The sequence below is a fragment of the Cinclus cinclus genome, chromosome 19, assembly GCF_963662255.1.
Source record: "Cinclus cinclus chromosome 19, bCinCin1.1, whole genome shotgun sequence".
Lineage (NCBI taxonomy): Eukaryota > Metazoa > Chordata > Aves > Passeriformes > Cinclidae > Cinclus > Cinclus cinclus.
Window position 1 is genome coordinate 2,460,256 of NC_085064.1, and position 71,540 is coordinate 2,531,795.

The 71,540-nt window shown below is 48.3% G+C and overlaps 1 protein-coding gene across 1 annotated transcript; it reads right to left on the reverse strand.

The window, feature by feature from the left end:
- Positions 1-10,341: 10,341 nt before the first annotated feature.
- Positions 10,342-25,289, reverse strand: NACC2 (NACC family member 2). The gene is made up of 5 exons (XM_062505784.1): positions 24,428-25,289; positions 15,962-16,129; positions 13,316-13,421; positions 12,921-13,018; positions 10,342-11,473 (listed from the first exon to the last, which is right to left on the reverse strand). Exons 1-5 carry the CDS (start codon positions 25,287-25,289, stop codon positions 10,974-10,976), a joined length of 1,734 nt encoding a protein of 577 aa, XP_062361768.1. The 3' UTR covers positions 10,342-10,973.
- Positions 25,290-71,540: the final 46,251 nt, after the last annotated feature.

Genomic DNA, 71,540 nt, shown 5'->3' on the forward strand with positions numbered 1-71,540 from the left:
TTACAGAGAAAACAACAAATCACACGGCTGACAATAATGAGGATGAACAGGCATTTAATTATCCTTGTTCTAGACAGAACAATTATTAATTTTAAATTGCCAAAACTCATTTGAAAAGTTTGGAGTCTGGAGAATTATGGTGGGGAGCGGGATATTGCTGCGGGAGGTCTGCGGTCAGCAGCTTCATTAATACCAGGAACTCCAGGAAATCAATTCCTGCACCAGCCTCTTCCTCCCCCTTGGAAAGAGCAGGAATAAAACCAATAAACTTTTGTGTGTGGGGTTGTTAAAAGAGATTTGGGGTCGCTCTTGTGCTGGATCTGGAAGGGTTTGGGGTCCCTCTACACTCACCAGGACACAGCGAGGAGGATCCCCCTGAATTTGGGACAGCACACATCCCTCCCCTCACATCCTCTGGAGGCTCAAGGAGAAGCAAAACCACCTAATAATAAAAGTTGGGAAGAAACAACTGGAATCTCATCATTTATCCCCGGTGGTCAGTGGCACAGATAACATTTTTCAAAGTGTAATTGCAGTCAATTGTACTTTCCCCCCAGTGCCCGTCAGCTCAGCTGGGGTGATAAATGTTGGCTTTTAAGCAAGAATGGATTGATTATTAATAGCTTAGATACCAGTTACAGGAACTGCAATAAAACTAGATTTTAATTTCCCTCTCTATTAAGGGATCTCATGTTTCATTCAACATAGAGAGAAAATAGGGGGTTTTGCAAAGATATTAGATTTACTGCCACTATAAGAGATCACTGATGCGCCCAACTCTGGGCTATATTTGACTGATTTTTTCAACAAAAGGCAGCTCAGTGGGTCGCTGAGTCTCCCTGTGCCCAGCCCTGAACCTCCCTGGCATCAGAGGGAGGACTTCATGGAAACCCAGAATGGTTTGGATGGGAAGGGACCTTAAAGCTCATCCAGTGCCGTGGCAGGGACAATTTCCACTGTCCCAAATTGCTCCAAACCCCATCCAGCCTGACCTTGGACACTTCCAGGGGCAGCCACAGTTTCTCTGGGCAACATTTCCACATCTCCAGTGTTCCTGATCTCCCAAACTCCCTTCTGTGCACTCCTGCTCCCCATTAAATCCAAAATCCCAGCAGAAAATCACTTAATCAGGGTAGGGATGTTTTGGTTATGATTTGTGTCTAAGTCAGAAGGAAAAGCATAAAAGCTGCCTTGACTGAAGAACAGAGTTGTGCATTTTAATCTCTTATAACTTACTTTTATGATGTAATTCTGAATTATGTTATTGCATTTGTATTTAGAGAGCACACCAGATGGTGCATGCAGTAACACTTTAAATTAGGGTTTCCCAAATACACATTAAATTTAGATTTAATAAGACAGTTATCACATGGGAATTAAATACCAATTGATTATTTAGAAGGTACCACAGCTCAGCAAAGTGTGCAGCTCCTTGCACTGCAGCTGGCACAGGTGAGGGACATGGAGGGAGCACCCAGGGGTCCTGCCCTGGCTCCTGCCAGGCACCCACGGCCTCCCTGGCTCTTTGTCACCTCGGTGGTGACACTTGGCAGCGGAGGGAGGGACACTGCTGTCCTCCCCCAGCCTGGCCAGCACCCCACTGGGATCCCAGTGTCACCCTGATGGGAGCAGTGCCACCCAGACTGGTTCCAGTGGCTTGTCCAGACCAACATCACCCCTGGGTAAATTAAATCACCCCCCTGAGGGCACCTCCAGCCACACAAACCCATTTACAGCCCTTTGGCTGTGCCCAGCCTTGCCCAATTCCTGCAGCCCCATGGCCAATTCCTGTGCCCCATGGCCAATTCCTGTGCCCCATGGCCAATTCCTGCAGCCCCATGGCCAATTCCTGTGCCCCATGGCCAATTCCTGTGCCCCATGGCCAATTCCTGCCGCCCCATGGTCAATTCCTGTGCCCCATGGCCAATTCCTGCAGCCCCATGGCCAATTCCTGTGCCCCATGGCCAATTCCTGTGCCCCATGGCCAATTCCTGCAGCCCCATGGCCAATTCCTGCAGCCCCATGGCCAATTCCTGCCGCCCCATGGTCAATTCCTGTGCCCCATGGCCAATTCCTGCAGCCCCATGGTAAATTCCTGCAGCCCCATGGCCAATTCCTGTGCCCCATGGCCAATTCCTGCAGCCCCATGGCCAATTCCTGCAGCCCCATGGCCACACTGTCACTTTGGGGCACAGGAATGGGCTCATCCCCTCCAGAGGATCCCACTGGCACAGAGGTCCCTGGGGACATGGGACAGCTCTGCCTGCCAGTGTCCCAGCAAGAGGAGTGGGAGATCCAGCCCTGTTTCCATGTGGGAAGTGATCACAGCTCAGTCACTGCCAGGTCTGTAAAAACATTCAAGCTCCTTTGCTGTCACTGATTTATTTTTATTTATATATAAATGTTATTATTATTATTATTATTATTATTATTATTATTATTATTATTATTATTATTATTACTATTCTGAACCACAATGTTCTGCTCACAGACTGCAGGTAATTTACTTTTCTAATCAAATTGATTTCCATTCAAATGAATTCTCTTGTCCGTCTCCATTCCTGTAATGTTATTTTAAGCGTGAGCTCTGTCTTGGTACAAATGTCTAATCAAATGGGGAGATGCAGAGGGCAGCCTGGTGTGTCCTGGTGAATCACTCACAAGTGAAATTAGAGATGCTTTTAGGTGCAATAATTTATGTATTTTAACTTCTAGTGAGGCCTGGTGAGTGAGATTACATTACCCTCCTGGATTTATCTGCCCTGGTTTGTGGCTTGGCATTTCTGCCTTTTTTCCCCGCCTTTTTTTGTCCTGTCACTGAATTGGATTGATTTAATTCCTCTCCTACAGCCCCAGAGGGATGAGGTTTGATCCCACAGGGCCCTGCCCGAACCTGGCAAGGACCAGACCCACCATGAGGGATTTGGGTACCAAAACACCAGCCCTGCCTCATCCCAGCCCCAGCACAGACAGCCAAAAACGAAGTTCCTAGCTCACCTGAGCACCCCCTCATTACCCCCACGCTGGTGGCAGCTTTCCTGTCCCAGTGTCTGAATTGTCACCGTGCCACTGCTGCCACCACCCCAAGGACGTGGCCATCACTCCAACCCATCCCTACCACCTCTTCAACACGGAATTTTCATTCCTATCATTATTACCCTCCAGAAACACCCCAAAGTTCCCCCTGCAGCCCTGCCTGGAGCTGATGGATGTGCTGGTGGCTCCGAGAATCCTCCGGAGCGGCCCCGGAGCGCGGCGGGCACGGCAGGAATGATGCAGTTCCTACTCCTCAGCCTTTATTTGTATTTTGTGTCCTGCACGATCCATCTGAGCCGTCGCTGGCGCTGGAGTGCAGCTCCACAGTCGATTATAAAAAAGCTCGGTGCAAAAGATGCATTTCAATAAGAGCGGCCCTGGGGCTGCCGGCGAGGGGCTGTGATTGATGGCAGCTGCTCCAGGGCCTGGCTGGCATCAATCTCTCACCTCCCTCACATGGATGGGGCAGGAGGGGAGTGGTGGCACCCCCAGCTCACACCCTGCAGGGCAGCAGCCTTGGGAAAGGGGAACGAGCGGGATGGAGCCAGCCCTGCCTGGGGGGGGCTCGGCTCTTGGTGCCTCTGCCGGAGTCCTCAGCTGCAGGGGCAGGACCAGTGGCCAAGTGACTCCTGCAGTGGCCAAGGACTGCAGTGGCCAGCTCCTGAAAGGGCCAAAGCCACCTGTAATGGCCAATATCTGTAATGGCCAATGTCTATAATGGCCAGTGTCTGTAATGGTCAGTGTCTGTAATGGTCAGTGTCTGTAATGGTCAGTGTCTGTAATGGCCAATGTCTATAATGGCCAGTGTCTGTAATGGCCAATGTCTGTAATGGTCAGTGTCTGTAATGGTCAGTGTCTGTAATGGCCAATGTCTATAATGGCCAGTGTCTGTAATGGCCAATGTCTGCAATGGCCAATGTCTGTAATGGTCAGTGTCTGTAATGGCCAGTGTCTGTAATGGCCAGTGTCTGTAATGGCCAGTGTCTGTAATGGTCAGTGTCTGTAATGGCCAGTGTCTGTAATGGCCAGTGTCTGTAATGGTCAATGTCTGTAATGGCCAGTGTCTGTAATGGCCAATGTCTGCAATGGTCAGTGTCTGTAATGGTCAGTGTCTGCAATGGTCAGTGTCTGTAATGGTCAGTGTCTGTAATGGTCAATGTCTGTAATGGTCAGTGTCTGTAATGGTCAGTGTCTGTAATGGTCAGTGTCTGTAATGGCCAATGTCTGTAATGGTCAGTGTCTGCAATGGTCAGTGTCTGTAATGGTCAGTGTCTGTAATGGTCAATGTCTGTAATGGCCAATGTCTGTAATGGTCAGTGTCTGTAATGGTCAGTGTCTGTAATGGCCAATGTCTGTAATGGTCAGTGTCTGTAATGGCCAGCTCCTGAAATGACCAAAGCCACATGCAATGGCCAAAGACACATGAAATGGCCAATGTCTAAAGTGGCCAACATCTGCAATGGCCAACACCTGCAATGGCCAACACCTGCAATGACCAACATCTGCAGTGGCAAACATCTGCAATGGCCAACACCTGCAATGACCAACATCTGCAGTGGCAAACACCTGCAATGGCCAACACCTGCAATGGCCAGAGTCTTCTGTGCCTGGGCTGGTGATCCCTGGTCCCAGTATCCCTCCAGTTTTGTCCCTGGAGGCCCACAGCAGGGACAACCTGCACCTGTAACGTGCAGCTGTGGGGGTGGAAATAAAGAGCTGGATTCAGAGAGTTTGAGCAGGTGCTGTGCTCCGACATCTCTCTCTCTCTCTCTGGAGCAGATCCCAGGAAATTAAGACTGCTTAAGTCCTGAGAACACACCGATAACCAGTCAGCTTTATTCCCCTGGGGAGGAGTGCACCCATGGGTGCCCCATCGCCTCTCTCAGCCACCTCCCTCTCATTTTGGCACTGCTAAAATCACCACCCTACCCCAGGCAGGGGGGAAACTGCCTGTTTAATAGCAACAACATCAATAAAAACAATAAATTCATGTCAAGAAGAACCCCTTTCCACCCCCCCACTCTTGCTCCAGCAGCTCCCCTCGTGTTCCTGCCACAATCCCGGGGCCCAACCAGCCTGAGCCAAACCCCCCCAAGCATTTTCCCTCTGCACATTTCTAAAGCAACGTCATTTACTTGGTTAAATAACTCATTTATCTTTTTATACTCTCTGCAGATCATAATACACCCACTCTGACAATACTGCACACCAAAGACCTAATTTTAGCGCTGGTGTTTAGAAGTAATCAGTTTGAAATATTGGAGCGGGCGTACAATGGGGTTGGGGTTGGTTTTTTTTATTTTTTTTTCTCCCCCTGAAATACTGACGTTTGCAAGAAAGCTGCTCATAAGGAAAATTCTGATTATAACAACTCATTTAGAATAAATCAGTTTGAAATGGTTTATATAACGCGGCGGAATGCGCCGTACGAGAAGCATCCAAGTTTCTGTGTTTTTCCTTTTCAGTGAGATGAGATTAAATGAAACCCCAAATGCAAGTGGTTTTGGGCACTTCTATTTTGCTAAGCTGAGGAAATGCAGCTTCTCAGCAATTTTATGGCCAATTGGGTTGTGGGGGGGTGGAGGGGTTGTGGAAATAAAAGGCAAAAATTACAGAGAGGAGAATTACCAACCTCACAACCAACATCCCCAGCCCTGCCTGGGACCCTGCTCCAGCTCAGCCTCTCTGGCTTTGACACCTTCTCCCCCTCGTGTCCCTCTCTCTCCCTTCGAAACCTCGTCCCACGTGTCCCTGGCTGGGTGGCAGGAGCTCTCCTGGTCTGGGTAAGGTTTTGGTTTTTTTTTTTTTTTTTTGTGGTGAAGAGGTGGGAAGCTCCCAGCAGAGCAGGGCAGGGGAGGATTTCAGCTGCTGCATCCTCCAGTCTCAGCCCCACCGTTTGGCAAAGCCCCAGATTGATTTGGGAGCGCTGCAAATTCGATTTTAAATACTGGTAATAATATTAGATTTTATGAGTAGTAAGTGTGGAGGGAGGAGTGATGCGTCCAAGTAGAAAAGCCAAAAGATGTCCAAACCACATCAGCTGAGGTGGGGGGAGAGCCCAGAGCAGAGCAGGGAACTCCAAAACCTCAAAATTTGGGGAGAACCCTTCAATTGGCCAAATCTGGGTTTTTTTCATACCTTGAAGTGGAGTCTGAGCCATCAGAGCCCCTTCAGCATCTATCAACAACCCCCTGCTTAACACTACCCACCACCCAGAAAGACAGAAAACAGAGCAAAGGAAACCTTTTAATTGTAATTTACTTTATTATTTTGTAAATGTGAATTTTACAAAGCGTTTTACAATTAATGATCACATTGGGTTGGTTTTTTTTTTTATTTTGTTTTTTTTTTTTTAATGGAATTTTTTTCATCATATGAAAACAGCTATGAGCACAGTTCCAGCTCAGGGTGGGGGGGGGGTCTTCATCTTTTCTCTCTCTTTTTTTTTTTTTTTTTAGTTACTGATATATCGTGTCAGCCATGGCTACAAAATAACAGTCTGAACTACACAGAGTAAGAGCACATAAATACTAGTGAATAATGCACGACAAAAAATAAAATAAAATAAAAAATAAAAAATTAAAATAAAAAAGAAGCTAGCATCGTTTGTGGCTGAGACAGTTGAGGAACATAATTCAGTGGTACTGTGAGATTTCCTTACAGCACAGAAAGTATTTTTAACAGTCATGAATTACAGTACTACTTAATACCCTATGAAGACGCTTTAAAAACAACCTTGTACTTTAAGTCCTTTTTTTTCCCCAAACATTCTGTCCAAAGGATTAATGTTCTATTTGAATCAAGTGCCATCCAAATGTTCAAGTCAAAAATATTTATACATTTATACTCCGTTGTTTTTTATTATTTATTAATTATTTTATTTCTCTTTTTTTTTCTTTATTCTTGTCTGCTAAAAATAGTATTGCAAGTTTTGGCTTTTTTATTATTATTATTATTTTTAACGTTGACATAAAAATTACGATTTTTTTAAAATTTTTTTTTTTTTATTTTTTAAATTTTGTGTGTGTGCAAAACGCTTTTAACAGTGGAAGAAACTCAAGGAGGAGTGGAGGGGGTTTCCAATGTTGAGTGTGCCCCACTCACCCCCTCGCTTGCTCCCAGCACGGTTTGGAGAGCAGGAACACTTGGAACAGCAGTTGAATCCCGGGATGGCTGCGGGGACACTTTGGGGACAATTTGGGGACACCCCTGGGGTTCCCCCTGGCATCCCACGCATCCTCCTCCATCCGCAGCGAGCGATTTCCAGAAAAACGAGGGATCTAAGCAAATCCCCTCTGGGGGACACAGGCTGGGGACAGCCCCGGTGACAGCACGGAGGGGTCTCTGCTCCCCCAAAACACCGCGGGCAGTTCCAGTTTTTTGGGGCGCTGGGTGGGCTCGGTTCCCAGCCCGCATCCTCCGGGTAATTCCCAGAGGGAAAAATCCCGGTTGTGAGCACGGAGGAGCCGCTCCCAGCCCCTGCACTCAGCGCCGGGAAAAGTCGGGAATGTCACCGTGTCACACCGGGGGGGTGGCAGAGGGTCATGCAGCCCCTGGCAAAGCGGTGTTTAATTAGCGCTGATTAACGAGGAGGAGAGGAGCTGGTCCTACGCTATGGCAGCTGCGGGGAACTCGGGTGCTTTTACACTCTGCGCTCGTTAAAGGTGCTTGGTATAACTTTAGATATAGAATATACAGGTAATATTGCTAATAGTCAAGCATAAGAATAAAGGTGCAGACATACCATAAATACTGATGCTCTGATTTTACACTGTCAGACCTAGATGAATGCAGTTTTCCTATTCACATTATAAAGCAGCCCCAAAATTCTAGAATTTAAAATAGTGTCGTAAACAAAGAGGAGGAAGGAGTCGGTTATGATCTGATCTTCTTAATCTGTTTTCCTTGGAAAAAAAAATGATCAAAAAATTCTAAGGCACTCAGGAAAGCCGCATACAATCGATGGACTGCTCTGTTCTCACCTTACATTCAGTTTTAAGGGGTTATTTTTTTTTTTTTGCTTTTTTTTGTTGTATTTTTTTTTTCTCGGAAGAATACAATCATTACCATATAACATTTTCAAACATATCATTAATCCTCCACACACAGGAAACATTAGTGCAAAATGCTTGCCCTCATCTACCAGATAAGGAAAAACCCAACGCCCTTCACATTTTAGAAGTTTGCCTTCCTAATAATAATAATAATATTAATAATTAATAAAACAAACCCAAATCAGGAAAAAAAAAATAAAGGAAAGGAAAGGAAAAAAAAAAAAAAAGAAAGAAAAAAACCCCAAAATATACAGGAAGTTGTGCTAGGTATAAAAATATATATTTTCACTGTGCAACTTGACTCTCTCCAGACTCTCTGTCCTAAGCCATTCAAGTACTTTGCTGCTGCCCCCCCGGTGGCCCCGCCGGCTGTTTGGGAAAGGTTTGGTCCAGAATTAATCCCTCCAGCCAAGTGCAGCCCCCAGCCGGGGGGCTCAGCCTGCTCCCCACCCCCAGCAAGTGCCAAAAAGGAGGAGGGGGAATCCTCTGCAATATCTTTTCTCTCTATATTTATATTTATATATATGCACACAGACACACACACAAGGGACGACTTTTGATGTCCGGCACCCGGAGCAGCTCCCAGCTTGCCTCAAACTTTTGGCAAACCCAAAGATTTGGGGATCAGGAGGGTCCTCATTCAAATCTGAGCCCCACCAAGCTGGCTGAGCTGCCCCCAGGGGAACGGGGACACCCCAAGGACAAGGAATTGCTTGGGGTCCCCATGCCTGGGGACAAAGCTCCCCCCAGAGCTCAGCCCGTGGTCCCCGGGGCTTTTAGTGATGTGGGTAAAGTGCAAATAGAGCCGTGCCCATTCCCACTTCTCTAAAGCATCCCACACCTCTGCACCTGCACCAGCCCCCAAAACCTGGTTTGGAGCATGGCAGTCCCCCCCCCAAAAAAAGCTGTGCCAAAACCCAACGTGGGGCAGGACCCCCCCCCATCACTGATGTGTTGTGTCAGGAGCAGTAGCACAGGCTGGGCAGCCTCGTTATTTACGATGCAAAAAACTGCTTCAAGTATCAAAGAAAACAAAACAAATGGCCAAAAGTTGGGTTATCCTCTCCCCGCTCCCCCTTTCCCAATGGAAATACAAAGAAGGAAGAAAACCCTGAGCAAAGCGCTGTCTGGATTAGGGAATCAAAGCAGGAAAGAAAAGAGGAGCACAGCCACAGCAGCCAAAAAGTGACTCTTTGTGCACCTTGTTCCTAGTCCCAAACGTGTTAAAGAACAAGCTGCAAGTGTCATTAAAGCAGGTCGTTAAGTCACAGTAAAAATATTCACCATTAAAAAAGGAAAGGAAAAAAGAAAAAATGAAAAAAGCCAAACTTGGCTTTCAGTGTCCCCATCCCTTGGGGGCATCCCAGCAGTGCCATCCCCGTGGGACCCCCAGCCTGGCCCCAGCATTCTGCAGGACAGATCCTGGTCACTTTGGGGCTTGTAAAGGTGAGGGACAGAGCAGGTACCTGCTGCCCATCAGGCTCCAGGGACACCCACAAGTCCCATTCCGAGGCCACCAAAGCCACCACAGCCTGGGGACATCAGCCTGCAACAACAAAAATGAAGACAAATAACTTCACACTAGGTTTTCTCCAGAAGGGGCTGTGGGAGGGTGAGCAGGAGGCAAAGCACTTCCTCCTCCCCAAAACCTTTTCACAGAAGGGCACAAAGCTCATTTTTTCTTTTAATTTTTGCATCCAATACACTCCAAGGTATTAAAAAGAAAGAGCCTGGTTGGCCTGGGGAGGAGAGAGGGGGCAGAGGGTGAGCTCTGCACACACTGAGCTCTGCCTCCCCTGCGGATGCTGCCAGGAGCCAACAGCAAGAGCTCCCAACTCCGTGCCCTTTGGAGCAAGAACAACGTGCTCTCCATGCTCAGATTGCTCCCTAAATCCCTCCACAGGCTGAGGGGGGGCTCCTCCCCTCCCAGCAGGTGCCCCAGAACCTGCAGGCCCTGGGGTGCAGAGGGGTGACAGAGCCCAGAGTGGGGACGTGAAGGTGCAAACACGGAGAAGCAAAGGAGAAGGAGTCACTGGGAGGGAGGAAGGGAGGGAGGGAGGGAGGGAGGGAGGGAGAAACCAAACCCAAACCCAAACCCAAACCCAAACCCAGCTGTATTGGGCAAAAACCAGACCACAAGCACAACGGTGGCCAGGCTCTCCACCTGCATCCCACGCAGTCCTCCCGACACGTGCCAGCCTGAACTCCCTGCTCCAGGGAGCTGCAGGAAACTCCCCAGGACAGCAGCACCCACCAGGGCTCCCCCCTGACTCCAGAGGGGTCTGGTCACGATCACTGTCACGATTTCCCCCAGCCCATCCCACTTGGCTCGAGCCCTTCCCGAGACAAACACGGCCAGTCACAGCACCTGCACCCGAACACACCTCGCTTTCCTGTTCAGTGACAAAACTCTCCTTAGAGGACAAGGTTAACCATGGCTTTACTTCTGAGCTGAGTGATGGATGGGGTGATGACGGGGTGGTGGTGGGTGGGGGGGTGGCTAGCTTTTCTCCTCCCCTTCTTAAAACAAACAAACAAAGAAATAAAAACAAACAAAAAAAAAAAAAAGGAAAGGAAAGGGAAAAAAAAAAAAAAGAAAAAGCTACAATCTTATAGACTAACCTCAGGAATATCAAAAAAGGAGCCCAATATTTTTTTAAGTAGGTCGCCACAGACCTAGTCGTTTACAGTATAACGAATGCGATTATTTCCTTCATAAATTTTAAATACAAGCAGAATAAAAATCACATTTTTTTCAGGCAACAGTAGCAGTTCAGTAGGTAAGTGGCTTGATCACATTTTTTTTTTTGTTTCGTATTAGTAACGCATGCAAGCAGCTTTAGTATTACAGATCCCTTATAGGTCATGAAATGTTTGCTCTCTTTATAAAGTCCCTCCATAAGTACCATCCTGTCTTCTCACGGGGGTTTCGGGCCGGCTGGAGGAGCCCGAACCTTGTTCGAAAGGTTGGGGAGTGCTTTGGGTTTCTGATGCCATGGCATCTGTGGCAGCTGCCTCCTGGATCACGGAGCCAGCTCCTTCGGCATCCTCGCTCTGCTCGAAGGACTGGCTGGACCCATTGCTCAGCTCTACATTCACTGTGTTAGTTCTCAAGGCTACGATCGTCCCCGAGTCGCTCCTCCTCTCTGCATAGATGCGCTGCTCGAAGACCTGAGCAGTGTTGGGCTGGAAGTCGGGCTCCAGGGGGACAGTGTTTGTGGAGGAGCCCATGACGGTGCGGTACATCTCCATCCCCTCGGGCAGCATGGATTTGATCTTGGGCAGCCAGCGCTTGCGGACGCGCCGCGCGTTGGTGCACATGTCGGCCGCGATCACGTTCATCTCGCTCTCCTTAAAGCTCGGGGCAAAATTCTGACAATACACTGCAAAGACAGGGAGACACGGAGCTGAGGGGTCAGGGGGAGCGGTGCAAAGGTGAGCCCAGACTCCCGGGCGGGAGCGGAGCTTCACCCGTGGAGCTGAGCTCTCCACATATCAGCTGGAGATATAACCAGGAAGGGACAGAAGCAGAAGGTATAAACACCCAAGGTGGCAGAGGGAGGGATATGGAGAAGGGCCCCTCACTCCATGGGGAGCCCCAGATCCAGCACCCACAGCCACAGCACATGGGGGCACAGAAAATATCCCACAAACTCCCCAGCAGCAGCTCCAGGACACAGAAAATATCCCACAAACTCCCCAGCAGCAGCTCCCAGGACACAGAAAATATCCCACAAACTCCCCAGCAGCAGCTCCCAGGACACAGAAAATATCCCACAAACTCCCCAGCAGCAGCTCCAGGACACAGAAAATATCCCACAAACTCCCCAGCAGCAGCTCCCAGGACACAGAAAATATCCCACAAACTCCCCAGCAGCAGGTCCAGCAATGACTCCTAAACCCACAGCGTTGCAGGAAATGTCAGAGCTGAGGGGCTGCCCAAGGCTGTCCTCTGCCTGTCCCTCTCCTGGCAGCCCAGCAGCCTGGCACATCCACTGGTACCCAGCAGGAGCTGGGAGCTGCAGGAGCCCTGCAATCCCTCGTGTCCTGCTCCTCTGCAGGAGCCAAGCAGCTGATGTTACAGAGCAGCATCCAAGGAACTGCCATGGTGAATAAGTGTCAGCTAAAGCTCGTGCACAGGGACAAACACAGGCAGTAGGAACCCATCCTATATCCTGGCACACAACAGCAATGCCCTTCCAGCCCCTCTCAGCAAGGATCATGGCTGGGAAGTCCAGAGTTGGGACTGTGCAGGACAAAACTGCAAACAGGGAGCTGACTCCTCCATGTTCAGCCTCATTACTGAACATCTGCCCTCTTATCCCTTTTCTCCAGATGCCACAGACCTCCCAGGGCTGCTGGAGGGCCCCTGGAATTAACAATTAGGGAGGAGAAAGATTTCTCTTCCAAATCTTAAAAATCTAAATTTAAAAATTTTCTAAGAGTTTTGTTTTCTGGCACGGTAATATTTGTAAAGATGTACTCCCCAGAATTCAGCCAGGGTGAGAGAACACAGTGATTTCCACAGCATATGAAGCCCATGGCAAACAGATTTTCTGCACCCCTCCGGGTTTCCTCCAGTCCTCAGCTCTACCCTCTCCAGCACCTCCTGTCCCAAAACACTCCAGGTATCCACAGGTGACTGGGGGGGGAAGTGGCTGATGGAGAGCAGATCCCACCCACAGCATCAATCAAAAAACAATGCAAACTAAAAAATAAATTGATTTTCCTGCAACCTAATTCCACCATTATCACACAACAGAATGACCTCCCCTGCCCGGGGCTGGGCCCTGCTGTTCCACCCCAGCAGCAGAACATCCCTCTCCTTACATTTGACTGCATTAAGGACTCTGCTGTCCAAGGGCTTCCTGCTGGGATCGCTCGTGGAGGACCGGATTCCAGTTCCACAGCTGTTGGCAAGGGTGTTCCTGTGAGGAAGGCAAAGGGAGATCCTTGGAGAGGGCATCAGGGGCCAGCCACTGCCCTGCCCTCCTTCTCCCTTCTCCCTCCTGCCCTCCCTTCAGCTTCTGGTGCAGGCATCACCGGGATTTTAAGGCGAGGAATGGCAAATGTGCATGGAAATGGAAGGAAGTTTTCAAGCATCATTAAGAAAATGCACAGAGCTGAGCACAGAGGATAAAGCACTCGTGCCACAGGGTTAAACCCTGGGAGATGAAGGGAATGAGTCCCCTGGGAGAGCACGAGGAGCAGTGGGGTGGACGTACCGATCGAAGAAGGTGGCCAGGAGACGTCTCAGCAGGACCTTGTGTTTGACACCAGCACATAAATGGCAATTCATCAGCTGCCCCCTGGTGATGTAAACGCCTGAGCCTGCAAGGTTGGAGAGGGACAACCCAAAATTAACCCCTGACACACCCACCAACAGCTCCTCCTCGCTGCTGGGAACCTGTTCTTCACCTTCTGCAACAAGGACAGTGGGATTTCTGGAAAAACCTGACAAATCCTTGGGGTCTTGGCAAGTCTCAGGCAATAACAACTCCTAATCTTATCTGTACAGACAGGAAGTCTATGGGAACCAAATGAAAGGATTCTTATTTTCTCACCAGTGCACACAGTGCAAGGCTTACACTGTGATTTTATACGTACAGATCAGATTATTTATTCTTTCTGAAGTGAGAAAACCCCAATCCATTTGGTCTTGTCTTTTTTTTTTTTTTTTTCCAGTGCAAGGCTGTAGAACTCAGAGCTGGAAATGAAAGAAAAAAACCCATCTAGCACAGAAAGAGGTACTTGGTTACAGATCTAACTGCTTCCAAAACCCCAGCCCAGCACCTCTTGATACCTCTGGTGAGCAGGGAATTTTCCTTCTAATGCACAGCAACTGCTGCCTTTGAACATGCTGCCTTTAAGGATGTTTTCTGGAAGAAAAAGGAACCCTCTCCAAAGAAGCTGGACACATCCAGAGGTCTGGCAGTGCTTTACAGCAGGTTTTATATCAAATCTTTTTACTCTGCTCACAGACCAAACCCCTCCTGGAGAGCTTATCCCATTTTTCAAGCATTCTGTTACATGAGAAGGCTTTGGTATTCGCTTTTAATTAAGATTAAATAATGGGTCATAGCTGGATCCAGAACACACTCTGATCTCAAGATACAAAACCATCTGCTGGAGAATATCTCCTCCTGGATTTCCAGGGAAGATGATTGTCCCTGACCTTCTGGATGGAGCTGGAGCTCAGGGCAGCCCCTGAGCTTGTCCCTCTGCACCTCCCCTGGCACCAGAGGCACCCCAGGCCACTCATCCTGCCCCAGGATCCAGCATCACTCTGGATCTCTGAGCCACGCCACATCCCACCAGGGATTTTCCTTGTATTCTCTTCCATCTAATGAGTTTTTTTGAGTTTCTTTTGAGTAACAGCTTCAGTCCCTCCCTCACATGTGCTGTGGTGACTGCAAACCTTGTTAAAGACCCCTTTTCAGAGAGGGCTGCTCAAATTTGCTGAATCAATTGTGGCACGAAAAATCAGAAACAAAAGGAAAACACTCCCACTTGGAGAGCTGAGGAAAACTTTCACAGCAGGATCAAGCCCCCCCTCCAGGTCTGAGACAGGAATTAGGGGAGTTTATTTTGTATTTTAAGAGATAAGGCATCAGAGCAAACACCAGCCACCACTGAGGGGAACTTCACTCTAATAAATGAAAAATAACCAGGCAGCCACTATCAGTAGTGATATTAATCTGCTTTTTTTTTCACACTAAAAAATGTAAATCAAGCAGAGTTGCCTCAAGCCAATTTGCAGCTCTCACTGTGAAAATAACCTGCACCACTTGATGGTTTTAAGAAATGGGTACAAAATGAATATTCCAGATACAAAATAAATACTTTTGGCTGTACACTGTGCTTTGCCTTCCATCAAAGCCCTGTCCTCCCTCAGCTGCAAACCTTTGAGGGCATCCCCTGAAATCCTGACTCCTTCTACAGACTGGAAATGAAATTATTTCACCAAGAGAGAAATCACTGGAAGGGAAGAGGAACTGATTTGGATGGACTGTGCTGTCACGTGTCCTTTTTGGACCAAGGGCTTTGCAGGGATTAATTAAACCTCCTCACCTGGGGGCAGGTCTGGGATGTCCTGCCCAGACATCCCCACGCAGCAGAATCCAGGGAAACACTCACAGCCAGGTCACTGCAAAGTAAAGCTGGGGGGGAGCTTCTAAAAGCAGAATATGAATATTTCCACTGGAATTTGACTTGGTCACTCCAGTTAAACCCTTTCTGTGCAGTGCTGGGAGTGCCTGGGCTGGCAGAGCCATCTGGTTTCACTCTTCACCCAGCTCTACACTGTCTAAACAGCACCATCTTCCACCTCACACTGGCCAGAAATCTTTTAGAGAGGAGAAGTAAATTCTCCCAATATTGTAAATTGCCCCCAAAACGAAAATAAAGACAGAAGAAAGGATCAAACCCAATTCCTTCTCCTCTTGCTGCAGCGTTTGACCACTCAGTAAATTTATAAAGAAACTTTTAAAGGGTTTTCAAAGCTTGTTCACTGACACAAATTTTATCTCCTTTGCTTTGTAAATCTTATCATGTGGTAATTTTTGGGGGGTGTTCGTTGGGTTTTTAGATCTGTGATTCTAAATGAAAACACACTCTCTGCAGCCACACCGAGCAGGAAGAACACAAGCTGCAAAATTCAATTAAAATGCTAAATTAATTCAATTGAATAAATCCTGTTAATGACACATTTTTCTATCAGCAAATTAAAGGAACTTTTCAAAAGATGACTGGTGATGAATAATCCAGAAAGACACAGCAAGGGCACACAAGATGCACGACTCCAGCAAGATGGAGAACACAATTCCAGAAGGAAAACAGCAGCGATCCAAAGGTACTCTACAGAAAATTACCTGCAACAAGCTCGAGTTTTTCTCCAGGATCTCCCTCTGAGTAGAGCTTTGGGTGGCAGCGATATCCAATCTGGCTGATGAGACTGGCAGGGAGAGCCACCAGATCCCGTCGGATCAGGACACAGGAGCGGTTCTCCAGCGGGATCTGCTCTGGCTTCTCTTGGGCAACTTCAAAATTGAAAAGAAAAACTGTTAAAATAGCTTTTAAAATCATTTATCATGCAGGCACAATGCTGACAGAAGGTCAGAATTTGACTTCATGCAGTAGTTGGAAATATTCCCCCTTCCAGACATCCAGCCATGGGGCAGGTGTCACCTGAAAGCTTGGAAAAATCCTCTGGTCTCTCCCTCCACGGCTGTCTCAGGTTCTGCAAGAGGGATTCTTAAAATGTAATTATGCTTTAACTTCTCCTGAATTAATAATTTGTGAAAATGGACAACTCTGCACTACTGGCATCGCTCTCCAAGCGCAGCACACGGAGCTGCTGCCCAAAACACCCAGAAGGGTGGCAGGAACTTCACCAGGGGGTTCTGAACAGGCAGGAAATTTTCCCAGTTTGATGAACACCTGCAGCAGTTCCATCATTACTTTTCTTGATGGCTTTTCCTGCTGAAGTTAAAATCCAGGCCCTCCAGACACCTCTGTTCTGAGAAAGGTCACCAGAGCTTCTCCTGAGTGCATCCATCTCCAGCCCACCTTCTCTTCCTCTGCCTTCTGCAGGTCAGCTTTTCCTCTCAGTAACAAGAGCAGGCCCCACCAAGAAGGCAAAATATGTTATTAAGATGTAGCTTCAAAATCAAAATACCAGATTTCCCCAGCTCACCCCAATGCACCATGTCCAGAGCCCACCACTGCCCAGGAGCAACCAGTGACATGGAAGAGCTGGAAATACTGGGCTGTCCTACCTGCACCTCCAAATCTGGGTATTGTGGGCACACAGAGGATTGGTTTCTAAAGCACATTCACAGTCCAAGACCACCAGATTGCTTAAAATGACAATTTCTGACAGCAACGAGGGCTGACCATGCACATCAACTTCAGGACATGGTGGGAACAGCTCCAGGGTTGAACTGCAGCCCAGCTTTACCATGACCCACCTTTCTCCCCCAAAACTGTTTGATAATGTGGCAAGTGCCATGTACAAACCCAAACCCAGCTCTGTGCTTGAATATCTGTGAACACTGAGAGCAGCAGAAACCCCAGCAAGGAGCGTTTCTGAAATCCAAATATCTCCTGCTCCAGAGGTGTCTTTTCCTGCGATTATCCCACAGTTCTGGGGGCCACTTTTCCTCTCTGCAGATAAAATAACAAGTTTTGCAGACTTGTTGCTGCAGTAACCGAGGGTGATGGCTCAGGGACAAAGGGAGCAGTGTTCTAAGTAGGACATGCCAGCGATGCCGTGCTGGGCTGTGGCATCCTATGGCAGGCTCTGGGAGCATCCCCACCCTCAGGGCTCCCTCTGTCCCTGAGGAGAGCCAGGAGGGATTCTGGAAGAGCAGGAGGATGGTCCTGGTTCAGGGAGTCAGGATAAAACAGCAGCAGAACCACTCACAGGGCGTTCTTCAACTGTTTGTGCCACTACAGCCCCATTATCTGTGTAAAATCTGTGCCATTGGCATTCCCAGCTGCAATATTCCCAACATTCCCAAGCATCCAGATGCAAGATCCCATTGGAGATGGGGGTCAACTCCCACTGAGGGAGAATTTCAAAGACCAGCTCTAGTTTGAGGCTTTCAAAGAGTGGTAAGCAAACCATATCCAATTGAATACTGGTAATTTCCAGCTTAAGGAAACCAAAAGAAGAGGGACAGTGGGTGTTGAGGAACCAGTCCTGCTCTGCTGTCCTTCCCTGGCTTTTTGGCTCTGGCAAGGCAGGGCCACCAGGGCAGCTCAAGTGGAGGGAAGGACACCTCAGTCATCTCCCAGAGGCCAAATTTTACTCAGAGGTGAAATTAAATACACACCCCCTAGAAGCTGTGTATGTGACCTACACAATCCCACCCCAGCACAGGGCTCTGCCCAGGTGATTAAAATTGAATTTTTAATAGTTCATTTTTACTTTAACCAATGACTCAGGTCAAAAGCACCCACAGGATCCATGAGCACCCAAAAAACAGTGGAACTGCTGAAGGGAAGCAGAATCCTGTACAGACTCTGGGATTAGAGGCCTCCAGGTGGTTTTTTTTTGTTGGTTTGTTTGTTTGTTTGTTTGTTTGGGGTTTTTTTGTGGTCATTCTCCCTCCCTGAAGAAATTTGGAAGGATTTGTTGTCAAACCACTTTCCTGAAAGAACAGCAACTTTTCAGGACAGGCTGGGGACATCACTGGCTTGAAGAAATTCTTTGATTCTGAAGACATTTCACTTTCTACACAAGAAGACATGGAGAAGTTTCTATTCCTTCCTGTGAAATCAAATACTTCATAAACCAAACTAAAATTCAGCTAAAAAGACCAAGTGCAACTCGAGCCACTGTTGGATTTTGGTTACATCTGCCCTGCTGGCTGTCTATAAATCTCTTATTAAACATGGCCATGAATCATTCTGGGGGACTTTGTCTCCCTTCAAGCATTAGCACAAAATCAACGATACCAAACAAAAAGAGGTTTGGGGCTTTCAGTGGCACCTCAGTTGAGCAGATAGCAATCAGTTATGTAAAGGAGCAGGATACAAGAGCCACTTTGGTCCCATGTATCCAAAGAAAGCCACTCTGTTTGGCCTTTCTGCTCCAGAGAACAGGAGAGTATTTGCTTCTAATTAATTTGTATCTTCAGAGGGCAGCGGCTCCTTCCCTTTGAATGAGAGGGCAAACAATGGGAAGTATTGTTAAATACAGTTTTGTTCCTGAACAAGAAAGGAGCTCCCAGTCAGCAGAGAGGGGCAGGAAATCATTACAGAGGAAGCCACGAGAGCTGCCAGCCAAACACTGGAATATTTTATTTCTTCGGATATATGCTTTTATCCAAAACTTAGCTGGATGCTGCAGCTGCAATAGGTGGTGCAGAATGTGAAATACCCACTTTCCTGCATTTTTCTGGTTGAAGAAACAGCCTCAAACTAACTCACTGGTCCATGCTCCATGGCTCCAGGCTCTGCAGGATGCTGAGGCACGTGTCCTCCTTATCCCTAAAACACACTGTCCCCTCCAGAGGTCCCTTACAGCACCCTGCAGCTGAGCCCATGATGGTTTGGTGACATTGGGATTGCTGCATGTCCCACCTGAGGGGTTTGGGGCCAGATTTGCTGGGGATGGGCTGTTCAGGTGAGTGCCTGGGAATTGCTGGACACACACCTGGCCCCAGCACTCACTTATCTCCTCAATCCAAACAGCAGGGCTTCAAAATGAGTCATGAACCCCCAATTCCCACCACTCTGGGTTCTCCAAACTGCACAAAAACATAAAGGTTCTCCTGTGGGCAAGAAATGACTGTTTCTGGTTTAGGAATGGGATTTGGAGATATAGATCAGAGTGATGGAGCCTCACCCAAAAACTGATGTTTACAGAGTCCCAACATGTAACTACACATCTCAAGCCCTGAAGAAAAGGCTGGAGAACCCATCTTCACTTGAGAACCCATCTCCACCTGCTCCACCACAGATGCAAACACGTGGATGGCTCTCCTCTGCTCCCTACATGGCCAGAAGTCTCTTTTCAAACAGCAATATTTTTACATTTCTCTCCCATCAACCTATTTTCCACTGGCAGTGGGACCACCCCAAAAATATCTTCCCTCCACAGCCTCAGCATCACCAGCATCTGCTGCAGATGTAAACCTGTAGGAGAGGACACACGCAAGCACCACGGGATAGATCCATCACAGAGTCCCAGTGGGGAGAGTTTACATTTCCCAAATAGTACATTTATACCAACGTACTGCAATGTAGCCATTTGATTTGTGACCTATTTATACAGGGAGGTAATCTGGAATTAGTATAGGAAAAATATTACTGGTTTATAAATACCCCTATCTTGCCTTCGCCTCAGATCTCAGCCAGGAGTGAAACATCTGCCAGCCTAAAATTAAACATCTGTGGTTCAGAGTGAGGAAAATGGGGCTGGAAGTTTAATGCCAAAAAAGGCCAGAGGCTGAGTGCCCCCAGTGTGGGGCTCAGCCTTGCCCTGCTCAGCTCCAACTGTGCCAGGGTCAGGATGGGGCAGTGCCACCACAGAGCCACTCAGGCTGGAAAAGACCTCCAAGAGCATCGAGTCCAATCTGTGACCAATCCTCATCTTGGATTAAAGACACACACCTTGGCTTGCAGCACTTTCCAGGTGTTTGAATCCCTGCACAAAAAGCCAAAGTGCTCTCTGGTGGATACCCAGCGCAGCTCGACCGCTTCATTTCCTAAAAATCCACGGGCTCTTTGCTGCTGAGCATCCTCCCTGTGCACAGCCTGGCCACCCCAGGACAAGAGGGACCTTGCAGGATCAGGTTCCTGTCCCTGCAGCCACAGCCAGCTGCAATCACCCAGGCTCACAGGCGTGATTTACGTCGCTGCAGCGCGTCGTGCCCGGGCTCCGCTCGGGATGTCGCACGGGCTGCATCATTTGGGATTCTGGGCTGTTCCTTGCCCTCTTTCCTTACTGTCAGGTATCAGAGGCCAGGAGAGAAAACTATTCTCTCAGCTAATTACCACAACTATTCTATAATGGCTATTTTAGATGAATTTTTAATGAAGTGTGCTCTTGTCAGTTCAGGATTTCATAACTTTCAAGTCCAGCCTTTACATTCCAGCCATTTGCTGCATAAAGATTTTTCCCTTTTCCCTGCAAACCGATGCAGCAGGAGCAGGGGAGGAGGACGGACCCTCGCACAACTTTGCTGGTGCCTGTCAAAATTAAATTAACTGCATCTGCTCAGCAGAGAGCTGACTGACAAGAACGTGGCTCAGTGCAGAAAAGCGCCGAGCATCTGCAAGTCCTGCTGAAACCCACTTCAGCTCAGGCCCACGACGCTGTAATTAACAGGGATAAAAATACTTTGCTTTTGTTTAATATTTTCTGGAGTTGTGCGTTCCTCAGATCAGATGCTGGAAACCTCATTAAGTCTCTCTCGTGTCCTCGAGGCCCACATGTTCTCCACAACCAGACCTAGTTATGGAGTGAGGAGCCATTTTACCGCAGTGCTGCCAGCCTGGCACGGCACCGGTGCCACCGTGGCCACCAAAAGTGGCCACCAAACGTGGCCAGAGGCTGGGGGGAAACTGAGGCACCCTTTCCTACCCCCTTCTGCCTATCTGCCAACACCTAAGCCTGACCCTCCTGTGTTTAATCCTGCTCTCATCCTGCTGCTCGTTTTGCAGGTCCAACATTTGTCCTGGTCCCTCTCACCACTGCAGGTTGGATCAGGCTCTTCTCCCAGGTTTCCTCCAAAAGGAAACAGCTTCAAGCTGTGCCAGAGAAGGTTCAGGTTGGATATCAGGAGGAATTTCTTCATGGAAAAGGTGTTCAGGCATTAGAAAGAGCTATCCAGGGAGGTGCTGGAGTCCCCATCCCTGGAGGCGCCCAAGGAATGACAGGATGTGGTACTCAGTGCTCTTGGTGGTGTTTGGTCAAAGTTTGTTCTTGGAGGCTTTTTCCAACCTGAAGGATCCTATGATTTGGAGATGTGGCCCTGATCCAGCTTTCAAGATTCGGAATGGCTCTGACTACAAAAAGGGGTGAGGAAAATAAATTAAAAACTCCCAGCCTCGGGGCAAGAAGAGGATTGGTGACCCTTCCAAGAGTGGTGGGTGATGCTGAAGGCAGGTGAAGAGCATCAGCCACCAGTGTCCCACCACACCCTCACCAGCACCAACACTTCAGACAGGGAACAAAAAAATCACAGAAAAAGAAGGGAAAAAAAAAATCCAGCAACCCCCACTGAAATTCAGAGCTTCGTCTGCTCTGCTCCTCTTTGGCTTTGTTTTTGTTTTTGCAAACAGGGCTCTTGGAAACCTTGGCAATCCCTACTTTACAGGGCTGCCCCCTCCCCCAGGCCTTTGTGAGGCTGTGGGGATCTCCATGCCAGGAGCAGGATTAGCTGCCTTCTCTCTTCCATCTTACAGTTTCATTATTCCGCACCTTTTGAGAGGGTACAGTTTATCCTGAGTAATTAAAACACAGTTAGCTCTACAAGTCCAAACCATAATGGAACAGCTTAGGTTTTACTTTTTGTAATCTCTTTTTTTGCTTGCTCTCTTTTCCAGGAGACTGATATACCTCTAGCTGGCTTATTTCAAACAGGAAACTGCCTTGAAAGGTGCGGGTGAGGAAGAGGAATTTCAGCAGAAATGTGGGATATTTAGAGCCTTACAACCTGCCTCTTCCCTGCATGGCCTTGGCATCACCACCTGCTTCTCCCTACAGAAAACAAGCAGGAAAACTTGGCTGTGGGATGCCCAGCTCTGGCAAAAGGCTGCAGTGACACCTGAGAAAGCTGCTTGGATTTTCACTTTTCCAACTGGGATGGCTCCTGCCCGACAAGGATTAGGGACAGCCTCAGAGCTGCTGCCTGCACCATCCCAGGGTTGGTCCTGTCCTTGCCTTCTGAATTGGTTTTGTTCTGTTTCTGCAGGAACTGGCCCTGTGACAGGGATGGAAAACACAGTCCAAGGGCATAATCCCACTGCTCTGAGGAATAACACTGAGGGCAAACCCACACTACTCACCACAGGCTCTACAGAGGGGAAAAGCAAAATAAACCCAAAACAAGTGGGCAGCAGCACAACTGCTGTTCAGTCTGGCTCTAAAAGCAGCCATGGAGGAGACCCTGACCTTGTCCCAGCCCTGATCCCACTCCTCTCCTGTCCCATCCCAAACACTGGGACCTGAAGTAGAGCAGGGAGAGCACTCAGGCCTTTGAGGCTCATTTTCTACAACTGCTTGTCCATTTTTACTAGCAAATACTTCTAATACTAAAACAGTAACTTTGTTATGTTTTCCCCCTTTTTCATATGGCTTGGTGGAAAAAAACCCTGGAAAATACTGCTTATCTGCTCTCTGTCTGGAAGGAAAATGTGTCAAGAGGATGCTGAGCCTGGGATGGGATGGGATGGGATGGGATGGGATGGGATGGGATGGGATGGGATGGGATGGGATGGGATGGGATGGGATGGGATGGGATGGGATGGGATGGGATGGGATCATGTGTGCGGGCAAGCCCATTCTCAGTACTAAGGAAGCCTGGATTTAGGTAACAAAAACTGTCCTCTTTGCCAAATCTTGTTCCTTGGTAAAGACTAAAATCAAATGGCTTTGAGGAAAGTTCATCAATGAACCAGAGTTAAAACATTTGCAACATCAGTGCAGCAATTCCAGGAGCCAGAGCAGGGAAAGCAGCTCCAGGTGAGTGGATGCTGCGTGTGGAGGAAAAATGTCCCTCCCTGGGGAGCTCCTGAGGATCAAAGCTGCTGCCACAAACACCTGCAGCTCCCATGGGGAGGCCACTGTGAGGCTGAGCTTCCAGGTGGGATGCTGCCAGCTCCATCTGTGCAGGGTGCTGGGAGCTGTTTCCACATGGACAGTGACCAGCAGGCATCTCCCCTCTGGAACCGAGCCCCTGGATCTGCACCCCACCTGTCCTGGCCCCTCAGCAGGATCTGAGGCCTGCAAGGTTCCCAGGGAAAGGAGCTATGTGTCCAAGGAAGTGGGAGAGAAAGGACCTCTGGTGTCCCTGTGCCCACCTTGGGGCAGCAGCAGCTCCCAGCCAAGCACCACCGAGATGAAGCTGTCTCCTCTCTGAGGCCATCAAGGGATTTGTACTCATTCCTCAGTCCCAAATTCTAGAAGGGCAGGAGAGGCATTTTACTTAGTTCTGGGCACTGTGTTTCTAATGGGGAAATAAAAGAACATCAAGCCCTCAAGCTGGTCTTCCCTTTCTGACAGTGATGTGTGGGACAAGACTGGCAAAGGAGAGAGGGGCACCTCGGGCAGTGGGGAGAAAAGTCCATCTTTCCTTCCTTTTGCAGATATTCCTGGTTAACTTCTATAAAAATTATTTTTAGTTGATGTTCTTCTCTCTTCCTCCAAATACCACACATTCATCACTTTTTTGTAAACTCATTCTAAAAAGCCAGGGCAGAAGACAACTCCCAAAGCGACCACCTCGCCCTGGGCCAAAGGGCTGGTGCTTCCCTTTCTAGGGATGACCCATGGCAGGTGAGCTCAGCCATCGCTTTGGGATGGATGTCACCACCACAGGACTCATGCAACCACTAGGCTCCTCACTGGCAGCCTCAGCCAAAAAGCAAAGGGCTGAGCTGACCCTGGTGGATGACGCAGCCTCTCATAAAGAGTCTCCCAACTGGGGAGTGATGGCACTGGGACATCAGCTCCAAACCTACCACGTGGGCAAAAAAGAAGCAAATGAAACCCCTAAAGACAAAAGACTGGTGAACAGCCCAAAGCTGCCCACGGCGGCTGGACGAGGACCACACAACCACCGAGAGGGAGCAGCAAACCCAAGAAGCAGAGAGACATCCATTACCAGAGTAGCCTCCCGACGACTTGATGTACATCTGCCCGTACTGCTCCTCCACCATGGTGTCGTAAGCCTCATCATCCTCCTCATCCTCCTCGTTGTGGTAGGAGGTGGGGCTGTCGGTGGTGGGGATGCTGCTGGCCCCGGGGCTGGTGCGTTCCCCCTGTGAGTACTGCACCTGCTGCACGTTGGGGATCAGCGTGGCCAGGTTGGGCATCCCGTAGTAGGAAACACGCGACAGCTTCAGGGGCCCCGCGCCGGCGCCGCCGGCACCGCCGGGTCCATCCCGGCCTCCGGGCTCCAGGGGCCGCTTGCCAGGCAGGGCTGGCAGGGCCTGCAGCTCCAGGTTCTCGTGTTTGACGCGCGTGAGGAGCGGGATGGGCATGGAGGGGGACATGACGTAGGGCGCCGAGGCCGACTGCAGCTGGTTGCAGGGGCTCTGCGGCTCCGAGCTGGGGTCTTCGATCATGGTGGTTTGAGAGTCACAGTGGGGAGAGCTGACCTTAAACATCAAGTCCGTGCCTTTCTCCACGATGTGCTGGATCTGCAGGAAGCCCGCCGTGTACATCACCACCAGCTGCTCGCTGGCTGCCATGGTCAGCTTGCCGGTGTAGCAGAAGGACAGGATCTGCTGGAAGCACGCTGGGGGGACGGTCCCCGGCAGCTCAAAAGCGTTTTTGCTGTTCCCACTGAACAAGTCTCGGAAGTAGAGGCTGCTGGCAGCCAGAACTGCTCGGTGAGCCTTGAAGGCTTGGCCCTTCACCACGATGGAGACATCGCAGTAGAGCCCCAGCAGCCGCTGCTCGTTCAGGCAGCCCAGAACGGTGTTCCCAAAGTTGGGAATCTCTATGTGCAACATCTGCGACATGGCTCAGGATCGGCTCGAGCTCCTCAGACATTCAATGCAGGAATATCCAAAGTAGGGCACATCTGAAAAACGGAGAAAACAGGGAAGAGAGGAACAACGTTTTTAGACAGTCCACCAGAGCAGGCAGAAGCACAGGAGCCCACCTCACCCGACATCAAAGGCTCCAAGCCGAGCTCTGAGAGCCAACACAGAAAAGCAATCGCTTATAAAAACTACTTATGGATGGTTTCGAGCAACGTTGGGAATGCTATTGGCAGATGGCAAAGGATATTCCAAAAATGCAAGTATTTCCTTCAAGTTGTGGTCTGTTTAAATAAGCACCACTGATTTATTCCCCCAGGGGTTTTTACTTTATGCAGGAAAATCTGAACGATAATGGGAGAGAACAGTAAAGCAGAGGAAAGGCAGTCAGACAGATCTCGGTAGCATTATATAAGAAACACAACAACCAGCAGCTATGTTGAAACTACAGAAAAGATATTTATAAAACAATGTGCCATTCTGCCCGAAATAAATACAGGATTCTGCCCGAGCGAGAGCTCCCAGGAAAAAGCACTTTGAAAAGCAATCTTCCCATTTGCACCAGAAAGAGAGAGCATTTCAACAGTTAAACCCCTTCTCAACACATTTATCCTCCAACAAAACGAGGCTTATCTCCAAATTAAGCCAGATATTTGAGCCCCAATAAAACAAACCAACGTGCCTGCCTGCCGCAGCGAGCCGCCTACCAAGTTGTCTTCTGATTTTCCTCCCCCAGATCCAGAGTGGGGCAGGGGGAGCCCCAGCCCAGCCCTTGGTGCAGGCAGAGCCCCCCAGCCCCCAGCCCGGTGCCCCCGGTACCGGCAGCGAGGACCCCCTGAGCCACCCCAGGCTGGAGGCTCCAGTTCTGCATCCCTCTCTTCAGGGCCAGCTGTACCTTTTGGCCATGGGCAGAATTCCTGTTTCCACCTCCCAGAAAAAAAAAGAGCCAGACGTTGGGAAGGACCTGAGTAAAAGCGGGAGCAGGTAGTGCTGGTGCAGGCTGGGCGCTGAAACTCCAGCGGAGCAAATCACTGCGGATTCACGGAGCCCAGACTCCCCCGTGCTCCCTCCCCAAAGAGTCCAGGAGATTTAAAATCCTGTCTGCCTATAATACTACTGAAGAAAAACTACGTTTAACTAATACTGAAAGCCCAGAAGAATGGTATTTTTTTTTTTAAGGGGAAAAAAAATAGAAGTTTATCTGAGAAAGATTAAAAAAAAAAATCAGTGGAAAGAAAATAATAACCCACAAAGAGCTGCTCTGTTCCCATTGCCGAGGGGAAAAAAAAAAGGAAAAAAAAAAAGTCCTATCTGCAAGGCCACGGGGTAACAGGAAGAAAAGGGAACACACTCAGAGCCAATTTAATTGTATCTGCATGGTTAAAAAAAAAAAAAATAAAAAATTCTTCCAAGCGAGGAAGTTCGCGGTGCCTTCGCCTGGCCGGGAGCGAACGTACCTTGAGCAGGCTCCTGTCCCCCGACCGCCGAGTGCTCAGGGGAGGGGGAAAATAAAATATAGTATCAAGCCCTGGGTTTGTATCTGCTGGAGCTCAAGCTTTTACCAAGTCAAATCTCCCCGGCAGCGCACAGCATCTAAATGAATAGGCCGGATGCAGATTAACATTCAGGCTGCTCTCTGCAATGAATAGAGCCCTTTGATTAGGGACCTGAAGTAAATGCCAGTTTCAAACCGAAGCTTTAAAAACAGAGAAATATCAGTGCCAGAGGAATGCTCTCAGTGTTGGTACAAGACAGACTTTTGATGAGTCACTGCAATGCAAACAAAGATGGCAGAAATACTGTACTGTATGCTGATGAAATGCTTAGTGGTGCCACGGCAACTGAGACAGGTTTTAAATTTATAGTGCAGTTTTGCATATGAATTACGCTGTAAACTGCCTCCCCTGCCATCTAGTACATCCAGAGTGTCAAAGCATTTAAACTATTCCAAACAGTCTGCAGAGCTGGCACTGCTGCTGGTTAACTCCTGCGGCCAGGGGAAGGCATGGAGCAGGGGTGGTGAGCATCCCCTGCATTCCCCTGTACCCCCAGCATCCCCTGAGCATCCCCTGAGCATCCCCTGTACCCCCTCAGCATCCTGCTGCATCCTGAACATCGTCCTGCATCCCCTCACATCCCCCCAGCATCCTTCAGCATCAGCCCTGCATGCCCCAAACATTCTCCTACATTACCTCCACATGTCCCCTGCATCCTCCTGCATCCCTAGATAGTCCCCAGCATCCTCCTGCATCCCTAGCATGTCCCCAGCATCCTCCTGCATCCCCAGCATGTCCCCTGCATCCTCCTGCATCCCTAGCATGTCCCCTGCATCCTCCTGCATCCCTAGCATGTCCCCTGCATCCTCCTGCATCCTTAGTATGTCCCCTGCATGACCCCCAGCATCCTCTGCATCCACCCCAACAACCCCTGCATCTCCCCCAGCATCCTCCCACCTGGCCCAGCACCCCACCCCACGAGCTCCCCAAAAGCACAGCTTTGGGAATGCCCAAATCTGCCCAAAATAAAGATGCTCCTTGGGCAGCCACAGTCCTGCTTCCTGCCCCCACCCCCCAAGATCCCCCTCCCCCAATACAAGAAAGCCTTTCAAATGCAGGAAAAATGTTTACCCCTTGGGGAAAGCTTCTTTCAGTCTGTGGCTGAATCCACTAAAAGCAAATCCATTTGCTTAAGTAATGAAATCCCAGTCACATTGTCTCCTGGATTCAGATTTTAAATTACCTTCGCATTTATTGAGCATGTTTGGTGCTTTTTTCTGGGAAAGAGGGTGGGGCCTCCCCTTGCTGATTTCTCCCTTGCCCAGAGCGTTTTTCCTTGTGCCATTGGCCTCGGATTTGGTTCAATTGCTGTGCTGGGACGGTCACACACAGTTAAAATTCCAGGGATGAGAGGTGAGGCCATCCCTAGAGCAAGATAACTGCAGGGAGCACAGGGCTGGTGATGCTCCAGCCTGACCCTTCCCTCCTGATCCTGCTCACAGCTCCACTTCCACATCCAAAGGGACGTTTGGTGCATTAAGTTCAAATCCAGGGCAGGGAAGGCTGCACTCCCAGAAAACCCCTCTGACAGCACCTGCCTTGCACACCAGGGCCTCCCTGCCTTGGGAATGCTCAACACATTTAATTTCAATTTAAACCCCTCAGCAGGTCACTGGGGTCTCTGCCTGGTGCTGGTGAAGGGGACCAAGGTGACATCCTGTGAGATGACACCACAACAACCAAGCCTGAGAGCCCAAAACCTCTCCCAACCATGACACCTCTTCTGGAGAAAGGATGGAACCTGCCCTGGCAAACAAAGATCCACTCTGGATCTGTGAAAACTACAGAGAAAAACCTGAGTTACAGAAAAAACATCATTGCTCAGGCACCTAAGGAAGCCTCATCCATGGTGATGGGAAGAATGTGGGTGGAGAAGGATTTCCTCCTCTCTTCTTCCAGGAAAAGCTCCTTCAGAACTGGAGAAGACACCAGGGAGGGCTTGGAGGGACCTCCCTGGACCCAGCAGGGCAGGATGTGTGGGACCAGCCAGGGACAGCTTGGTAGCACAGAACAAGCCAAACTTAAATATCAATTATTAATATTACTTAGAATTTGCTGTAGAAACAAGCAGGCTTGTCAGGAGCAACCCCTGACTCTCCCTAAAAACACCAAATTGTGCTAGTTTAGGGTATGTTTAACCCAGAGAGAAGCAACAAAGTACCCCAGCATCCCAAATCTTTGGCAAATCTCAGATAAAACCTCCCAGGAGAGTTTGAACAAAGATGCTCCACACAACTGGTCCCTCTCAAAATGCAGCTCTAAGGGAGATGGGGTGAGGGGAAGTAACAGTGTTTGGTTTAGAAAGAGCATCAAGGAGCACAAGCAAAGCCACACAAGGAAGCTGCAAAAGCCCAAACCACCCCAATAAAGCATCACCCAGGACTGCTGGAATTTTTTCTTCTTCCTCCCTCTGCCCCTTCCTTTTTATGACCAGAATACATAAAACAAGCCTCCCAGGACTCAACCCAAAACCACCAACAACCCCAAAACACAGAGAAATAAAATAAAACAGCCTTGAAAGCTCAGGAGAACTCGCTCACCACCTAAACACCTCACATTCCCTAAAAACAACAGCAACAAAAAGCTACTGTGATTAGACAGCAAATGTGATAAAGCTTGATAATATCTAACTTTAAAATTCTTCTATTAAATATGACAATTTTTTTTTTTTAATAGAGCACCAAGTGACTTCTGAAGGGCTTGAAATGGCTTCAGCCCATCTGACACAGGAAGAGCTGTGCTGCAGGAGAAATGACCTTTGCAATTACAGATGTAAGCTGCATTTTTCCAGTCTCATCTCCCAAGCTGAGCTGCGTCCCAAGGTGCAGGAGGAGTCCCCAGCACGACCATCACCCCAAAAAATCCAGTCCCCTTAGGGCTGGAGTGCCCTACAGGTGACAGACCATCAACTGGACATCTCCAAATGGGAAAACTTGGATAAAACTGGATTAAAACCAGACAAACATCCCCCACCTTGATCATTTTACGTATGTGACCATTCAAGCAAAACATCACTTTGTTTTCTGATGGCTGTCACTTTTCCTGGCTCTTGGATACAGGAGGATAATCTCTGCCTGATTTTTGTAAAGTCATAGCCTTTGTCACAAGATGTTCATAAAAAATGCAGCTGTTATTTGAGACAACTTCCAGGAGAGTTTGGGAATTCTCAGTTTCTGCATCTGTCTGCTTTGGGGGAAAGAAAAAAGCAGGTTTGCTCTTTTCCAAACCAATTCCCTGCTCCAAGGCCTGAAAGGTCAGGGCGAGGCAACAGCAACAAAGGGAAAAAAGCATCGACCTAGAATAAGATGCTGCCATCAGAACTCCCCCAGGAGTAATCAGAAATAATTAGATAATGTATTTAAATTGTCTTTTTTTTCCTTAGCCAAACAACAGAGAGACTCGGTGGAGAATCATTCCCCCAAAATCCCCCAAATATCCCCCAAGTCCTCCAGTTGCCCAGGAAGGTGAGCTGGGCAGCAGCTGGGACAGGGACAAAGGGAGAGGGACCCTCTGGGGGTGGGAGACAAAGCAGCCAAAGGCTTTCACCCCCCCCAGCCAAAGCCCCTGGAAAGAAAGGAGCTGAAAAGTCCTGCCCTTAAAGGCCCCAAAGGGTCAAAGGAAATTTCCCTTTATTCTGTAAATGGGGGGGGGGGGAATCCCACCCTTGGATTTGAGGTTGGCAGGGAAATGTCACCCAACTGGGCAGGGGGTCCCCAAAGCAAAGCCACCCAATCCCCCAGGCACAGGGGTGGCACCTGTTCTGCTCTCACTGCAGGGTTTGGGGGTTATTTCCCCCTTTTGAAATTGAAAAGGAAACGTATAAGTCCAGGGGAAAATATGCAACAGCTCACTGCAAACTCAGCGTTCAAGTATAATTCCCTGAGCCTGGAGATACTGCAATGCCTCAAATAAAATAAAGAGTTAAATAAAACAGAGTTAAGTACACTAAAGAGTTAAATAAAATTAATAGCTAAATAAAGCCAAATAAAATGCACTTCAGGTCTAGGCTGAGCATATTCCCCCCACCCCTGCATCACAGGCTGTGGCAGGGATTCAAGAAGCCAAAATGCAAAGTCTTTGCACCCCCCCCCCCCAAAAAAAAAAAAGAAAACCTGAGCATCCCCTTTTTGAGGTGAGAAAATCCAGGAGAGGGATTGAGGCACAGGTTTGGATTCCTGCGCAGTGTTTGGCAGGGGAAGAAAACAAGGTTAAGTTCAGTAATCAAATGGCAGTGAGACTCCTCTCCTGCAGCACTGGTATCTGCAGCTCCAAAGTATTTATTTTTGAAATGCTGCAAGTGGCAAGCGGCACGGACGGACCCTATTTTTAGTGTAGCAGCCAGTGGCAATGGGTGAAAGAAGATTATTTCTGCCTTATTAAGAGCAGAAAGTGAATTTGCAAATATTACTCAGTAAGACAGGGGCAGCCCACACGCAGCAGACATGCAGCACGGAGCCACCACTGCTTCAGAATCCTCCAAGTTCACACAGAAAGTACAGACCTGGAGTCTGGGTCAGGGGATGGGGGGAAAAGATGGAAAAGTGAATTGAAATCATGCTGATGGTGCAGCCTGGGGATGGGGTACTGGCTGCTCAGTTTAGGATGCTGGCACTGCCCTGGGGTCTCTCCTTGGGGACCTGGCATAGCTCCAAACATCTCTCCATGGGGACATGGCACGGACTTGAGGGGTCTCTCTGAAGATCCTGCCACAGCCACAAGGATGCCAGCACAGCCTTGAGGGGTCTCTGCCCAGGGACCCCGGCACAGGACTGGCACTGCTTTTTGGGGACCCCCAGCACAGCCCTGGTGTCTCTGCTCAGGGACCCCAGCACAGCCCCGGGGGTCTCTCCCCAGTGCCCTGGCACAGTCCCAAGGAACCAAACACTGCCCCGAGGGTCTCTCCCCAATTCCCTGGCACAGCCCCGAGGGTCTCTCCCTGATCCCTCAGCACAGTTCCGAGGGGTCTCTTTATGGGGATCCAAGGACCCCAGCACTACCCCAGAGGGTCTCTCCCCAATTCCCTGGCACAGCCCCGAGGGTCTCTCCCTGATCCCCCCGCACAGTTCCGAGGGGTCTCTTTATGGGGATCCAAGGACCCCAGCACTACCCCAGAGGGTCTCTCCCCAATTCCCTGGCACAGCCCCGAGGGTCTCTCCCTGATCCCCCCGCACAGTTCCGAGGGGTCTCTTTATGGGGATCCAAGGACCCCAGCACTACCCCAGAGGGTCTCTCCCCAATTCCCTGGCACAGCCCCGAGGGTCTCTCCCTGATCCCCCCGCACAGTTCCGAGGGGTCTCTCTATGGGGACCCCAGCACAGCCCCGGGGGTCTCTCCCCGGTGCCCTGGCACAGCCCCGGGCTCTGTCCTGCTGCAAGGTGAGTCACCGGCAGCCCGGGTGCACCGCGGCTCCTCGAGGTCACCCACCCGGCAGCTCCAAAAAGTGCCGTCATTCAGCCAAGGCAAAGCGTGTTATTGCCATTATTATTTAATTAGGTTTTTTTTTTTTTTTCCTTCCCCCCTTTCCCTAACACCGATCTTAAGAGCTCTCAAAGCAAGGAGAAGCAAAAAATAGAAAATGCAACATTTTAGTTTTTTTTTTTCAGATTGCTGCAAGGGGAAGGGAGAAGGGAGAGACATGGCTAGAAAATACAATTATTCTGCAGAACAGAGTATTTTGCCATCTAATAAAAACTCAAGACCCCGAGTAAGTTACTGCCACAGGAAAGCACAGAGCACCCCATCACCCTGCCTGCAGCATCCCATCACGAGCACTAATTCCCATCCGTAACACATCAAAAAAGACAAGTGCCATGCTGAATCCTATTCTCCTCACTCCTAGTACACAACAGCAGAGCTAGCAATATATAACATGCATGACTCAGTCCTAGCACCGTGCCACTACGGAACAGAAAGCTTTAAAATAAAGTAAATATCTTAAAAGGTCAATTAAAAAAAGCTTACAAAACATCAGACGCTGCTTCTCGCTAGAGCTCATTACCTAGTATGGTGGAGCTGCCTGTGTGTTTTTTTTTCTTGTGCAAGTTAGTCTGTGAGTCAGCATTAACACACATGAGAACATCAGGAATACTGCCTAGTTCTGATGCAATGGAGGTTGTAAAAAAAAAAAAAAAAAAAAAAAAGAAGAAGAAGAAGAAATCGCACTCGGTTTGGATGGGAGCCTGTAATTCAATTGCCTTTACTTTTCAATTACTGCATAGCCTACCCTGACCAACCTGCAGAGGGGAAGGAAACTTTGCTTACATCTCTGTCTTAAAATTAATGACTTTTACTTTTGGCTACAGCTTATTCTCCTTGCTTAAAAAAAAAAAAAAAAAGAAGCCATAATATAATTAACCCTTCAAGAGCAGCTGAGCTCGTGCAGCAATTGGGATCCTCAGGTTTTTGTAGGAAATTCAGGGCTGCCAAAAAGTTCTGGTGAAGGGAGACATTTATACATTAAACTTTTAATACTCTATAAAGCAAAGCTACAATTGCATCTGAGTTTGATCCTTAATGGAAATAGAAGCTTGCAGACAAGGGAAGTTAGAGACTGCAGAAATTTAACTCTGCGCTTCTGGGTTCAGACAGGAAAATACAAGACTGCACAGGAGGTTCTTCAAAAATGAGGGGCTTGCTCGTTCAGCAAAAACCCTGAGAAGCCTAAAATTGGTGACATGAGGTGACCACCCCAGCCTGACACCCACTTTGCCCAGGCAGATGGAGGCAAAGCTGAAAACTTGCATTTTTTTATATACTGCATTTACTGCTTGCACTCCAGCAAAGAATTCCCCGTTTCCCTCTTTCCTCCTGGGGGAAAACCCCTCCAGCCTGATCCCTGCTCCCAGGATCATCGAGTACAGGAGCCTCAACAATGACTTCTCATTTCTGCCTCCTCTCCTCCTTCTACAAAACTCTTCACTGGGGGCAACAAATTGTGCCCAAAGCTTCAGAATGTGACTATTTCTGTATCACACCCTAAAACACCCCCAGACAACGCTGCAGCCCAGAATATTGTATTATATATATACACTGCTGATGACTATATACATGAAATATTATAATACAGATGATGCATGATCAATATATTATTTTTACTATATATGTAATATGTTAAACTGCATTCACCAACATCTGACAAGTTCTGAGCTGCTGGGAGAACCCTGCTGATGACCAGCACAGAAATTCCTTAAATCTGGGGCTTTTTTTAATCTCTGCAGCAGAGAGGGGTCAAAGGTTGGAGTGAGAAAGTCTCCCCAGTGCTCACGACCTGAGCTGCTCCCACACCAACAAACACTGACCAGCCCTCAAAAATATAAAATATAAATAAGTCTATCTAATTCATATGGACTCATAATCCAGTGGATCACAAGCAATGCCAAACCCCAGTTTAGTTTGCTGGTTGTTTTCACAAGCAGACACAAACACTACAAAAACTCTTTCTTTTTTTCCAACTATAAATACTTATTAATGCTGATTAACCAACATGGGATCCCCTAATATTAGAGATCAATTAATTCTGCAGCTTCTCCTGCAGGCAAGGGTCTGTCTCAAACCAGTATGAGCCTGGTGGGGGTTATTTTTTGTTAAGCATGTGGGATACTTGAATACAGATGAATTGAGTTTTAAAGGAAAAAAACCCAAGCAGCAACTTCTGGGCCAAGTTCTTGTGTGCCAAACTTTTCAACTGCCACAGCACAGCTCGACAGTGTTTCAAAAGAATTTAAGCACTGTTTTGAATACTGCTGACAATCTTCCTCATCAAAATTTGTAATTTAAATACCTCAAATCTGAAAAGCACACTCCCTGGGGCATGCTTCATTCTCCCTCCCCACCACCCACCCTCCCCAAGCCCCATTTGGAATAAAATCTCTTGCTTTCCATGTCTGGCTGGGTTTCCCCCCCTTCCTGCAGCCCCCCAGCATCCACTGCATCCCGCAGGGATCCCAGCACTGGATCAGAGCTGGTTCTGCAGGGCAGCCATGGACAGAGCCTCTATGTGCACCCCAAAGCACAGCCACCTTCCTCTTTTGGAGCTCTTGTGGCTGATTCAGAGATAAAGCCAGTCACTGGTTTAGAGATAAAATCACTGATTTAGAGCTAAGTCCAATTAGTGATTTAGGGCTAAAACCAGTTAGTGATTTAGAGTTAAAACCAGTTAATGGTTTAGAATTAAAACCAGTTAGTGATTTAGGGCTAAAACCAGTCGCTGATTTAGAATTAAAACCAGTAACTGATTTAAAGCTAAGACCAGTCTCTGATTTAGAATTAAAACCAGTAACTGATTTAAAGCTAAGACCAGTCTCTGATTTAGAATTAAAACCAGTAACTGATTTAAAGCTAAGACCAGTCTCTGATTTAGAATTAAAACCAGTAACTGATTTAAAGCTAAGACCAGTCGCTGATTTAGAATTAAAACCAGTAACTGATTTAAAGCTAAGACCAGCCAGCACTTCAGACTAAAACCAGGCTGTCCTGACTCCTACACCAAGAAGGGGTTAATCCAAGGAGCCCCATCCCATTCCCAGCGGTTCCTTCAGAAGTGGCAATAATTCCCTTCCACCCAACCTAACCCTCGAGGAGCAGCTAAAGGAATTTCTTGGGGTTCCTGTGCCACTGGAGCAGCAGCTCCATTTTGGCAGGAGCGTGTTTAAGATTCCCTCCCAGTGCTGCAAAGCACCTTGAAAGGTCGACGAGCGCTTTCATATTCTCAGATCCATCTCCAACGCTGCCGCAGACGAAACGGATTGACCTAGACAAGGAACTGCAAGAGGCTCTGTGAAATAATCCATCACCACCCCTCGCCAGCCGCAGCCGCCTTTGTCATGGGAACGCTTGGGAATCTCACCTACCTAGTGCAGCCTGGAGAGGTTTTAAATCCCAGCCCTGCTCTCCTGGGATGCAACCAAAGCCGGAGCTGCGGAGCGCCAAGCCGGCACAAAAGAAAGCAAAAATACCTCCATATTCCAAAGCCCCGTGCCCATTACCGAACTCATTAAAGACAGTGATACTTTGTAACACACTCTAATCTTTAATATTCATAGCTTGCTGCATTTGCATATCATGCCATAAATAGTTGAAGCAGAGGTAAAACACAAAGCGCTCCACTTGCATTTCTAATTATGCCTAAAATCAAATGTAAATCACAACACATCCGAGACACAGAAAATATTAAATTTGCTGGCTCTCAGTTAAAAAATGTTTTAAACACCACCCCCACCACCAAACCATGCTCACAGACCCAATTATTTTTAAAAAGAAAAATCAAAGGGGCTCACGTTGTGTGTTTTTAAAGAGGAGCTGACACATCCCAGCCCTGGTGAGGGACCCAGCAGCATTCCCAGCTGGCTATCCCCCAGTGCCAGCTCATCTCCCCCAAAAAAAACATCCCTAAAAACCTGCCCTTCCCACGGGGCTGGGCTGCAGCTGCCCATTTAACCTTGGTCTTTGGAGGAACTACAGGAGCCTTTTGCTCCGGGGTGCCTGGGAAAGCTGATCTCCAGCAAAGGAGGTAAATTTGAAACATCAGCTCGAATCTGAACTTGTGCTACGGCGTTGGGCTGGCTGGAGGTCGGGGCTTTGGATCTGGGAGAGGGAAGGAGAGAGGCCCTGGGGCTGGGAGCTGCTCAATCCCAAGGTTTAACGAGGAAAGTTTCGGGGTGCTGGCACTCAGCAGCTCCGTGTCCAGAAGGAAACAGATGATTCCTACTCAGAATGCACCAAAAGCATGCAGAGGCAGCACAGGGTGATCTCTGCTGTGTTTTCTCCTGGAACATGGTAAGCCCTCAGAGACAGGAGCTGCCCCACAGAGGGGCACCAGTCCTGTGGAAAAGGCTCCAGACCCCATTCAGCTGCTGCTCCTTGGAAAGGTTTGGTGTCAGTGAGCCCTGTGCTCACTCCAGGTACATCCCAAAGATCAGTTTTTACAGGAGCTGCAGCAAATTCACCTGCCTCCCCCAGAAAGGAACTGTGTGGAGCTGGCAGTGGCTCGTGGGACTTCAGTCCCCAGCCACCACAGTCCTGGAGGATTGTTCCACAACAACACCCCATTTATCAGCTTTTAGGGAAAAGTGTGCCATCAGCCAAGGAGCCAGGCTGCACCCTTGGAGGAAACAGGGGTGAGGTGTCCTCACCTGCACAGATGAACTGACCCCGCTTCCCCCAGCTCTCAGAGGCACCAGGAGATTTTATATCTGCAAAGCACCTCGATATCCTTGGATAAAAACTGTTATTAGTACATTCCTGACAGTGGCATGAATAATGTTACTGATACTTCTGCATCAGGCACCATAAAATCCTCTTGATTTTATGGAAAGCGTTTATGGAAATCCCCTTGATTTTATGGAAGTCCATCACCATCACCACATGAAAATGCACATTTTTAGTTCAAGAACATTTCAACCTCAACCCAACCCTGCTCCTTGCCCACCACACTGATCCAACACACTGCTGCTGCTCCCAGGAAGCCCAAAACCTTCCTAATCTTCATCCAGCTCCCCACTATCTCTTCACTTCCCAATAAACTACTCCCAACAGACACATAGCACTCACAAGACTCAAAGTTTCACAGATTTATGCCCAAAGATTGAACTAAAATAAAATTAACTGAATTTTACAAAAGCAGGACAAAAATCCCACTCTTTGGGAAGGCACAAGGTGCCCGGGCCTGACAGAGGACCTTGGAAGGCTGGATGCTACATGGATCTTTTCCCACTTACCTTCCCTTTCCCACTGGGGCTCCAGCTGCAGAAACCCACCACATCTCACTGGAAGGCTGTCCCCAGGGAATAAAAAAGCATTTGATGTCGCTTGAACTCAGACAGATTTTGAAGGAACCAGCTAAACACCACCACAGTGAGCAGGGCACCCAGTGGCCACCCCAGCTCCAGCCTCCCTCCTGAGATTTCTCCCACTTAACAAAAGGCTTAAAGAGACTTCTGAGAATGAAAAGCGGGAAGAAGAAAATTAAAAAAACATACTATCACTGCCATATTCTGCCCCTACTTGCATGCTGGTTTTCCAGGATCCCTAAATCCCATCAGCGAATGGGTCCAGAGCTCCCCTTGCATCCCCCCCATTCTTGCCCTCCCTTGGTGCTGCAGCTCATCCTCCTCCTCTCCAGACTTGAGTCCAGCTCAGCAACGACATTGCACCAGTTCTAAGAAAGAGTTAAAAGATTTTTTTTTTTCCTGCCATATCGACTTCCAAAGAATTCCAGAGACATCATTAAATTTAACCCCAAAAAGGGAGCAACCGCCCCGTGCCCCCAGCCTGTGCCCAGAGAGAAGTGAAAGCGAGCAGCTCACAGCCTGCAAAGCCTTTCTGCTCCTCGTATGTACCCTGGCATCCTGCCCAGACCTATTTTTAAGCCCATTTACTAGAAATCCCACAAATTAAAGGAAATACGGATAATGTTGTAAGAATCCTTTGGGCCAAATAAAAGCTACACATAATTTTCCTTGTGCATCAAGAGTAAGATCCTTAACCACAAAAACCAGATTTCCCCAAAGCTCTTTTGCAACAGTGAGAGAGAATCTTGTTTTGTAAAAAGTTGCTTTGATTCACTCCTGGATTACAGGGAGCTCTGCTGCCTCCCGGCCAAACCCGGGAGTGATTCCTGTTATGAAACAGAGAGGTGCTAGAACACAAATAAATTAAACTTATCTCCAGCTCTGGAAAGGGGAATGCAGTGACAGCAAGGCACAGACTGCTGTGGGGAGAAGCTGGAGGATGGTTATTGGGATTTTTCCCTCTGCAGAGGAGACTTGGGTGGCTTTATCTCCCAGCTGTTATCCAGCTGTGTGCTCACAGTGCTCATGAAGGGTCAGTGTGCTGGAAAATTTCCAAGCTGCCCTGCTGCAGGCAGGACAGTCAGCACAGAGCCTCTCCTCCATGGCCAGTCCCCATTCCCAGCTGCATCCCAGGGCCACAACCAGTGCCACCTGTACCCCCAGGATGGGGACAGGGTGGTGCCAATGTGAGCTGAGCATCACCCCAGCCCCAGTGATGGGTCTCCACTGCATCTCCTCGGAGATTTTCTGAGAAACAGTGGTTTTATACAAAAATAAATCCATCTCTGTTTGAATAATTACAGTGGGGTCTCTCATGGGGTGAGCAGGAAATAAAGGAGAATCCACCAGCAGTGGGGGCATTGGGAAGGAGGGAAGAGCTGTGTCTTATGCAGCATCCACGATTTTAACTGCACAAAGACTTTAAATAAACTCCACTAGCAGTGCTTGTAGTGGGTTTGGTTTACTGGGGTAGGATTAAAAAGAAACCAACAACCAGATTCATGTTTCACTAAAACTCATCAGACAAGCAGAAACAGCCCAAAAACACAGCAAGTCAAAGCAGCATTTGTGGTTAGTCCTAGCAGGGAGGGAATGAGGGGAAGGTGCTTCCTTTCCCCATCCAACCTCACTCTTCTTCATCCCCACCACTGGCTTAAAATGTCTTCCTCTCAAACATTCCAGCTTTCTTAAAAAAAAAAAAAAGAAAGAAAAAGAAAATAATTATGCAGGGGAATAACCACTTCTCTCCTACTAACACACAGATATGAACAGTTAAACACACAACTTTGGGAACTTTTCCAAGATTTATGTTTTGCATGGAAAGCAAATGTTGGTGGTTTTTCTTTTTCCCCCTGCCTGGGAAAATATTTAAGCGCTAAGTTTATGGAGCCAAGTCCATTTATTGCTGGTTTATGCTGCTGCTCAGACAGAATCTAATTAGTGATTTAAGCAGCACTGGGGGATGCAGCGCTGGCTGATGCACGAGCCCCCATCCTGGAGCTGTGCTGGCACGTGGCTCTGGGAATTCTGGCTCACACAGAGGTTTTATCCATGGCACAGGAGTGGCTGAAGGATGGTCATCCTTCCCTGGAGCATCCCAAGGCTCCCAGGAGAACCCCCCAGGTCCCTCCCAGCCCCACTGGTTCATCGCAGTTTTGCTTTTTGATGCAGTAAAAGTCTTCTCTTGGTGATACCCTGAGAAACAGCAACACCTGATTTGCATTTTCCTGGCCCATTTTACTGCATCCCTGCCTTCAGATGGAAACTCCTCCCCGTGCTCCCAGCTCAGAGCAGCTCCCAGCTCCATCAGTGCTGCTGGAACCAGTCCCATGAGCTGAGGCAGTAGTGGGCAGCAGTCCTGTCCCATCCCTGCAAGTGTCCAAGGCCAGGTTGGACAGGGCTTGGAGCAACCTGGACCAGCGGAAGGTGTCCCTGCCCATGGCAGGGGATAGAATGGGATGAGTTTTAAGGTCCCTTCCAATAAGAATCATTCTGGAATTCTGTAAAACCCTGAGACCCACTCACTCCCAAGCCTCAGCCACTTGCTCAGACCTGGAGACCTCTTCACAAGGTCCTCCAGCTTTTTGCACCAAGCCAGCCAGTGATTTTTGCCTCTATATTTCCATTTATTTGTGTATTTATGCAGATCTTTCTGGCCAGTTAAACCAGAACCATGGCAATTGCGAAATCCGGGAAATTTGCTGCAACACTTTGTAACTCTTGCAAGGCAATTAGCCAAAACCTCACACAAATAAGCTTTTTTGCCACACCATCCTAACCACCAAGCATTAACCCATTTTCTTAGGAAACAACATCTGCTGAAACAACTTCCTAATCTAGCAGCAGGCATGGAAAAAACCCATTGTAGTATCTCTAGTGCATGGTAAAGAGAATTATCAGGCAGATTTGTCCCACTCAGAGGGTACTGACCAGACCCTCTCCCTTGAACATTTATTCCGTGGGCCAGGAAAAACGTTAAGGTCAAAGTTTTCCTGCATCACTTCCATGTTTTAAAGACAGAGATGATGGTGGAGCAGCCTGGGGGCTTTGGAGCAGGATTTGCATCCCTGACCCAGACTGTTGTGGGGTCTGAAGGAGCTGCACCCTATAGCTGCAAGGATAAATTAAAGCACAGCAGGATGGCACAGGTGGCATTTGTAAGAATAAACAAACTACTGGGCAATAAAGTAAGTTTCCATTTCCTACCCTGGCCTTTACACAGCTTTTTTTCCTCTGAAAATGGGAACATAGAGCCAAAATTAGGCTCCATGATTTGCCCTAGGAAAGACAGAGACCACACTGCATCCTTCTCCTTCCTCCAGATTAAAACAGCAGCTACACTCCTGTGCTGTTTGTTAGAAATCATTTCCTCCCTCACTCTCTGCCCCTGCTTTCTCCACCATCCTGAAAAAAAACCAATAAAATAAAATAAAATAAAATAAAAGTTTCCTTTTGGAAACCCAGTGGTAATAATAATGCTCCCATCTGTTGATAAGTCCAAGGACCTGCACAGGGAGCAAGGAGGTTGGAAAGCTGAAAGGGAGTCAAGTGTTTGCATGGTTTTACCAAGAAATGAAATCCAGCTTTAAACACAGTAAATCGGAGACTATTCTGAATCACCTCTTGAATTTTTTAATGCTACTCCTGGGAGCACTGAAGGTAAATATGCTAATTTGACTTCAATCATGGTGCAGGAAAAAAAAAAACAGCACACTGTATTAGTTTAGGGTACCAAGTCTTAAAACTATTCATGCATTTCTGCATATTTTATACTCAGCAAATAAAGTTCCAAGGTTCTATAAGGAGGCTGCAAAATTATTCTGAGTAAGCAATAATGAGCTGTGCATTATATAAGGCTGATACTAATGGTAATCTATTATTAAAATTTGAGAGTTATAGCAGCTCCATAAAAGTCCGAGAGCAGGTTTTCCTCCCTGGGAAGGGAGAGCAGCATCTGGAGCAGGGAGGTTGGCCAGACAGGTTTTAGGGGACCCAAACTGCACCCCAGGTCCTTGGGATAATCTGTCCCATGTCTAATTAACTCTTCCACAGGTACCACTGCACCACTGTTTCATTCTCCACCTGAGCGTAACAGATCTCCCAAAATGCATTAAAAAATTAACAGGGTCTCAGGTTTGTACACCTCAGCCATCCCCAGAGCCAGCCTGACCCTTGATTCCTGCTGTGATGCCCCAACTGGGCTGCACAGAGGACAGGGATGTGTCCAGGGAAACCCAGTGAGCTTTTCCTACCTTAACCCTCCTGCCAAATCACCTCCAGGGCCTCCAAAGAGCACCAGGACATCCAGGGTGGGTACCTGGACTCAAATGCACAATGGGAGAGGGCACATCCCAACATCCTGGCCCAGTGGAAGGTTCCCTGCCCTTGGAACAGGTTTGGAACAAGACAGGCTTTAAGGTCTCTTCCAAGCCGCACCATTCCACGGTTTAACGATGTTCAGCAAGTTCAAGCCAAGCTTTGCTTGGTGCTGGTTTGAGCTGAGCTTGTTCTGCCCCTCTCCCAGCCCCACTCCTTCCTGGAGATTGATCCTTTCCTGGGGACTGCTGCTTCAGGATCCATCCCAGCCAGCGCTGTGGATTTTAAGGATAGATCATCATCTCCTGGAACAGCACCTCTCTGCACCGCTGTGAGAGAAACAAACAGCAAAAAGCCCAGAGTTTGGCTCATTTTCCTCCTTCCTACATCTTTTGGTGAGAATCAAAGCAGTCTCTGGAGGCTGTAAATCTAGATCTGGAGAACTCACACAGAAATAGGCACATCAGGAAGGGACCAGGGCATCTCCATGTTTAGTCTGTACACCTCCATCTCACAAGGCCCATGGATCCTGAACACACCTGGGAACATGGTGGTCTCACCTCATCAGCTGTCCCTCGGAGGAAAATCCTCCCTTGGTTTTGCATGAAATACAGAATTACATTTTTCCTGCGTTTCAGAGCGTGTTGCAGTGCGCAGCCAAGCTCCTTTTTCCCAAATGAAATTCTGCAGTAAGTGCAGATCCCGAAGGCAACGTTCTGCCCAAACCAGAGGATAATGATGCGTAATAACTCCAGGAGAAACAAACTTAGTCTGAGACCTTTCTCCACTGAGAAGGAGCTTAAACAGTGACGAGCTCCTTGCTCTCTCCATGCTGAAAAAGGCACTGAGAAGGAAACCAAAAACAGAGCAGGTCAGATTTTCTGGGTGTTTATGGCATCTGCCTGCTCTGTGCCCATTCCCTGCTGGATTCCCTACCTGGGCTGAAGGAGTTAACAGCTCCTCTGGGATGTAACAGGAGCTGGAGTTAGTCACCCAGGCATGTCCGGATGGGAGCTGCCTATGAATGAAGTTGCCTTGGAGATGCAGCCAAAACCAATGACCAGATATTAACTTTTCACCACAGGCTGCCAAGGCAGGCAGAACATGTGAAACCAACAGGACACAGCTCCCAGCCAAGCTGGAACATCCGGATGCAACATCAGGGACCCGTGGTTCCCCCTGGAGGAGTAAAACTTTGTGTCTTTGCTCAAGGAAAACAGGAGAAATTTCCCCTTGCAAAGCCAAGAAGGCCCAAGGCTGGCAGTAAAACCCAGCTCTGGGACCTTCTAGAACGGGCAATTAATGTCCACAAGCAAGATGATGCCTTCCCTTGGTTTAATTTTAAAGTTGATATTAAAAGATAGCAGCTTATTGCTATTAAAGATACCAAGCTCCTTAATTTTTTCTGGAATCAGCTTCATAAGCAGAAAAAGCAGCACGGGCACCTTACACAATGCAGCTGAACTGAGACATCATGAAACAAAACCACTAAGGAGGAGTTCAGAGGCTGGGCTGGTGCAGGATCACACATCTGCCTAAGCCAGCACCTCCTCTCCTCTTCCAAAGGCAGGTTTGGAGGTGGGTGAGCAGGGAGGAGAGGCTGCCCTGGCCATCCACTGCCTTCCTGGGCAGTCACACAGAAGGAAACTCGACTTCAAGCAGAGCTTTCTCAATCTCAGCTCAGAGCTTCCTTCTGTGCCCCCCTGAAGGTGCTCAGCCACTTCCCAAGGGGACCATGCAAGGAGGACAGTGGGTGGCCAAAAACGTGGCAGCAGGTAGCACCAGGAGGAAGAGCATCCACTAAAGCCCACGGGTGAAACCTGCCTCACCTGCACCTCTCCTCCCTCCAACCTCACTGACCCAAGGAAAAAAAAGCTACTTTCAACCACGACAAGGCTTGCTCTGCATGAGATAAATCAGAGCAGCACACTCCACACCTGCCACTGGGGAACAAGCACTGCCAGTGGACACACCACAAGCCCTGATTTCCATCCCAAAAATCCAGCCTCTGCAGGGGATGATGCTTTCCAGGCCCTGCAGTGAATTTCACTGTGTCCCACACAGGAGATGACTTGCAGGGCTGTGCTGGACACAAAGCCCAGCCCCACCAGCAGCACCCAGCAGTGATGGATGGGTGCTGAAACCACACTTGGGGCTGTGGGGCCATCACACATCCATGAGCATGAAGTACCACGGACATCTTCCCATCAGAGCAAACACTTCCTTCCCATCCACACGCCAGCCCCTTGATATTTTTTCCCTGAAGGAAAAACAGAAGATGCTTTCCATAAGCAGACGATTTCAGCAGCTAATTTTACCATCACTTATGGTCGACTTTATGACTAAGATTTCATGCTGACTATATTAATCCTGTCAAATTTCAGAGCAAGAGAGAAATGATACTGTATATTTTATGGCTGCAATAACTTCTAAGCCATTAGACATGCATGCTGACATGAAAGTAATCAAATTGATTTTTTCCTATTACAATGAAGAACTTTGTATGAGCAAATAGTCTTTCTGGCACAGGAATGAAACGCCAAGAAGCCTGTGCTCACTCAGGAAATTAGGAAATTGCCACGAGCCATCGTTCAGAAATTTGAGTTTTCTGCTTACTCACATTTTATTGTCACCAAAGCTGAAAGGGACACGTTAGTCAACCAAACGATCGACAAAAGCCAAGCCAGGGATAATCAGAGGGGTTTGAAGCCCTGTTAAATACTGCAGAAGCTGCAGTTAATTGTTTTCCCAGCATTAAAGGCTCCCCTGTGCCTTTTTTAACCTCATCAGACCTGTTTTCTCCCCCCACAGCTCACTGGCCACTCCTCCAGGCATTGGGTGGGCAAGGCAGAATGGATCAGAATAAGTTGCTCAGAGAGCTTTTGGCAAGTCCTGGAGACCTGGAAGTGTTAATGGATATCCCACAGTCAATGAGAAAGCCCGTGGGCCAGAAGGTCAACGGAAATGATTTTAAAATGCAAACAGGTCTTTAGTTGTAAATTCCACTTGCTCAGTGTTTTGTTGAGGGTTTCAACACCAACTCGTCTCTACACCTTGGCTCTGCTTACCTAAAATTCCTATTTAAAACCCTTTAATTCAACCTGTGTGTCAAGTTCCAGAGAAAGTCAGCTCAAATCAGGCCCAGGGTGGGCAGACAAGTGGGAGGGCAGAGGTGCCAGCCTCGGGTGGCCTGTGTGGCCAGGGGCACACCTGGGCAGGGCAGAGGCTCTGCAAGCCAGGCTTTGCAGGGACGGGCCAACGGGGCACACCTGCCAGCTGAAAAACCCTGTGAAAACCTGTTTGCTTCCCCTGCTGCGTGAGAACACGTTGGGTGTGAGAGGACAAGATCAGAGAGGCTCAACATCTCCAAAGACTCAGCAACCAGAAGCAATTAAGTGCAGATAACACAAATAATGCAAGAGACTCACCTGACACCCTGCAGGCACAGCCACGGCTCCTCCACAGCCAATAAAGTGCAAGATTTCCTTTTAGTTTTCAGTGTTTCTGTAGAATATTGGTTATCAGTCATTGAATAATGTTAGATCTTTCAGACCAAGCCACCTGCACAAAAAAAAAAACTGGCACAAGGATGTACTAGAGCTGCCTGAAGGCTCAAAGTGATAGGGGTATGTATGGATATATATTTATTTATATTTATATTTATATATATATGTATGCATTTCTTGGGTTAGCAAAATAATTACAGTTTTAATATGCATTTAGTTGCAAATTAAAATGCTTTGATGGCTCTCTATCAATAACATTTATTTTTGGTTACATTTTCTTTTGGTTTTTTGGTTTTTTTTTAAAAACAAAAAGAATTTAGAAATACAAAAACATAAAACCACAGCTACATGGATCGTCTCCACCAAGACTTGCAAAACACCAATTTTAGTGAATTCCAGTTTCAGTGAATCCCTTTGTCCTTCCACACCAGATATTTGTAAAATCATCAGAGCTGCCATGGGTAGGGAACCTTCCACTAGACCAGGTTGCTTCACCCAACATGACCTCAAAGCAAAAAACGTTGGGTATTTTGTTGGTTTGGGGCTTGTTATTTTTATTATTTGGGGTTTGTTTGTTTTCTCTTAAGCTCTCCCAGCAAAACCCAAACCAAAGCTCATCCCAGCACACTGATGAACCCCATTAACCACCACCATCCTCTGCTGCCCCTGAGATTTAGAAGGATCCCAAATTCCAGGGAAAGCCTGGTCCCATCCAGACTTGGGATGTGATGCCCAGAAGAGGCTGAGCAGTGAACCTCCACCACCTCCACCTGAACCTGGAACAGAAAACAGCAAATCCTTCCAACCCAACCCTGACAAGATTGTCCTTCAAAGTTATTCCCCAAACCCAGAGTCTTGCAAAGGTAGGAGAAGACTCCCAGGAGAGGCAGTGAACAATATCCACGAGTTTCTCATGACCTTACGGAGATTGCCATGACAACACCGCTTCGATCCTCCAAACATGGATATATTCATTTGCACTGGTGTGATTGAGAATAATTAGAGTGAGATTCCCTGAGCCTGGGAGTCACAGCCGTGCACAGCTCTGGCAGCAGAGCCCAAGTTTCAAGGGAAGCAGCCTCAAATTTAAATGTAAAAAAGAAAACCGACAACACTCTTCGGAGCCTCGTGACCTAATTCATTATAAAGAATGTCAGTTAGCAAACCTTTTAAATAAAACATTAAGCTAGAGGTAATTTGAAGCCTTGTGGATTTTGTTTTACTCAATTATTTTCTAATGCTTCAACTTCAAGAATAAATATGCAGGAATCAAAAAAAAAAAAGGAATACTAAGGGTTTCATTTAATTTTTTTTTTCAAACGAAATGAAGACATTCATACTAAACCAAAATACCCTCAACCAAGCTGGATTTTTAATTAAAACTTTTATGTCCTACAAGATTCTTCAAGGTTAGAATATCTGCTCCCACATCATGAGGCAGCATGATGTTCACACAAGGGCGAGTCCATCATCCACTTTAGAACAACCATTGCTAGAACTTATTTCCAGGACGTCCACTCACAAATTAAACCAGGTTGGAATGCTATTTCTTCCCTGCCCCCTAATTTCCACAACCACTTGTAATTTTCCCTCTGTTGGGAAGAGTTTCCCTGCAGCAGACAGAGGCAGGAGATGATCATTCTGGCCTGTGCTTTGGTTTTATGGATGTCTGGTGGTAAGAGCACAGCTGGAGTGGGGCAATGGGGATGTAAAACCTGCAGCAGAGGGTAAAAGCCACAGCCTAAAATGAGGTTAATAGGGAAAAGGGGGAAAACAAAGGGAATCACAGAATCCTGGAGTAGTTTGGGTTGGAATGAGCTTCAAGCCCATCCAGTCCCCACAGGCAGGGACACCTCCCACTGTCCCAGGCTGCTCCAAGCCCTGCCCAACCTGGCCTTGAACATTTCCAGAGATGGGGCAGCTCCTCTGGAAGGAGCTCAATGAACACTGGAAATGCTCTTCTAAGAAAACAACAAAACAAAACAAAAATACCATGACAAAGAGGCATCATTTGAAGGGGGAAAAAAAAAAGTTTAGAGCTAAGTATTTGATTTGATTTTGGCAGCATCACCCTTTTCCAGAGGCTAGCAGAAAAAGATTTGCAGGAATGTACTTAACACCACTCTGCTACAAGTCCACGATGCAAAACATTCCGGAAACAAAGAAACCCAGAAGATAAAAAGATTCCTTTCCACCACACTGTTTAGAATAAAACACCTCCCTACTTTGAACCAGCCTTCCTTGCAATGTTTGAAAAATAAATAAAAAGTCAGTCTTTCCCTGTAATCCGCCCCGTGGGTTCCAGCACGGATCCATCACCAGGCTCAACCAGCAGCTCCCACCCTGACCCCAGGAGATGTCAGGGAAGCAGAGCAAACTCATGGAACCCCTCACTGCTCTGATTTTCGGGTCACAACCACACCCCTGGGGCCACTTTCAGGGTGCTGGAAGTTCTCTGTGCCACGGAAATAAAGGATTTGGTGCTGGTGGAAGGTGTGAAGGGGTATTGCCACCCCAGGGCACCCCAGCCCTGCTCGCACCCAGGGCTCCTTTGCAAGGCAGAAAACTCCAGATCAATCCATTTCTCTGCAGCAGGGAATAAACAAGGATTAGTATTCACCCGTTCATAACAGGGAAACCCTGCAGCTAGAGGTGGAGTCAGGCAGTGCCAGAACATCCAGCCTAAGTTGCTTGATGAATGCTAACTATGACTTCCAGCTTATTTATCTAATTTGGGTTGATTTTTAAATATTGAGTTATCTAACCAGACAAAAAAAAAGAGAGCCTGAAAATTTCCCATGTTAGTGAAAACTCCCCCTGCCGCTGTAATTCAATCTACATTGAAGTCTGAATATTAGTCTGAATATTACTGACTTTTCTCAATCACATTTATATCGAGAATTGCCTAAAAAAATTCAGGACCTCGTTTTCTCAAAATCGTATTAAGTGCCTGGAAAACGGGGCTCTACAGCAAATGAGCCTCTCCAAAGCTGACTGATGCACAGCCTGCAAGTATTTTAGCCATTTACAATATTTATCAGGCTCTATTTTTGTCAATCAATCCATAACAAGAGCAGAACAGCAATACCTATAAAACAATCCGCTCGATTCCAGCATGGTCTGGTTTCTGTGTGAGAGAGGAGCAGCTCTGAACTGATACAACCAGTTGGGAACACACACAAAAACATCCATGGAGGAGGGATGAAGTCAGTGGCAAAATCCTCAATGGCTTCAGCTGGGCCAGGATTACCTCCAGGAACGTGCTGATGCTTGGAAAAATACAAGGAAGATGCCAAAGCTGGAGAAAAAGGAAGCTCAGGGAAGATCTTCTTGCTCTTCACAACTCCCTGACAGGAGGGAGCAGTCAGGGCAGGTCATGGAACAGTGACAGGGTAAGAAGAAACAGCCTTGAGCTGTGCCAGGGTTGGACAGGCTGGACATGAGCAGTAATTTCTCCATGGAAAGGGTGGCCAGGCATTGAAGGAGCTGCCCAGGGAGTGCCCATCCCTGGAGGTGTCCAAGGAAGGCTCGGATGTGGCACTCAGTGCTCTGGGCTGGGCACAAGGTGGGGATGGGTCACAGGTTGGACTCAATGATGCCATCCCAGAGGTTTTTCTCCAACCTCAGTGGTCCTGTGAAGGCTGCACGGGGCAGGACCACCCATCCCACCAGCAGTGTCTGGGCTCCAACCTCCCTCCTGCACCCCTGCAGTGCCTCTGTTCTGGGTGGTCTTACTGGTCCCAGTGATCCAGAGGCTGAAACTGGTGATACTGGACCCCTGGGGAGTCTGTCCCAGTGAAATCTATCCCAGTCCTGTTCCTTGGCACTGCTGCTCGTGCAGCTCAGGGTGATGCTGAGCATCCCCACCCCAAGGAATCCGAGGCACCACCACGTAATTTCAGAGAGCACCACACAGCTGAGAATATCAGAGTCTGTAATTGCCATCAGGATGGATTTGTAACAACCATCTAAGCACAAAAACCCTCCCTGACCATCCCTGAACCCACGAGGTTCAACACACTGCCCCCAGCCCCAGCCCTGGTTTTAAAATTCAGCCTTTATCAGCTTGAGTTGAGCATATCCAGTCAAAAGGCAGAAACGGATTGTGCTAGTAAGCAGAAAAACTGTTACATCTTCTGAATGTAATTTTGCCAAAAGCCTCTGCACAATTTTTTTTGTCACGCTTTGCATTATGAAGGAAATTTCTTTTTAGAAGAACAGGAGAATGATTTGCATAATATTCTTTGCAAGTTAATATCAGCCTCTGATAATGATCTCTGCATAATGCAAAAACGTTTGAGAAGACTGTTACAACACTAAGTAATCATATTTTAAATTATGTTTCCCTTTATAGAAAGGTGTTGCAAAAACACACAGACATGAAATCTGTCTGTTGAAGTCCCAAGAACCACCTGACCATCTTCCCACTATTCTACTGTTACAGATTGCAACACTGCCTTTCAAAATCTTACAAAACAAATTACACTGCAACAGTCTGGCTTCACAGAAGGCAGAGCTTTTTCCTGTGCTGCTGCTCCAGCACATTACATTTCACAAGAGCCTCTGATGTACTGCAGGGGTTAAGCAAGGGCCCAGAAATGAAGCTGTAACACAACCAGACGTGGGGATGGAGGTGCATTCTCCCATCTCACACTGCCACCAGGCAGAAGTGGCAGCACCAGGGGCATGCACTGCCTGGTGCTGGGGACACTGGTTGAGGGTGATTCCTGCTTTGGCACAGCTGGCTAACAGCTGGAGCACTGGGAATTCAGACTGTGACCCCACCTGGCCAGGTGTCTCTTCCATGAGCCAGGGATCTTCCCGAAATCTCTGCGAGGGATGAGGTGCTGGATGCAGCCACGAGATTTCTGCTCACGCCGTCACTCATGGCTAATTAGGTCAGGAACTAAACACAAAAGCAGAGGTCCAGGAGGAAGCCATTTGTACAACTCTGCTGGGCAGCATCCTATTAGATGTGGGTGATTTCCCTCAGCCCATCTCCAAAGGGGGATGTGGGAAGCTAATGCACTTGGATATGAAATACTTAATATGTCACTAAGACTTAACAGCCACAGCCAAGTGGTTTAAACCTGAGCTAACCTTCCCTGAACTCCACGGAACAGAGGGAGGAGCCCTTGCACGAGGAGATGGAATCAGGTGTGGGACGAGGAGCACAGAAAGACATTTTGGGACCAACCACACAAATGATGTGACTCAGATTTGGGGTGAAGCATGGAGCAGGATCCTAAAGGCAGTGCCAACAGCAGAGTGTGTGCCAGAGAGCCACTGTCCCCTTCTGGCCACGGCAGGCTCAGGAGCACAGCCAGTGCCACCCACGCCTGTGACACACACAACAGGGCATCATTCAGCCTGCCTGGTGGGTGGTTCTTGTCCCACCTACAAAATGAAGACTAAAATTCAAATACCAGAGCTGAGCAGCCAAGACAAGGAGAAAAGAGCCTCTGGGATGTCAGTCTGAGCTCACTGAGGCAGCTCAGCCACTGCCCTGGGTATGAAACCATCCCAGACTCATGAGATCACTCCTCCCCTCAGCAACTTTTGGAAACTTGGAGAGCTTGTCCAACATCCACATCCAGTGATGGGCAGGAGAACAATCCTTCACCTCACTCCATCTCCCCTTTTCATACCTTTTGAAACAGGTTCCAAGCAGCTCCTTGCTACACCTCATCCCAGGCTTCCTCAAACGGGTTTGCAAGCATTGGGAAGTTGGGTTTTTCCTCAAAATCTGAAAGAAAATCTCTCCCTTTTTTTTTCCCCAAACTGACATATCCATCCATACTGGTGGGTGATACCATCAGACACAACTCCTAAGCTCCCAACCTGTCACCTGGACAGCAGGAAGGAAAACTTCTCCCAGGTCCCAGCAAACACTGCAGCCACCGGCACGTGTGCCAGGGCGGGCACCAGGGTGTGCCTGAACCAAATATTTCCATTGCTAATGATGCACCTTGGGCCTCGTACAACATTCCTGAGGCACACAGGAGAGGTCAGGAGCAGGCTGCAGGGTGGGGAGCGGACACCAAAGCACCCAAAAAGCCCAAATCCCCAAGGCACAGCCAGGGAAGGCTGCAGGAGCACGGCTCTGGTGGGGCTGGCACCTGCCATGACTTGTGATGCTTCATGAACGCATTGCAGCTGAACTGCATCTACAGTGCTTCAAGGATTTTTGGGGGAAATTTCAGCTGGGAGGGTGTGAAAAAGAACCAAGAAATCATGACTGTCACTTTACAGAACCTTACAGAAGAGTTGTAAAAGCCACTGGAATATTTTTGTTTAAAATCACTTGCAACACTTTGCACTGTGGACGTCACCAATGTGCTGCTGGGAGTTCTCTGTGTTTTGATGATGGTCAAGCAAAAAAATTAAGCTCAATGCTCTGCCAAGCTGTGCTGGGGTGACAGACTGGACCAGACACACACACAGGCTGCAGGTTTTCTTGGTTTCTCCACCCCCTCCAAGTTGTGCTGCCCTCCTGTCCCCCTGCAAAGAGTTAAGTCCTCCCTCCTGCATCATTTCTCCTGCCAAATGCAGATTAGTCAGCAACTACTGCAGGATACACCTCTCCTAAGGCACTCACAAACAAAGCAACAGTCAGTCTGGGATCTTAAAGGGAAAGTAAATGAGGAAACTTCCTAAACTTGATTGCAAAAATATTCATGAAGGTACCCCGTGGCTCAGGTACCTCCAGCTGCTCTGCTGAAGCTCCCCCAGGTTTCCAAGGGAATGCAGAGATGTGATGGACACTAAATCAGTGCTGCAAGCTGGAATTAGAATCCACCAGTGGATCTGAAAAGCCAAACCCCCAATCTGGTGCCACAGCCCCAGCCCTCACTGCCTGACCCCAGAGCAAACCTTGGGATGGAGGCTCCCACTGCCAAACCAAAGCACTCCAAGTACCCTGGGCTCAATCTACATTTTTACAGCTGCACAAAGAAAACAAATGCCCAGCAGTCATCTGAAAGGCCAGTTGAAAATGAGCTGAAATGGAATTCCCACAGGTTTTATTGGACTACTAAGCTATTGATTCAGGTGTGCTCCTCAGCCTGCAGCACAGACGTTCACCCTGCCAGAAATCCCACCTGTGTGCTGGGCCAGAAAATTCACTGGGAACGTCCAGAGCTGCTTTTCCTTGCTCCTTCTTCCTGGGCCTAGAACTTTCCCTTCCCCTAAGGACATTTAACTTGACTGGCACAAATGCTGCTGGTTTCACCCAAAGGCACAAACCACCCCCCTGGAGCACCCCTGTGCCAGAACACACCCCCAGTTCATCTGACCAGCTGAGCTGGGACAAGGATGGGTCACACTCTGGCAGGGCCTCCCCCATTCCTGCCATTATTGGACAATTTTGGATCCCCATCCCCAACTCAGGTTATAAATTCACGTCGTGCCTCGACACAAAACAACACCGCTGTATTTTTTTTTGTTTCGTTTTTAACCCACATAAAAAGGGAGTCAAACAATTCAACCCCAGGCTCTGCTGTGTGTGCAGAGGCACTCCAGAGCTCCAAGGAAGCCCTTGCAGGGCCCAGACTCGCAGGTCCCTGTGATGCAGTGCCAGCAGCACTCTCTGTGCTTCATGGCTCACTTCCCACGGCATGAACCCAGCCCCAGGAAACTGCCAGCGTGTTCTCCCGAGCCCTGCAGATGTTTCAGCTCCACTGGGCTCCCTGGCCAGCCCACCACCACCCATCCCTCCTCTCCCCTGCCTGCCTTGAGTGGGGAGAGTGGAGTGGCTGGAGGCAGCAGCTCTGCGGCTTTCCATGGATCTGTTCAGCTTTTTGCTTTGGAAAAAAAATAAATATAAATAAATAAAAATTCATGCTTGCAGCATAAATACAAGCTGGGCTGGTACTCCACTCCTCCCTCAGTGGGATGTGCTCATCCCTTGACTCCCAGCTCAGCAGGTCCTGAGGTGCATCACTGCCTGGACAGCAGCACATCGACCCTTCCAAAAATCCCAAACCCCGTCCTCATGCTGGCAAGGACAGTGTTCTTCCCTGCCCTTCCCAATTCATCCAACACCCCACGGGAGGTGTGAAGTTCTTGGGCAGCACAGGCAAAGCTCTGGAGAAGGTGTCCAGGAGTGTGCAAGGCTCGGAGTGAGCAGCACAGAGTGTTCTGGATGGGCTGAGCACAGCCCATGGCCCTGATGCAGCCATGGCACAGATCCTGGGAGCTGTGTGGTGAGTCAAGAAGTCCTGATGTTGGATTCACTACACAGCCTGAGAATTAGTCAATCCTCCTCTCTCGCCTGGGGAGGGGTGCTGGTCCCTATTCAAATATTGTGTAAGCCGAAAAAGAGCCTCTTAAAAAAAAATAAAAAAAAAAAAAAAAACAACAAACCCAAACAGATAAAATGCAGAAATAATATTCTGGAGGAACTGGGGAAAGCTGAAGCAATAATGACAAACGATTCCTTGCTGCTGTCCCATTCCCTTCCTCCCAGAGCCTTAAAAAGGCTTCTCACCATCCTGCTGTGGCCCTGCTCACATTACACTGGGATCAACCAAAGCTGAGCCCGGTGCTCGTGTCCTGCCCAAGGTCACAGGGACAGCCAGAGCCCAGGAGGAGCCCGGCCTGGAGCTCCCCAGGGCTCTGCCCCAGCCTCTGACCCCAGCATTCCCACATTCCCAGGCATGACCTGGGGGGGACACACCACTGGGGAGTGATGGAGCAACAGGGCTGGGTTTTTGTTGGGTTCATTTCCATGGACACCACGCAGAAAGCGAAGGCAACCTTCCCAACTTCCCCTTTTTTTCCAAGGTTTTTCTCTCTCCCTCCTTTTCTTCCCCCCCCCCCCCCCCGCCCCGGTTCTTAAAATCCAATTATAGCACGACTCTCTCAGCAGGGGTCAGTGTGGAATAAGAATCGCCCGAGTTAATGGACATGAGACCAAGAAAGATTAATTCCTAAATGGTTTCAAAAGTTGTATGATGCCGATTTCATTAACATTTTAATTGTAATGTATCTTTTTAATCTTCTTTCACACTAATGGTTTTTATATGCTTCAAAAAAAAAAGGAAAAAAAAATGCTGACAACAAAAATATCAACATACCAAAATTAACAGACGAACTGAGTGCTGTAATGGGAACTGAATGAATGCAGAAAACCATGTTAATGATGCATTAAGAGTAGAAACTGTGCTCAGACAAGAGTCAAAAATTCAGCCCTACACTTGCATGCCCTGGCTTTGAACAGTGGCACCTTTCCCCAGGTGTTCAGCACAACCCCACGTTGTGTTTTTCAGGGGGGATGTGCTAAAGCAACAAGCCCAGAAACTTTACCAAATGCAGAGGTTTATCAAAAAATAAAAAATCTTCTGGCACAATTAATCTACTTTAAGCAGGGTGACAGAGAGAAGCAGCAGGTTCAGGGGGAGAGGCTGCTGCTGTTGTCCATCCCCTTCTCTGTGGTATGGCACTACTGTGGTTGTCACCACTCCCTGGGCTCAGGTACCTCAAGCACAGCAGAATTCCCAGACAGGAAAGATGCTGTTGCTACCGCCGTGCAACATTTTATTTTACTTAATTAGAAGACAATTAAACCTAAGCAATAACATTTCATTAAGTATGGGCATGTATTGATGATGTTAGCATGGATAAACTGAGGCACAGAAGGAGCAGATAATTGGGGAGCAGACAGATGAAGCCTTAAATAACTTTAGTTTGTAGAAATGAGTGAGAGATACGGTTCTGCCACCTGCCCTGAGGCCAAGCTGCAGCTGCAAGGGTGATGCAAAAATCACAAAGTTTTCCTTCCCAGTCCATCAGAACTTCTTAGAAGGGAGAAAATCCAGTCAGAGGGACTCAAAGCCTCCTTATGCCCATCAGGAAATCATAATCTCTAAATTTGCCATGAGGATGTGATTCCAGCTACAACAGGACAACCAAAATGCACATTCATGCTGCTCAGGTTTAGTCCTTCAAGGTTGCTGCAGCTGGTGCAGAGGGAGATTTCCAGTGAAGGGGCACCTATGGAGAGGGGTTACTCCTGCTTGTGGGAATTTCACCCCACAGGATCTCAGCCATTGTTCCTCTCCTAGGAAGGGTCTGTGCTCCCACAGGGCAGCCAGGCTCATGCATCCCACTGGAAGTCTCCCAGCAAGCCCCATCTGCCTCCTGTCCTGGAAATCAAATCCTTTTATCCACTTTCAAACGTATAAATCCTCAGTCCCCACCTCCTTTGGGCACCTGACCACTGCCTTCTGCACGGCACACCATGAAACACCAACCCTTTATTTATGTCTCATGCTAAACCTCTGTGGAGCATAACCCCATAAACCTCAGGAGGGCCAAAACATTCTCACCTTTGCCCTGTCACCACTGCCCAGCATCTCCTACAGCCTCCCTGCAAGGATTGATGTTCTCTCCTGCTTCCCTAATGCTTCATATAATCCGAGTGTAAATGTTTGTCCTATGACAGGGAGAACTGGTATGTAAAACATGTCCCCCCACACAAAATGTGTATCTATATATATATTTATATATCTATATCTCCCAGGCTGCCATATGCTTCCCAGTGGATAGCACTGCAGGAGTGCAGCCAGCACTGGCACCCACACCCAGGACCCTTCTCCACCTCACCCCCAGCCCCACTGAACTCCCAGCTCCTTGTGCTGCTGAAATCCAACCTCCAAACACCCAGGGATGAAAAACACCTGGCTGCTCTCCCCCAACCCATCCATCCAGAGCAGCCCTGATGGAGATGCTGCGGGTTTGGGGAAAAGAAGAATTTTCTCCTGCTGTTTTAACGAATGATGAATAGATCCTGATGGTGGCTTTATGGTCGTGGGGATGACACCGGGGAGGTGAAGTGTTTAATCTCGTCCCAGTGACTATATATGGTCACTCTGATGGAGCCACCTCCCTCTGCTCACGCTCTGCTGCCCTTGGCTCCTGGCACTGGGCTCAGCAGCAAACTGGCAGGGCCTGGGCACGGCGCCGGCGCGCCAGAAGTCAGCAGACTCCCCACGTTCCTCTGCTCTCTCTGCCCCTTTCCCAATTTTTTCTGGCTTGTAAAAAGGTCTTTTATCAGTTAAAAACCGGAGAGAATGCACAAATACTCAAGGAAAAAAAAAAAAAAACGAAAATATTTTAAGAGTGCTTTATAGAGAATTGTTGCGCGGCAAAAAAAAAAACAAAAAAAACAACCTGTCAAGTTATTTATGCTTAAATGTACATTTCATAATCACTTAGAAGTTTTATGAAAAAAATCTATTTTTTGGTGAAAAATGTATCAATTTATTCAGCCCACACAGGCTGGTTTGTTAGTGCAGGGTAGTTTGTGGCTGTGATTCCTTTCCCCCCCTTCCCATCCACCCACCTAGGGGAAAAAAAATGCACTGAAATATTTGTCTTCATAGGAAATGCAACACCAAAAAACGTACTTGACACGCAAAATTCTGTGAAAAGTCTGACGTGAGGACCTCTGAAAAGCCTGAGGCCAAACTGTGAGCAGCCCCGGGAACACACACAGCACAAAACCTGTGCCAAGGGCTATTTATCTTCATTTTATCCCATTGAGCCAGCAGCTTTCAGAGGGTCTTGGTCACTGTACCAAAGAACTGCACTCATCACCACTGTCCCAACAGCATCCCCCATCCTTCCTGTGCAGCCCAGCCTGGATCCTTCAGCAGGGTGAACCCCCCAGCAGGGAAAATGAGGAAGCTTCACACTCTGCTTCCATCCTCTGTCCCAGCAGTCTGATTTTTATTACCTCCGTCCCCATTTAGGAGTAACCACATGACAAACCCGAGCGCAATCCTGCCCGGGGAGCTCGCCTGGGATTGCCTCTCCCTTCCCAGGAACACAGCATTTTAGCAAGTTTTCCCTTCGCAGCAAAATTTGTGGCTACAAAGAATGTTAAGATGTAATTTATAGGGTTTTTTTTCAGATTCCTGTTCCGCCTCCAAACATTTGCTTAAAAACAAGTTGAACTTAAAAAAAAAAAAAACCCAACAAAAAATAAACCGCTAATGAATCACAGTTCCTAGCAAATGAGCAATTGCAGTTGACACAATGAATTATGCCTGAAGCAAGCTGGGAAACATATTTTGCAAATGATCTCATCCACAGGCAAACCTGGCATGACACTTGATTTGCTAAAAAAGACACAAAGCCTGTCAAAATTCCTGTCACTCCGCAAATAAAGTCAGGTAGAGAAAACCAACAGCCTCACCCTCTTTTAAGCACGCTTCACCTATTTCTCAATTGCTCTACAGGCTTGATTTAATTAAAAAAAAAAACAAAAAAAAAACCCCACGCCCTCCTGTAGGTGTGCCCATCCCAGTGGGTGCTGAGGGCTATCGGATCCGCTGCCACTTCCCTGGATGAGGAATAAATGGGCTGGGAAGCTGCTCTTTGGATGCCAAACACAGGCTCAGCTCGATTTGAAGCCTAATTGCAGCATGATATGATGCTCTCTCTGGCCATTAGGTATGGCAGGGAACTCACAATTCCCTTTAATTTCCTCCAGCTGAATGCCTGGGGTTTATTTCTTTCATTACATTCAAGTAAACTCAAAGACAGGTTAGAAAAGGTGGGGGGGGGGAAGAGCCACTCAAGTGCAGCCCCCCTGCTCCTCAGCATCCCTGGAGCTGTCTCGGAGCAGTTCCCTTTGGGCCAGCACATCCCACCCTATTTCCCCACCTGAAAAGCTGCTGGCTCAGAAAACATGGAAAAATTCAAAGCCATGGCTGAATCCTCCTTCTAACCCCATTTTGTCAGGCTCGAGTATTTTTAAACACCGAGCAAAGCAGGAGCTGAGTCCCAGCACTCTTTCCCAGGCTGTTCCATGATGTTTGTCCCCAATCCATGTCACCCCAGTGCTGCTGTGCCAGCAGAGCCAGCTCTGCTCCCATCCCTGCTGATCCCACAGCCCCACACGAGCCCTCCAGGAGGCCGGGCAGGGACCAGGAGCTGTGCAATAAGACAGCCTGAAATAAATATTTCCATTCCAAGGTGAGCTGGGTTGTGTCCCCAGCCAGGAAAGCACAGTCTGGAGGTTTCTCCCAAGCCAGCCCAGAGCTCCCCAGGTGGATAAGGCTCTGGCAGGAGCTCTGTTGGTGTTCCTTCCCTGGCCAGCAATGCTGCAAAGTGGCCTGGCTCCTCCTGACACCTCCAGCTGGGATCTGAGCCAAAGCCCAGTCCAGAGGGACTAACCTGGATGCTCCATCCAGGCTCAAGTTCAAGGAGAAGGGATTTTTCTTTTCTGGACTTGCAAGCAGTGAGGATCCTCTGCATTCCCCCGAGCGTGGGGATGCTGCCCTGTCACTGGCACCAGCTGAGAGGAGCCAAAATCTGCCTCCAGTTCCAGTAGGCACCCTCAGGAAAGCACAGTCATGACTGGGGGAGCTAAAAGGCTTTTATATTGCCAGAGGGCTCCAAAAATATCACTTCCAAAGTGATCCAACATCAATGCACGCATCTTGGCTAATGGCATCCATCTCTCAGAACAAAGGGGGGCTCTGGAAAAAGCTTGGGGAGCCCTGGACAACATTTTGGGAACACTGCCCTGCAGAGCCATAGCCCAACCAGCACACAAACCACATCTCTGGCCCCAGTGGGACCCCCTGCTCCTGCCCTGATGCCTGGCTTTATCCGCTCTCTGTAATTCCAGCCGCCTCGGGAAGTTTTTTTCTGACAAATGTCAACTTTCAGAAATCCATCCCCACCCTCCAGTGTCCCAATACGACAGCTTTTACCCAGTGAAGCCTTAATTAAAAGGCCTCTGCAGGAGGAAAAACCCCAAAACACAGCAGTTACAGCCACAGAAGGACATCTACACTCAAGAGCGAGAGGATGAGATCCCTGATTTTTCTACACTTGCCACTTACTTCAAATCCAAGCATTACCACCTCCATCACACTCACCTTGGGGTCACAGCCTTACTGTCCTCAGCTGGGCAAACCACAGCAAGGCAGCTCACAAGGAACAGCTCAGCTTTGCTCTTTTGAGTTAAAAGCTCTCCAAATTTCAGAGCGGGCTGTGAATCTGGTAGGGAAATTTTGGGGTGAGGCGCACTGGGATGCTGCACTTTGGAGCAGCCCCAGTTCTCCCGGGGACCCTACTGGCAGTGTCCCCACGGAGCAGCAGCAGCAATCATCCCGGTTTGTTTACCGATCCCAGCTTCTCCTGCTGTTTAATATTTCAGCTGGAGAAGGTGAGCCGGCACGCCAGCCCCTCAATTACGCAGGGCGAGAGGCAAACACTTGGCAGGCAGCGAGCACATCAAGCTGCCCACAAGCCTCGCAAATGCCTCCGGAAAGGAAGAGGGGGGAGAGAGGAGGAAAAAAAAAAAAAAAAAGAATATTCAAATTAATGAGCCGGCGGGTAATGGAGACTTGGCTGGGAGTGATCCTGCACTTCGGCGGTGGAGCAGCACGCGATGTACCGCTGGCGTTGGATTTTCCTAGGGCAGGGAAGATGTTTGGAGAAGTCCTTGAGCGCTGTAACTACAGCAGGCTGCGGCGGGCAGGGCAGCGCTCCCCCAGCCGAGCCCAACTCCTATCCCCAATTTCTGCACCACCGGAGCTGCTCGAGCCCCCCTCGACAGGGGGGTCCCCGCTGGGATGGGGACACATCCCGCCCGTCCAAAGGGAGCCCCACCACAGCACGGCTCAGGGATCCATCCCCAAACCCCCATTTCATGGTTCGGCCGGGTTTTGGATTTCGATCTCTCCCTTTCCGCAGCGTTTCCCTCCCCTGGGAGCTAAAAGTCCGAGCCTGCGCCTGCATTTATCCCTGAAGCGCAACCCGCAGCGCCGCAAGGGGGGTTCGCTCACACCCCAAATCCGCACCGCACCGCAGGACCCGCAGCAACTCCCGGAGCCCCCCAAAGAACCCCGCTGCTCCCGGGGGTACCGGGGGGCACAGCCCCGGTGTGCTCCCTTCCCTTCCCTTCCCTTCCCTTCCCTTCCCTTCCCTTCCCTTCCCTTCCCTTCCCTTCCCTTCCCTTCCCTCCCCTCACACTTCGGGACCCGCCGGGCCCCCCGCGCTGAGGGCGAAGGGCTCGATGTGCGCGTCCCCCCCCAGCCCAGCCCAGCCCAGCCCGGCCCAGCCCGGCCCGGCCCGGCTCGGCCCGAGGGCGATACGGGCTCGGTGCTGCCCCGGGCACTTTCGGGGGTTCGGGTCCGGGTTCGGGATCGCGGGGCTGCGCTCACCTGCGGGGCGCCGGCCCCCGAGGCTGCCCTGGGCCTGGCGCGGCGGGGCCGGGCGGCGGCAGGAAGTGATTCCAGCCGCTCCTCACATGGACTTTCCCTGACCTCGCCCAGCAGCGCCGGCAGCCGCCGCACAGACCGGCCCGGCGGGACCGGCACCGGCAGCGGCTCCGCGCCAGGGCCGCCCGCGGGGCGGGGGCGGCAGCGGGGGCGGCACCGGCCCGGGGGGAACCGCGGGAGGAGCCGGGGCTGGGACCCGCCCCGGACACCCCGAACCCACCCCGGCCCCGCGGGGTTCGGGCCGCTGCCTTCGGCTCCGGATGGGTTCTGTTCTGTTCTGTTCTGTTCTATTCTATTCTATTCTATTCTATTCTATTCTATTCTATTCTATTCTATTCTATTCTATTCTATTCTATTCTATTCTAACCCTATCCTGTCCTATTCCATTCCATTTTATTCTATCCTATTCTATCCTATTCCATTCTATCCTATTCCATTCTATTCTATTCCATTCTATTCTATTCTATTCCATTCTATTCCATTCTATTCTATTCTATTCTATTCTATTCTATTCTATTCTATTCTATTCTATTCTATTCTATTCTAACCCTATCCTGTCCTATTCCATTCCATTTTATTCTATCCTATTCTATCCTATTCCATTTTATTCTATTCCATTCTATTCTATTCCATTCTATTCTATTCCATTCTATTCTATTCTATTCCATTCTATTCTATTCTATTCTATTCTATTCTATTCTATTCTATTCTATTCTATTCTATTCTATTCTACTCCATTCCACTCAATTCCTTTCTATTCTATTCTATTCTATTCTACTCCATTCAATTCCATTCAATTCCTTTCTATTCTATTCTATTTTCTTCCTATCCTATCCTATCCTATCCTATCCTATCCTATCCTATAATTCATGTTTCTTTTTTTGATTTTATTTCATTTTTAGTTTTTTTTCTCCATTTCATTTCATTGTTTACAGTTTATTGTATCTATTTTTTTACTCTTTAAATATAAGTTTATTATATTTCCTATTTTGTATCTATTTTTAATATTTATTTTATTTTTAATACTCTATTCTATTTTATTCTACCTCATGTTTCTTTTTTGATTTTATTTCATTTCATTGATTACAGTTTATTGTATCTATTTTTTAAAAAATTTTATTCTTTAAATATAAGTTTATTATATTTCCTATTTTGTATCTATTTTTAATATTTATTTTATTTTTAATACTGTATTCTATTCTATTTTATTTTACCTCATGTTTCTTTTTTGATTTTATTTCATGTCATTGTTATTGTATCTATTTTTTGAAATTTTTTTCTCTTTAAATATAATTTTATTTCATTATATTTCCTATTTTGTATTTATTTTAGTATTATTTTTTATTTTATTTTATTCTATTTTATTTTTATTTTATTCTATTTTATTTTTATTTTCTTTTATTCTGTTTGTTAAAGCATTTAGTTTTATTTTACTTTCTTCCATTTTATTTTTTTAAATTATAGTCTTTTTTTCATTTTATTAGCACTCAATATTTCATCTCATTTTATTCCTTTATTTTATTTTTTTCGCTGTTTATATTTTTCATTTCCTTTTGCTCTTTCAATTTTAAAATTAAATTTTATTTTGCCTGCTTATATTTTATTTTACTTTTTAATTTAATTTCATTATTTCTTTCCAAATTTCCTTTTCATTTCTTTTTTTACCTGATTTTTTTTCCGCTTCATTTAATTTTTTTTTCATTTAATCTCTACTAATTATTTTTATTTACCTCAATTATTTCATTATATAATGAGCTCCCCCCCCCCCCCCCCCCCCAGGAAAACCCACAGGAATTTTGGTCTTTATCCCAGCCCAGATTTGATGTCCCAGGGAGATGCCCTGTGCTAACCCACAGCTCCAGGGCTGCCCCTCTTCCATTCCCTTCTGCAGAAAAAACCTTTAAATCATCACAAAAATCAGAGTAATCTGAGGTGGGACTGCTCGAACCTTGTGAGAGCATTTCCATTCCAAATTTCATCCTATAACCTGAAAAAAATTAAAAATCCTCCTTTTGCTTTGTTGCCTCCCTAAGCCCAAAATATTAAAATCAGCAAATTTATATGATGAAAGCGTGCGGCGTTGGCCCTACATCTGCTAAAGGAATTTCAAAGGAGTAACAAAAAAACCTCTTTAAAGCAGGAGCCTCTTGCTGTCTCGCATAATCATGAGAGATTATGTCAGAACTCCTGTGAGTCTGGAAGTTTCTTTCCTCTCACACTTGCGAACATTCATCATTTCGAGGCTGCCTTAAAATCTGCAGAAAAATATCCCCATATTTTAAAAATCAGCATCGAATGCCTAGAACTGCTCAAGGCTGAGGAATTTCATTAGCACTTGACACTTTAAAAAACAGTGTCAGGTCAGGATAAACACATTTGCTTTTCTGCTCAAGATAAATTCGGGGGGTTTTTTGTGTTTTGTCTTTTTTTTTTTTTTTTTTTTTTTTTTAGAAATGATGCCTGAGAAATCTGTCCCCAAACCACATTCTGAGGCAGAGCAGCAGCCCTTCCAGTGTGACAATCCCAGCTCCCCTTCCTTGGTTTGCACTGAAGCATCTCAACACCCTGAAGAAGTGATGGGAAAAGGGGGAACGACTTGCAGCTGAGAGAGAGCAGGGCTAGAAGGGATTTTGGGAAGAATTCTTTCCCCATGAGGGTGTGGGGATGCCCTGGATGTTACCCAGAGAAGCTGTGGCATGTCCCATCCCTGGAAACGTCCCAGGATGGAGCTTGGAGCCACCTGCGATAGAGAAAGGTGAAATGTGAAAAATATCTCCTGCAAGAACTTCCCTGGCACAGGAGATGCCCCAAGGCACCTCCTTGGAGGGGTGACCAGCACTGTCCCCCTGTCCCTCACAGCAGAGCATCCCCGTGTCACAAAGGACGTGGGGACGCGACTCGGGGACCCCGTGTTGTCCCCAAGGAGCTTCACTGAGCAGCTCAGAGCAGGGATTTGGGGTTTGGAAATCACCAGCACACCTCTCTGAGGGTCTCAGAAAATCCAGCCACGTCCACAGGGAGCTGCAGAGCTGGAAAACTCCAATTCTTCCTCCAGCAGGAGAGAAAATCCGAGCTCTGTGACTCGCCCAGGGCCTCCCCAGCTTTGAGAAACAGCAGAGCCTGGTAATGCTCCAGTCCAGGAGCATCCTCCCTCCCTTCAGCCATGGACGATTTAAAAATGTTCTGTGATGGAGAAAGAAACATTTCTTAAGTACCATTTGATGTCTCAGAATGGCTCCGGGGCTGGAGAAAACATGTTTATTTACTACTCTGCTGATTTTAATGCGAAAGATTGGTTCAGTGAGTAGAGGAAACAAACCGGGCAACATTTTCCATAATGTCTGCAAAGTGTTCTTGGGCTGCGGAAATATTTTCTTTCTTTCTCTCTCTCTCTCTCTTGCCTGCGTTTTTTTTCAATCTAGCATTTCAAATTGAAGAATGGCTTGAGGGCTGAAGAAATCACTTGATAAAATACCCAACATTTACATTCTTGCAGGAGAAAAGCTAACTTTTTTATTTTTTTTTTTTTTTCCATTTGAACAGTGGTTTAGTGAAGCAGAAGAAACAATCCTGAAGCATCCCCACGTCCCTTTAACCCTTTCTGGCTGCAGCTGTTCAGCTGAACTTTTGCTATTCACTGCAAAGCCTTAGGGATTTTGTTCCCTCTCCAAATTCTGGGCTCTAAGGCCACTGAAGGTGGCTAAAATACACTTTTCAACTTGATTTTCAGGTGTATTTCTGGGTGTGTGGGTGAGGGAGCCATTCTGGCTGGGGACCAGCCCATGGCAAAGCATCAATCACTGCACCAATCTCTGATTTATTTTGTGCGGGGACATGACTTTCCAGAAAACTTGGTAGTGAGCAAGATCTTCAAGATCTTCCTGACCCCAGAGATGCTGCTGTGGGATTGCCCCTGGACATGGCTGGGACTGATCTTTGTGGTGATGGGGACGATGATTCAGGGCATCACCCTGAATCACTGGGGCAGCTCCGGGCTGGAAGGGATGCTGGAAGACATGCAAAAATTCAGGAGTCTGCTGGGAGACTCCTTTTCCTGCAGCAATCCTTCAGAGGACTTTGCAAAGCACATCAGTTGTCGTGTCAGAAGAATTTTTGTAGTTTGCTTTGTAGGTAGAATAAGTTTTATCTCCCCAGCCCAAAGCGTGTTCAATATTTGTGCTGGGCTGTGAACTGCAAGGCCTTGTGGCAGGTGGAGAAAATCTCCAGAAACTTTCCCTCTGATGGCCCATTTATCCACCACTGCAGCACAGTTGATATTCTTGGAGGGAGGAGAGGACACAGCAGCTCTGCTACAGCCTAGAAAAGTTCTCTGGGATTAGCATAACACCGTGAACGGTGGCAAACAGCAAAACAAAATGTATCAGGACCCCTTGTTTATGTGGTTTACTTCTTTATGCCAGAGGGATCTGCCTTTTCCTCCTGCAGGAATGGAGACAATCTTTAAAACAAAAGGACAACACCGTGAGTGAGGGGACAGCTGGGTCCATGGGGGATTTGTGGCAGGGCAGAGGTTCTGGCCATGGAGAGCAGTGACTCTCCATGCACAGCCCTCTCAGCCACAAAGCTCAGATCGGGGCTGAAGGCAGCCCTTACACCTCCTTTCCTCCTGGAAAATGGAGATAAAGATGTTTGATGAGGTGGGACTTCTCCATCTGCTGGCCCTGCCTCTCCTGTTGTGGTGTTTCCGTCTCCCTCCCCGCTCCAGGATTTCTCTCGTCTTCCATCAGGGAGCCTGGCTGGCGTGGATTTCACTGGGAAAGCTCTAACCCTGCTGCTGTGAATCTCTCCTGGGTCACAGGGGGTCTCATTCCAGCCCAGCAATGTTTTCATGTCAGCCCCCGGAGCTCCCCCGGGAGGCCTGGCACTCAGAATTGGCATTTTGATGGCATTGGAGCTCTCTGAACCTGGCCATGACCCTGCGAGGTCTCTGCCATGCAGTGACAAGAGCCATTGCCACTGCAGCTGGGACGGGGAACATCCCCCACAGCCTCCAGGGCCACACCTGGGAGGAGGGATGGGGTCTTAACACCACATTTTGGGACAAGCCCCTGAAATCTTTGCTCAGCCAAAGCCACAGCACCCAGGGAGATGATTCCTTACCCTTTTGTTTGTTGTCTTTGGTGGCTGCTCAGCTCCTTTTTTTTTCCTCCGTGGGGTTTTCTCCTTCCCAGCTTTGAAAAGGGGTGTGATGGCTCCAGCTCTCCCAGCCTTGTCCAGGGCTTTCCCACGTGGGCATGGTGAAGTCACTCATGGGGCAATGGGATGGAATCAGACGTTCATGGAATCCCTGAATGGTTTGGAAGGGACCTCAAAGCCCATCTCAGTCCAAGGCAGGGACACCTCCCTCTATCTGAGGTTGCTCCAACCCCTTCCCAACCTGGCCTTGGATACTTGCAGGGATGGGGTGAAGCTAAAGTTGCTATATTTTATGAATAACATAAATAAATCTCTGAGTTCTTTACATGAAGCCTCCACAAAAGGCTCTAGCATCGCCCTGTGCCACGCAGCTGACACGGTGCAGATGTGGATTATTTTGACTCCAGCCAGGCTTATTTGATGTACATTAAAATGATTAGGAATAAGTAAAAACAAACAGAAATGAGATGTCTCCAAGGCAGCTGCTTTGTCCTGACCAAACTGGCACAAGGCTGTGTGTAAAAAAGGCTTTACTTGTTAGTAAACAGAGAAATTCTTCAGATCCTGCCGGGAGAATTGCTCCAGAAGCGCAAGGCACCGCTTGTTTCCAGCTGGGCCCCTCGAGGTGAGAGCAGGACAACAACAGAAAACCATGTATCATTGGCCTGTTTTAGTAATTATTTATTATAAAATGGTGTGGTGCCTGTGCAAGAGGGAAAAGAGAAAGCCCAGCCCTGGGAGGCATTTTCTGGCTGTGTTAATTTGAGGCAGGTACTCACAGCCTGGGAGCCTCTGACCTCCCTGGACACAGCCTGCAGACTGTTTTCCCAGGAGCAGCATTAAAATAAATTTCCATAAAAGTATCTGCTTTCATCTTTAAGATTCGACGTGCTGGTGGATGGAAGCTCGTCTGGTAAATGATGTCGATATTTAATTGCCTCTAAAGCTCAGAAATGGTATTTAAGTCGAGCTGGTGCAATTCACAGGACTCCACCAGCCTTGCTCTGGCTGCCTGCTCTCTCTCTGAGCCGTGCCCATGATTTGTGCTCCCCAGATGAACCATCTGACGCTTGGCTGTGGGAGCAGATGTCCCGTTAGTGCCGGATCCAAGAGCCCTGCGAGGCTGAGGCAGCTCTCCAAGGGACTCGCTCCTGCTGCAGCTTTGCATTGGAGACAGGGCTGGCTTTAAAGAGTTTGGAAAATCGGAGATTCTCTTTTGGGTCTGGCAGAGGAGGTGAAGCTGCTCCCTGGGCACCCCTGTAATGCGTCTGTGGCCAGCCTGGGGGATTTGGGGACACTGAGCAACAGCTCATGATGTGTCTCAAGCCAAACTCCCTGCAGACTCTCTCAGGCCTCTCAGAGAGTGCAGCTCATTTCTTTGATACAGCCATCACTTTTTCAAAGTTTTTCCTGGTTCATAATTTTAATTCATTTAAAACTGACCACTCAGCTGACTGCTGAGCCAATAAATGGTGCTCAGGCTCTCCCCACAGATCCTCTCACAGCCCTCACTATTTCTGATGTAGGTGCTCAGAAACACAAGCAAGATGCCTTTAATTCAAGATGCTCAGGTCGCCCTTGGAGGACAAATAACTGTGGCCAGGTGGAAAGGAGAGGAGGTGGCCACGTGTCTGCTCTGCAGGAGATGATGATACCCTCGATGAGAACGTGAAACTGCCAGAGACAGAGTCAGGCATTTGATTTTTTTTCTAAGCTAAGCATGTAAATGAGACTGGCATAATCGGTCTGTGTTTCCCCTTCCTTTCTGTAGAGGAATATTTTGGGTTGAAGTGTCTGTGATGTGACTGATGCAGCAAGTCAGCGCTGTCAGAGCCTGATTCACGAGTCGGTGCTGCAGTGCTGGGGGTGGGAGCAGGTAACCTTGGCTCCTGCTCCTCCTCCTCCTCCTCTTCCTCTGCTGGGAGCCCGGGATCCGGTGTCACCGGCAGGTGCTGCCAGGAGTGGCTCTGTCCCTGCTGGGAATGGGCTGACACCCACAGGGAGGGTTTGCCTTGCTCCTGGCAGCACATTGACAGCAAAACCAGCAAAGCTGGGATCTTGATCGCTGCTAATGGACCAGGTGGGGGCACGGAGCAGCCCAGATGGCTCCTGAAATATTGCTGCTGGACACGAGATGGATTTTTATTGTGAGGGATCGAGTGACTCTTGGTGCTGAAGTTCAGCCAAATCTCTTCACGTTTCCCACAGAACTCGAGTGTGATCTTATCACGGGAGCTGCAGTAGGGCCTGTGCATTGGCACAGCTCCTTTGCTATTGTTGACAAAGCCTTGGTCTGAGAAAATTTAGAGTAATAACGATCCCTCCTGAAGGGTATTGTTATTCTTTATTCTGTGTTTGCCCTGGTGGCTGCACCTTTGAAGCAGAGAGGGTACCCCAAGAAAAGCCACTGCTTCAGCCCGCCTAGGACAACACTCCAAGAGAGGGGAGAGAGCTTTGCCAGCCAAATATCTATTGGAAAGAAGCCTTCAGCTGATTAATATTCCAGGTTTCCCACAGCTATTTTGGGAGCTTTTATTTCCCATTGTTATAAGACAAATTTCCAAGCCGCTCTTCACGAGGAGCTGGGCAGGGATGTGATGTCCCATCCCAGACCCATCCATCCCTGTGGGACGTCTCCCACCTGCCCCGAGCTGCTCCTGCTCCTGCTGGGGTTGGGCTGGGCTCCTGGCACCAGGCAGGAGGGAGAACTGGAGCACCAGTGACTGCACAGAAAAGCCTGGGAAAAAACCTGCTGTGATTTACCCACACGGAGTTCAATAAACATTAGATCTGATGGCATTCATCGTTTTTTCATAGCATGCTCGATTACTGCTTCAGTTATTGCTCAAATGACATCATTCCTGGCAAAGGAATTGATTGATTTTTTAATGAATATTCATATGGCATTTCAGCCAGGAGTAGGCATTAATATTCTAAGAAAGAAGAATGAAATGTACATCCTAATTTAATGAATGATTGTAAATATGTATCTGATGGATAATGTGACAACGAGCATTTAAAAAGGCATCCATAGTCACCTCGGGGGCTTTTTTGGGGAACAAAGGGGCAACCACGGTGCAGGCAAGGCAAAGGGGTGCGGGATGGACTGGTCACATCCCACCACGGATCTCCTGTCACTTCTGCCGGGATTCTATAATGCTCTGATATATTGGTAACACTTGCAGGTCCCGGGCGATGCCGGGGCTCTGAGGTGGAAAACGGCGATGAGAGCGAGATGTGAAGCTGGACAAAGAGACGGGAGGGACAGGAGAGAGCCCCCCACTCCCTCCTCTGCCCCTCCGTCCCACCCCAGAGATGCCGGGGGCTGGTTGGAGGCAGGGGAAGCATCGGCTCAATCCCCCCGTGGAGCTCTGTCATGTTCAATTCCCTTCATCAGATTACGGCTGCGAGGCTCGTGGTCCCCGAATGTACATACATTTGTCAGACATTCTTAAGATGTCTCCCCGTTCCGAGCACTGATGCTTTGTGAAGGCAACAGTTGTAGTGTTTAAACAGCGACAGCATCCTCAGTTCTCCCCATCGTGCCATCCCAGCTTTGGAAAACGCTGAATCCCCCGGCTTTGAGTGCCACAGCTTAGAGCCTCTTAAACACGCGTTCAATTTAAATGCGCCTTCGGTCCCGGGGGCAGAGCGCACACCTGAAGCATCCTCTGGAAGCAGGGATAAATCAGGGCATCGCCATTAAAGTCACCGAGGTGACAGGCACGAAAGGCTATTTATACCCAGCGGCGATCTATTGTGCGAGGAACAGAGCCGGGCCCTTCTGCTGACAAAGCACAAACCCCGCGTGAAATGGGAAAAAAAAAAAAAAAAAAAAAAAAACAAAAAAAAAAAAAACAATCCCCGAAATTCCCCGCAAGCCTGCGGAGCCACAGCCGGGACCGCTCCGGAAAACCTGCCCTGACACCGGGGAATAGCGACCTGCATAGGAACAGAGGTGCTTTTTCTCCCCCTCTCCCATCAAACCACTCGCTGTTCCTCCTGGAGCTGGCAAGGGAAGAGGTTTAACCTTTGGAGGGCATCTCCCGGGTGAGCCCTGCAGCTCCCGTTTGCACATCCTCGTGCGTGGGACCGAGTTTGCCGATAAAAATACAGCCGGAGTTATGCTTGGTATGGAACAAACAGGCAGTAGCTGCCCAAGACTTCACAACATCCCGCTTTTGGCTCGCCTCCAAAGCACCAAAACAAAACAAAAATTCAGTTGGCATCTCTGCGGATTGAAGCGAGTTTTTTCTTTTTGCAGCAATTGCTGAACAAACGTTTCGATACTTGTGCCGCCGCCCCCGTCCCTGCTTTCTCCCCCGAATCATGTGCTGGAAGGATGGAAAAGATGTTCAAGGTCATGGGCGTGCTGTGAAACAGAACGAGAGAATCCCAGAACCACCGAGGCTGGGAAAGCCCTCCCAGACCATCGAGTCCAGCCTGTGACTGATCCTTGCCTTGTCACCCAGCCCAGAGCCCTGAGTGCCACCTCCAGCCCTTCCTTGGACACCTCCAGGGGTGGGGACATCACCACCCCCCTGGGCAGCTCCTTCCAATGTTCCACCATGCTTTCTGTGAAGAAATTCTTCCTGAACAAACCAGCTCGTGGCCCATCTCTGTCCTCGGTGGCCTCACTGCACTCTGTCACCAAAGTGGAGCTCAAGCCATGGGTGCTGGGGGCCTTGGCCCAGCAGGACCTGCAGAAGAGGGATGGTTTCTCCAAACCACTCTCTTATCATGCTGGGGGCTTTTGGACCCCCAGGGAGGTGCAGCTTGTACACCTGGGCTGAATTCAACTCCCTGTGCCTGCCTTTCACATTGGAAAAGCAAATTCACCTTCCTCCCATCCATGGGCTGCTCCTTTGCACCAGCCAGAAAGGAGCAGCAGCTCAGGAATTACAGCAGAGTCAGCCTGAGAAAAATCCCACAGCAGTGGCCTGAAATGAGGGAATTAAGGGTTTGGCCTCATATTTCTTATGTGACACAGGACACAAACAATGTACATCTTCTGTAGGTTTGAGTGTTGCAACTTGACCTTCTGGGCTTTGCTTTCAACTGGTTTATTTATTTCCCCAAGAAGAGGCAGGTTTGTTTGAGAGGAAACAAGGTGAAACCCTGACCTTGCTGAAAGTGCTGAGAGTTTGCCATTGATTGCAGCAGAATTAGACATTTACACAGAGTTATAACCAGGGGTTCAGCTCTTGCTTCTTTGGTGCTTGATGATTTAAAGGAGCAGACCAAAAATCCTCCAGCCCTTCCCTGCATGCCCACCATTCCCCCTCCTGCCCTCTCTGGAAGCAGCTACAGCCCTTGAAACATGAAATTTTCCTGTCCTTGCTGTGGCACATCGCTATCATGTCCTTACTGATCAGAACCATGTCCCTGTGTTTTCTCTGCATCCAGCCCTTTCCGAGGGCGTTCACAATGTGTGAGCAACTCAAACAATCAATCTCTGTGGAAACCACCCCTCAGCAGTCAGTGCCCTCCCCTGGCTCTGGGCAGTCAGAGTGCAGAAATGCATCAATTTTGGTGATTTTTGACCCGACAGCAGCCCCCCACACCCCCCCCCCCCAAACGCTGCAACAACGACTTTGCAACCCAGACTCCCCATGCACCCAGAGGAGCTCTTTGTACAGTGTCTTAATCAGTACATAAAATGCTTTCA

Coding starts and splice junctions, on each gene's coding strand:
- NACC2 (XM_062505784.1), bottom strand. CDS start 25,289: ATGTCGCAGATGTTGCACATAGAGATTCCCAACTTTGGGAACACCGTT. Junction 16,130..24,427: donor GTCGTCGGGAGGCTACTCTG/GTAATGGATGTC, acceptor TCAATTTTGAAG/TTGCCCAAGAGAAGCCAGAG. Junction 11,474..12,920: donor AGTCCTTAATGCAGTCAAAT/GTAAGGAGAGGG, acceptor CTGTCTTTGCAG/TGTATTGTCAGAATTTTGCC.